Source organism: Somniosus microcephalus, unplaced genomic scaffold (genome assembly GCF_052327205.1).
Source record: "Somniosus microcephalus isolate GS21.2 unplaced genomic scaffold, FLI_Smic_1.0 unresolved_chr1, whole genome shotgun sequence".
NCBI classification, from domain to species: domain Eukaryota; kingdom Metazoa; phylum Chordata; class Chondrichthyes; order Squaliformes; family Somniosidae; genus Somniosus; species Somniosus microcephalus.
The window spans coordinates 157,921,060-157,992,336 of NW_028225179.1; the positions used below are offsets into that span (position 1 = coordinate 157,921,060).

Here is a 71,277-nt window from a genome sequence, read left to right on the forward strand (position 1 = left end):
ATATGTGAGAATAGCCGCTAGTGGTCCCTTCGGTTTATGACTGTTAGGGCTGATCCTGTGTCCAATTCCATTTTCACTTGGACTCCGGCTATCTTGAGCGTGACCCAGATAGTTTGGTGATCCTCCATTTTGATCACATTATGTAGTTTCAGACAACCCAGCTCCTTGCTTCCAGAGTCTGTATCACTTTTCTGTTCGTCTGCACTACTCTCTGTCACCTTATGTACCTTCTTGTACTTCTCCTGTGGGGATTTCTTGCTGCTGGTTTTCTTTTCCGACCTGCAGACTCTTGCTATGTGTCCTACTTTTCCACACTGTCTGCACGCTTGGTCCTTGAACCAGCAATCCTTATGGTCGTGTGTTGTTCTGCCGCAGTGGTAGCACTTCACTGTTCCGTATGACATTTCATTTGTGCTGTATTCTTGCAGTCTCCGTTGTATCTCTGCCGCGCCCCGTGCTGCTGCTTCGTGTGATACTGCCATGCTGAAAGCCTTGTCCAGCGTAAGATCCTTTTCTGATAGAAGCCGTTTCTGGGTTCCTTCACTTTGAAGCCCACACACAAACTTGTCCCTTAAAGTATCTGCTAGTCCCGTTCCAAACAGGCAGAGTTTTGATAGCTTGCGCAGTTCCGTTAAAAACTCAGCATTACTTTCATCTTCATGCTGGTTCCTTTTGTGAAACTTAAATCTTTCTGCTATCAGCAGCGGTGTGGGGTCTAAGTGGTCCTGTAGGATTGACACTATGTTTTCAAAATCCTTTTCCACTGGCTTCTCTGGGGTTACTAGGTTTTGCAGTAAGCCATACGTTTTTGCACCCATTGAATTCAACAATACCAGCGCTTTCCTGTCATCTGGCACTTCATTCGCCTTGCAGTACACTTCTATGCGTTCGACATATGTCGTCCAATCTTCGACTTCATTGTCGAACGCTGTGACACTGCCACTCTTCGGCATCCCTGGGTGTGGTTAGACTGGCTCAAAATGGCATCTCCCGCGCTCTCCCTTCTTTTCCGCTGTGGCTCAAAATGGCGTCTCCCGCACTCTCCCTTCTTCTCCGCTGCGGCTCAAAATGGCGTCTCCCACGCTTTCCTTTCTTCCCCGCTGAAGCTGCTCGCCCCCTGAACACCGGCTGCACTCTGTGCGTTTCTCTCTCTCGTTGACGCCGCTTGGTCCTGAACAGCGGCTGTGCCCTGTGCGCTCTACCCTCTCTCTTTTCCCGTCGACGCCGCTCGGTCATGAACACCGGCTGTGCCCTGTGCGCCCTACCCTCCCTCTTCTCAGCGTCGATGCTGCTCTGCCTTTTTCTGTGCCATCGGTCGGCTCTAGCCACCGCTGTGTGGGAAGGGTCTGCACTGTACCTGTTGCCAGCCCGTTTCACTGGAGTCTCCGTTGGATGGTCGACGCCCGTGCTTCTGGGCTCTCTGAAGAAATAGCAGTATTTTCTTCACTATCTCCTTGTCAAAGAGCCGTTTACAACAGAATTCACAGCAATGATGGAATTTCCTTCTGCAGAGTAGCAGGTAGGTTCGAATTTTCTCGTCGCCAATGTTAAATCCGTGTATCTTGATGTTGTGTGTCCTTCAATAACTAGACAGAGACTGCAGAGAACAATCAACAGGTGTTTACTGGATGAGGGTTACTCTAAAACTAACAGTACAGATCCCTACTCAGGGTTTATGTACAGGTGTGGTCACTGCCGGTACTACAATATACAGGAGCTGTAAAAAGTAGTTCTCCCCTTAAAGGTACATACACTACAGTCCCCTCATCCAAATCATTGATATAGATTGTGAATAGCTGGGGCCCAAGCACTGATCCTTGCAGTACACCACTAGTCACAGCCTGCCATCCTGAAAAAGACCCCTTTATCCTGCTCTTTGTTTTCTGTCTGTTAACCAATTCTCAATCTATGCTAGTATATTACCCCAATTCCATGTGCCCTAATTTTGTTCACCAAACTCTTGTGTGGGACATTATCGAAGGCCTTCTGAAAATCCAGATACACCACATCTACCGGTTCCCCTTTGTCTACTATACTAGTTACATCCTCAAAGAACTCCAATAGGTTTGTCAAACAGGATTTCCCTTTCATAAATCCATGTTGACTCATTCCAATCTTACTATTAGTTTCTAAGTGCCCAGTTATTGCATCCTTTATAATAGATTCCAGCATTTTCCCAACTACTGATGTGATGCTAACAGGTCTGTAGTTCCTCGTTTTCCCTCTCCCTCCTTTCTTGAATAGTGGGGTTAAATTTGCTATCCTCCAATCTGCAGGAACCATTCCAGAATCTATAGAATTTTGGAAATCCAGGGTGGAGCGCTGCACCATCTGAGCCACCGCTTCCCGGTTTCTTCAGCCGGTTCCACCGAGTCCAACTCGGGACAAAGGACAGGAGCCAGGCTCCCAGCATGGCCCGTGGCCCCGGGGAGCATGCGCTCTCTCAGCGGGGTAATCAGGGCATTCGATAGAGTGGTTTCTGGGGCACGGGGAATTGTGGGTGCTGCGGCCGCCATTAATCAGCAGCTGACAGGAAGAGTTTTATTGCAGGCTGACGGAAGGTAGGTCCCTGGCCGCCTCCGTAGGTCTTTTTGTTCCTTCAGTTTGAGCTGGAGTGGAGATGGAGGAGAAGCTGCTGGGTTTAACCCCCAGTACTTCTGAGCCCAGGAGCACCCAACAATTTCCAATGTGAGTCTGTCGAGGGAGGTGGATTCTGGGGGAGATTAGGTTGCTAAACAGACTCTGTCCCGACAATAGGTTGGGGTTCACAGAATCACAGAAACCCCACAGTGCAGATAGAGGCCATTTCGGCCCATCGAGCCTGCACCGACACATATCCCACCCGATCCCCGTAACCCCTACACCAACACATATCCCACCCTATCCCTGTAACCCCACGTATTTAATCCCCCTAACACTAAGGGTCCATTTATCATAGCCAATCAACCTAACCCGCACATTTTTGGAGTGTGGGAGGAAACCCACGCAAACATGGGGAGAATGTGCAAACTCCACACAGACAGTCGCCCGAGGCCGGATTCGAACCCGGGTCCCTGGCGCTGTGAGGCAACAGTGCTAACCACTATGCCACCGTGGGTTGTTTTCTTTGGAACAGAGGAGGCTGAGGGGAGACTTGATTGAGGTGTATAAAATTATGAGGGGCCTAGATAGAGTGGATAGGAATGACCTATTTCCCCTAGCAGAGGTCAATAACCAGGGGTCATAGAATTAAAGAAATTGGTAGAATGATTAGATGGGCGTTGATGAGAACTTTTTTCACCCAGTGGGTGGTGGGGGTCTGGAACTCACTGCCTCAAAGGGTGGTAGAGGCAGAAACCTTCAACAGATTTTAAAAGTACTAGCATATGCACTTGAAGTGCCGTAACCTACAAGGCTACGGAGCAAGATATGGAAAGTGTGATTAGGCTGGATAGCTCTTTCCAGCCAGCACAGACACGATGGGTCGAAAGGCCTCCTAAGTTTCTATGATTCTATTAAAATAGAAACAGAAGTTAGGAGCAGGAGTAGGCCATTCGGCCCCTCGAGCCTCTTTCATCATTTAATGAGATCATGGCCGATCATTCAAATTCAGTACCCTGGCCCTGCTTTCCCCCCATATCCCTTGATCCCTTTAGCATTTAGAAATATATCTAACTCCTTCTTGAATATATTTAATGAATTGGCCTCAACTGACTTCTGTGGTAGAGAATTCCACAGGTTCACCACTCTCTGGGTGAAGAAATTCCTCTTCCTCAGGGAATCAAGGGATATGGGGATAGTTCAGGAAAGTGGAGATGAGGTAGAAGATCAGCCATGATCTTATTGAATGGCGGAGCAGGCTCGAAGGGCCAAATGGCCGACTCCTGCTCCTATTTCTTATGTCCTTATGTCCACTGTTTGCGAGGAAGGTTTGATCTTTGGAGCTAAGGCGGGTAAATGGAGTTGAGGTGCAGACCAGCCCCGATCTCATTGAAAGGTGGAAAAACTCTCCAGGGGCTGAATGGCCCACTCCTGTTCCCACAACTAGCTCAGTCTGCTAATGGGCAGAGGGGCTGCCCTTCAGGTCAGATGTTAATCCAAGGCCGCGTCTGCCTCAAGTGGGTGATTCAGATCCCGCGGCAAAGAGGAGCCGGGGAGTTCTCCCGGTGTCCGGGCCAACATTCCTCCCTCAACCAGCACCGCCAAAGAGAGATTAACTGGTCATTCATCTCATTGGCTCTCTGTGGGATCTTGCTGTGTGTAAAATGACTGCTGCGTTTTCCTTGCTAACCACGGCTACTGCACTTGCGAGTAACGCATTGCGGGTGCAGTGAGTTTCTGGGCTGGGTTGAGATGGTGTTTGATCGCAAGTCTTTCATTGTTACAAAGTGCACCGCCGGCACCTGCGGGCAGGATATCAGTGCTGCAGGAAAGAATTCCCATTAAAAACGGCCCAAGAAGTGGTGACTGTCTCTGAAGGTTCACAAGGACAGTGATGCGCCTGGAGGGGGAGGGGAGGGGGAGGGGGGAAGGCACCCATTGGCTCAGAGGATAAAGGCCTCCAGGATTTAATGTCCTTCGGGTATATAACAGCCTTGGAGTTGATGGTGTTAGTGGAGGGTTTTGTATGGTTGATGTGGAAGTTGACTCTGTGCTTGTGGTTAATGGGGTAGAAATTGGAACTCATTGTTCCAGTTTATGGGGGTAAAATTGGCACAGTGAGGGACAGATTTGGTGACCAATGTCTGTGCCCAATTGGCTCGTGCCATTTTCAGGCGTCCTTGGAGTTCTCCCCAGTGTCCGGGTCAATATTTCATTGAACCAGTGAATCACACAGCACAGGAGGAGGTCACTCGGCCCCTCGTGCCTGTGCCGGCTCTTTGAAAGAGCGAAACAATTAATCCCACTCCACTGCCCTTTCCCTATAGCCCATACTTTCCCCTTCAGGTACTTATCCAATTCCCTTTTGAAGGCTACTATTGAATCTGTATCCACCACCCTATCAGGCAGTGCATTCCAAACACTAACCTCTCCTGTAAATAGGTTGTTCCTCATTTCGCCTCTGATTCTTTTGCCAATTACCTTCAATCTGTGCTCTCTGTTTACTGACCATTATCCCACTGGAAACAGTTTCTCCTTATTTACTCTATCCAAACCCTTCATGATATTGACCAGCTCTGTGAAATCTCCCCTTCACCTTCTCTGGTCTAAGGAGAACAACCTCAGCTTCTCCAGTCTCTCCACTTAACTGAAGTCCCGCATCCCTGGTACCATTCTAGTAAATCTCTTCCTAAAGTGTGGTTCCCAGAATTGGACACAATACTCCAGCTGGGGCCAAACCAATGATTTAGGAAGGTTCAGCATAACTTCCTTGCTATTGTAATCTATGACTCTGTTTATAAAGCTCAGGATACTGTATATTATTTAGCAGCCATCTCACCTTGTCCTGCCACCTTCAAAGATTTCTGTACAAACACCCCCAGGTCTCTCTCTTCCTGCACTCCCTTTAAAATTGGACCATTTATTTTATATTTGCCTCTCCCCATTCTTCCTATTGAAATGCATCATTTCACACTGTGTTGAATTGCATCTGCCATGTGTCTGCCCATTTCTGTCCATATCCCCCTGAAGTCTATTACTATCCTATTCACTGTTTACTACAATTCCAAGTGTTTTGTCATCTGCAAACTTTGAAATGTTGCTCTTTATACCCAAGTGAAGTGGAGTTAAGATGCAGATCAACCAATGTCTAATTGAATGACGGCAGAGGCTCGAGGGGCTGAATGGTGTACTCCTGTTCCTGTGTCAGCCTAGAAACTGAGTGTAAGGAGGTGATGAGCTCTGGAAAACCCCGAGCCCTGGGATGCTAAGACCCATCTCTGCACCTCCACTGTCTCTCTGCTTCAGATAGTGTGTCTCACCAGCAATCCAGCCTGGACCCTCCCTGGTCTGTGTGTCTCAGTAAACACACCAAGCAGCACTCGGCAATTCTGACACCACCTGCTTTAGACACAGACTCTGCAGACAGATGAAGCAGATACTTTTATTTCTGTGTGCAGGGTACAAGCAGACAACACTTTACAATTCATCAAACACTTTCAATACTTGGTTACAATGATATACTTTGTTTCCTATTAAACTCTGCAGGATATAACATTTAAAGCCCATTCATCAAACTCTGAAACACAGATGCAATTTTAGAATATGAGGTTGATCTGAATAAGAAAGACAGACTTGCATTTATATAGCGCCTTTCACAGCCTCAGGTTTGCCAAACCGCTTTACAGCCAATGAAGTACTTTTGAAGTGTAGCCACTGTTGTAATGTGGGAAACGCGACACAGTTCTTGCACAGCAAGCTCCCACAGACAGCAATCTGATTTTGTTTTACTAATACTGGTTGAGGGATAAATAAAACACCGATATACAACATGGGTTCAGCCCCAGCTGGAGCACTGGGTCCAATTCTGGGCTCTATCACTCCGGTTACACCAGGCGGGGGCTCTTAAAATCAGCCCGATCAGCCCGGGATGGGAATTGTAAGGATCCAGAGTCTGGAGCAAGGTGTAAATAAAACAAACAACACGTTTAGTTCATGCTTCTGGGATGTAATTAAGCCCCGAATCGCTGTGTTTTGAATAAATGCCACTTCTATGGTGCAGTTTAATAACAACGCTAGGCAGCAGAGGTGTTGCACTAATTCATCTCAAACACCGCCATGTAGCGCCACCTTCCGCCTGTGGAGCAACATTACAGGCAGGAAGGTCACCGGGTTCCTGCAGCTCACAGCTCATTCCACCCAGTCAGTTCCTCTCTACAATTCACCATCCATTTGTTTCTTCTCTCCCCCTCCTTCTATTCCCCAGCCCTACACAGGCCCTTGCTGATCTTTCAGTTCCCAGTTCCGATGCAGGGTGTATTCCCGGAATGTTAACCTGTCCTCTCTCTCCACAGGTGATGACCTTGTCCACTCTCTATTCTAAACACTTCACACGCTTGAATGTTCTGATCATTTCCAGCCCCTGGGTTTTCCCATGTTTCTGACACTCCCTCCTGTTCCCTTTTGATTTCACTTCTATCTGGTGCCCCTTTTACTTTTTCCTTCCCTCGGGTATTATTTAATTTGCCGTGTCTCGGATGGTCCCTTTGTCATGTCCTTCCCACTGGTGTTCTATCTCACCCTAGTTCCTCTCCCCTGCCCCTCTTTACCTTTAACTTCCCAGCTGGAGTCTCTGGTTCCCTTGGTGTATTTCTGCCCATGTTTTAATTCTCTTGTCTCTGGGCCCCGATGATTCTCGATGTTCTTGAGGTTTTTATTTAATTTTACAGGAGTCTCTGGAGCAGTTGCCATGAGTTTGTTCCCCTGCACCGATAAAACAAACAAATCTCACCAACAAGACATTGTCACTGGGTTGTAGCCGCCCTGACCTCAGGTGACATTTGGACCATCCGCACCACCTGTGACTGAGACCGACGCCCATCAGTTTGCAGCTGGCAGGAGGCAGGGTGAAATTATGGGATGGACCTGTTAGTGACCTTTAACCCCGCAGATTGTCAGCGGGGCAGAGTTTTCCCCAACTTCATTCCATCCCGGACAGAAGCTGGGAAAGATTCTCTCAGTGAAAGTGTGGGTGAAAGTGTGGAGATGGGACATGTTGTCCGCATTGTAAAATGACACCTGTCCGCCCTCATAGTCCAGGTACACCCCGATCCTCCGGGGCTTCACACTCGGAGTGAAGCGGGTCAGTGAGGGGGAGGTACCAGCAACATAGACACTTCCGGAGGACAGCCTCACAGTCCAGTATCCGGTCTCAGGTCTCAGGTCTCTTCCCCCTTTCCTCCCGGCTGACTCTCGGGTCACTCCCAGAAACCACCGAGTCTTGTCCCCCACCTCCACCTCCCAGTAGTGTCTCCCGGATGTGAATCCCTCTGATCCCAGGACACAGGCCCTGCGATCAAACCTCTCCGGGGTGTCAGGGAGCATCTGCCGTTTGTCTCCGAGTCTCACACTGGTCCGGTCCTCAGACAGGATGAGCCGGGGATTCGCTGTGTTCGGATCTAGAGTCAGAGAGGCTGGAGCTGGGGGAAAGTTAAAATAACACAGTCAGTGACTTAGTTTCTTGCTGTGATTTATTCAAACACTTTCCTTTTTCAAGTGACTACCCGGGCTCTGGGTTATGTTTACGTCCTGGAGGTCGATTTACATCGTTTTCATCCCCAACTCGTAGATAAAGGCCAGAGAACCACTGGAGACAGCAGGGGGGTGGGGGGAGGGAGGAGGGGAGGGAGGGCAGAGACAGAAATGCGGCAGGGATTTATTCAAACTTGCTTTTTAAAGTTCTCACTCCGGCTCCGGGTTGAATTCAGGGTGGGGGGTGGGGAGAGAGAACGGGTGGGGAGAGAGAACGGGAGGGGGAGGGAATGAGAGAGAGTGCGGCGAAGGGTAGAGGTGGGGCGGGGGAGGTGAGAGAGAGCGTTGGATGGGGAGGGGAGAGCGAGGGAGCTGGCCGGGAGAGAGGGGGGAGTGAGGGAGAGAAGGAGAGAGGGAAGGGGTGGGGTGGGGCGCGAGAGGGGGGGGCGCGGGAGGGGGAGGGGGAGGGGGCGAGAGCGCGGGAGGGGGAGGGGGCAGAGAGCGCGGGAGGGGGAGGGGCAGAGAGCGCGGGAGGGGGAGGGGAGTTAGTTGTGCTTTTTGGAGCTTTCTGTCGCCTCTGCCATCCTGCTGTGATCTTGAGCCACTGTGAGGAACTCTGCAGTCCCAGTCTCCCGCTATTCTCAGTGTCTGCAGAGTCCATCAAGGGCCTTTGAAAATTAACAAGGAATCGGTGACTGACAAGCTCTAATTTACTATCGCCCATTCTGTTGTTACCACCCAAACTAATTTTATCCGCAATCTCTCTCTGGAGGCGGGACCCACACACCACTAATCAGCACTGTCGATGTGTGGAGAGGGGGAAAGTACCGACAGCAGGAGAATAGAGAGAAGAGAAGGAAAAAGGTAAAGAGAAAACAATGAGGAGGGAGCTGCTGCAGAAAGGGAGAGAGAACCAAAAACAACCGAGGGAAACTAAATTAAAAAGCTCAGCAGAGGAAATGGGAGAGACAGGATACACCATGTACTGGAGACAAAGTCCCAGACACTCTTAGATTGATCACAATCAGCAGTGCAATTCCAGATTGAATAGAACAGCAAGGGTCTGGTTCAGCCTGAGACAGTGGCCAAGGAGGGGGTGGAGTTGATGGCCAGGATGTAGACTTGTTGACAATTTCCAAACTGATGGCTTAAATCTTCCCAATGTTTAACTGGAAAAAATTCCGGCTCCTCCATAACTGGATTCCAGATAATCTGTTGGACAACACACTGGCGGTGGAGGGGTCAAGAGAGGTGGTGGAGAGGTAGAGCTGGGCACCATCGGTGTACATCTGGAAACTGAGCCTGTTTCTGTGGATGAGGTTGACAAGTGGCAACATGTAGATCAGTGAGAGAAGAAGACCAAGAATAAATACTTGAGAATCTCCTGGGGTGCCGTGCGGGGGCGGGAAGAGAAGCCATTGCTGGAGATACTCTGGCTACAATCAAATAGGCAAATGTGAACCAAGTAAAGGCAGTCCCACTGAGTAGGACAATTGAGGAGAGACATTGGAGGAGAATGGTCAATGTTTGCAGAGAGCTCCAGGAGGATGAGGAGGGAAAATGCGCTATACTCACTGTCACAGAGCATGTTATTTGTGACCTTTATTAGGGCCACTTTGGGGCTATGATGACAGGGATGAAAATATGGTTAGTGTGGTTCAAACATACAGTTGTGGGAAAATGGCCAGGGATTTCAGAAGTGATCGCACGTTGAAGGACTTTGTAGAAGAAAGTAAGGTTGGAGATCAAGTGCAAGGACAGAGGGATAGAGGGTGGGTAATTTTGAGGAAGGTTGTGGTGACATTGGATTTGAAAAGGAGCTGGATAGGCTGTGAGGAGAGGGAACCATTTACAATGTGAGCAAACAGGAAACCAGGAAGAGAAGTTGGGTGGGCAGCAGTTTAGTGGGAATGGGGTCAATGGAGCAGGAGGTGGGTCCAGCAGAGAATACAATCTCAGTAAGACAGGCAGCCTGGCTTCTGATTGGTTACTGGCACCATGGATATGTAAAATAAAGAGAATAATGCAGCGAGAGAATAAAAATAAAAATACCAAACATTGAACCGAATGTTGATGTTTTATCCAGTAGGAATATTGGTATAAAATATCAGAACATACATTGATGTGAATTTAAGAACTGAAGTAAGAACTGTGAATAACTCAAAGCAGATCAGAGAAAATGGGTGAGAGTCTAGGTGGAAGTGAGTGATGATGGGATTAGTGTCACTGTGTGAAGCTGCTTTCAAAGGTGATGCGATGACTTTCTAGAGTGGTTCTAAATTCGGGTTTAAGCAGCTGTTTTCAAAGGCCACAAGGAAAGTACTGTTGTGAGTAAAATATTTCACAGGTAAGACAGAGTCCAGCATAAGGGATGTGTTGGAAATAAATACACTGCAATTACATCTGAAGGAGAAACTGACATTTCTAATGCTCCTGACAAATATCTCAAAGCGCTTCACACAATGTATTACTTTTGAAGTGTATGTTCTGCTGTGATATAGGGCAGTGTGTCCAATAGGGCAGGGGGTCCAAATTAGACCTCCCCTCTCCTCAGCCCTCACAATCCCACTCTCCAAGCCCAGGCAGCTCAGTCCTATTTGGGTTTACATTTTTTGCCAGCTTCTTATCAAACTCTCTCTTGAAGCTGCTGATACCCTCAGACAACTCTGCCTCCCTTACTTTCCATACCCTCCGCATAAAGTATTTGGGAGTGATTTACGTCTCTCTATCGCCCGGATTTAAAGTGTAAATGGAGCAGTAATGAGGCAAAAATCACACGCAGTGCTTCCCACCTGGTTCCCACCAATGCCCGCCGGGATATGGTGTCGCAGCCGGGAAATAGGAATCCAGCGCAAGGAGTTCGTTCTCTCCGGTGTCCTGGCCAATATTTGTCCCTCAACCAAAATCACCAAAACTGGTCATCTGGTCATTATCACATTGCTGTTTGTGGGAGCTTGCTGTGCAGAAATTGGTTGTGGCGTTTCCTACATTACAACAGTGACTACACTTTAAAAACTCTTCATTGGCTGTAAAGCACTTTGGGACGTCCTGAGGTCGTGAAAGGCGGGATATCAAGCAGTGGGCTCACTGACTCACTGCCTGCCCGATCAATGGGGTCACTCAAAAACCCAACCTCGCTCAATCCAAACTGCCTTTTCACCCTCCCTTTTCTCAGTTTGAGACTATCCCTACTTTGTTGTAGACTCTGTGACTGTGTTAAACCTGTGGATGTTTATCTTCTCTCTGCGGTTTCGGATCTTGAATAATTCAGTAAGATCACCCCAAGCCCTCCCTTATCCAGAGCAAAGACTCCTGACTTCCAGACCAGACACGGACATCAGTGATCATTTAATCCGGGGTCTGGGAGCCCGTTCAGTCTCTTCTCATCTGGATTTATAAATCAGGAAAATGAATATAAGAGTTTTACCGGGGTTAATGGCGTCTATCATTTCTCTCCACGCTGTGTACTGTAAAGGGCCGTTGAACTTTCCAATAGACAGGGCACTATCTGTTACTGACAGTACTTGACCTTCATCACTAATCCTGTAAATATTGAACAGTTGATGTTATAAATCGACATTTAACATTTTTCTGAGTTATTTTACCAAATTCTGCAGAGTTTCAGTAAAGAGCATGTCCTACCTCCTCTTCTGACAAGCTTCCTCCTGAAATAAATAAAACACAAACAGTGAGGAGGATAGTGAAAGACTTCAGGAGGACACAGACAGGCTGGTGAAATGAGCAGACACAGGGCAGGTAGAATTTAACACAGAGAAGTGTGAAGTGAAGCATTTTGGAAGGAAGAGTGAGGAGAGGCAAAATAAACTAAATGGAACAATTTTAAATGTGGTGCAGGAACAGAGAGACCTGGGGGATCACATTCACAAATCGCCGAGATAATTGGCAAAATAAGAGAGTGGGGATTTTTTAACAGTGACTTGTGATGATCAAGGCATCAAGGGGTATGGGGAGAGAGCGGGAATATGGTATTGAGATAGAGGATCAGCCATGATCATATTGAATGGCGGAACAGGCTCGAAGGGCCGAATGGCCTACTCCTGCTCCTATTTTTTCTATGTTTCTATGATTTGGAAAGCACTGACTGACAGGAAGTAGATTTAATAACTATTTACAAAATGGAATTGGAAATATACTTGGAAAGAGATAAACATTGCAGGGCTGTGGGGAAAGAGCAGGGGGAGTGGGTCTAATTGCAAAGCTCTTTCAAAGAGCCGGCACAGGCACAATGGGCCTTTTGTGCTGTGGGATTCTATGATTGTAAGTAGTTGAAAAGCCTGATTTGTGTGTCAGATACTGGAACTCAACATCAGTGTCACTCACAGACACAGTGACTCTCACACCCACCGCACCAGACACACCCAGACACTCACAACATGGAACTGGAACTGGATTGCAATCTGAGTGCCAGGAAAATATTAAACATGCGCAACACGGAAATAATTACAAGCAAAATATCAAGATCACCACAACTCATTCCCGGGAGGTTGCAGGTATTCCCGGGAATCTGCGGACAGTGTGGGAGCCGGTTAGTTCAGTGACAACAACAGAACCGCCCCGGAATAGACAAAACAGTCGGTTTAAATCAGTTTCGAATTATTCAGCAAATGCTGCATTTATTTCAGTTATCATCGGTTATTTTGTGACTGTGTGAAGTTTCACTGAACTGACCCGCAATATAATCCTCACCTTCAGAAATGTCAGCCCGTCTTTTTGCTCCATCTCTTTCTGCAACTTTGAGAGTTTCTCCTGAATAGAATTTAAATTCTCTTGAATTTCTCGGAGGTTTTTCTCCATTGTTTCTAGAATCTCCCCCTCTTGTTCCCTGAGATCTCTGATTAAACGCTGCTCTTTCTCACTGAGAATCTGGTGCATTTTAGCGAACTCGGATGTGATGCGGGTCTGCAGACTACTCGACTGTTCCTACCAAATGAAATGTGAAACATAATTAATGTACCGCGATAAAGGGAACAAAACTAACCGAGATCCCAGAAAATCAGCACAGGGAGACCTTACCCTAACTGCAGAAATCTGCTGTTTCTGTTTTAATTCAGTTTCTAGAGCCGTCGATTTCTTCTCTGTGAGAGAATCTAAGGAAGATTTCAGCTGATCCTGGGATTGGGGGAGAAAATCACAGAATAAAAGTGATACACCATGAAAATGTGATAAAATAATCAGGTGATCAAATCTGTTCCCTTTTACCTTGTAGATTCCAACAGCTTCTTTAATGGACATGAAGCGGTGCTCTCTGTGTTCCCGCGCATCTATACAAGTGTAACAGATCAATTTCTTGTCAGTTTCACAAAACAGCTTCAGTTCTTCCTGATGTTCCTCACAGTGAAGTTTACTTTCCTTCTCTTTCGGATTCAGGGTTAATTTTCGAGCTTTCTCGGCCAGATTCGCTAAGGCCCGATTTACTCTGAGGTTTATTTCCGGAAACTCCTCCCTACATTCCGGGCAGGAGTTTGTCTCCTTCTTTTCCCAACACTGTGTGATACAGGAGCGGCAGAAGTTGTGGTCACAATCCAGTATTACCGGGTCGGTGAAGAAATCCAGACAAATGGGACAAATTGCCTCCTCAGACAAACTCTCGGCCTGCTGTCTGGAAGCCATGTTCACCCTCAGCACTTCCTGATTCAAACCGCTTTCAGTTTCGATGTTTTTCTGCTGCCGAACACCTTCAGTTCGGCGATTTCAGCCTATCAGAGCACGGAGGGGAATAATTGAACCCTGGCCGGGAGGGTGAAGGTTCCTGGAGTGTGGGCAGTGGGGGGAGGGAGAGAGAGGGAGGGAGGAGGCGGAGATGGGCGGGGATCGAGATTCCAGGGCACTTTGCTCCAGACCGAACTCACTGCCGACTACAAACCCTCTGGTGACACATGGTGTGAGATAGAGATCCATAAACTGAATTGTGCTAATGATTGCAGCCGCTCACCCTAAAACACAAAGTGCCACAAATGTCAAGGAGTGACTTTAGATGACAGGTACAGAGAAGATCTTTAGAGGGATTGAAGCATTGAGGATCGATTTTATCTGCTAGAAAGAAAGACTTGCATTTATATAGCGCCTTGGAAGGTAGCAAATGTAACCCCACTATTTAGGAAAGGAGGGAGAGCGAAAACGGGGAACTGCAGACCAGTTAACCTGACATCAGGAGCGGGGACAATGCTGGAATCTATTATTAAGGAGGTGGTTACAGGGCACTTAGTAAATAACAATAGGATTGGGCAGAGTCAACAGGGATTAATGACAAGGAAATCGTGCTTAACAAATCTGTTCGAGTTTTTTGAAGTTGTAACTAGCAGAGTAAATAAGGGGGAACCAGTGGATGTGGTTTTTGGATTTTCAGAAGGCATTCGATCAGGTGCCACACAAGAGGTTATTAAACAAAATTAAGGCTCATGGGATTGGGGTAATATACTAGCATGGATTGAGGATTGGTTAACGGGTAGAAAACAGTGAGTAGGAATAAACGGATCATTTTTGGGTTGGCAGGCTGTAACGAGTGGGGTACCGCAAGGATCAGTGCTTGGGCCTCAGCTATTCACAATCTACATCAATGATTTGGATGAGGGGACCAAATGTAACATATCCAAGTTTGCTGATGATACAAAGCTGGGTGGGAATGTAAGTTGTGAGGAGGATGTAAGGAGGCTTTAAGGGGATATAGGCAGTCTAAGTGAGTGGGCAAAAACATGGCAAATGGAATGTAATGTGGAGAAATGTGAAGTTATTCACTTTGGTAGGAAAAATAGAAAAGCAAACTATGTTTCAAACGGTGAAAGATTGGGAAATGTTGGTGTTCAGAGGACCTGGGTGTCCTTGTACACAAATCACTGAAAGTTAACATGCAGGTACAGCAAACAATTAGGAAAGCAAATGGTATGATGGCCTTTATTACAAGAGGATTTGAGTATAAGAGTAAAGACGTCTTACTGCAATTATATAGGGCCCTGGTGAGACCACACCTGGAGTATTGTGTACAGTTTTGATCTCCTTACCTAAGGAAGGATATACTTGCCATAGAGGGAGTGCAACGAAAGTTCACCAGACTGGTTCCTGGGATGTGGGTTTGTCCTATGAGGAGAGATTGAGTAGACTAGGCCAATATTCTCTAGAGTTTAGAAGAATGAGAGGTGATCTCATTGAAACATACACAATTCTTACAGGGCTTGACAGGGTAGATGCAGGGAGGATGTTTCCCCTGGCTGGGGAGTCTAGAACCAGGGGTCACAGTCTCAGAATAAGGGGTCGGCCATTTAGGACTGAGATGAGGAGAAATTTCTTCACACAGAGGGTGGTGAATCTTTGGAATTCTCTACCCCAGAGGGCTGTGGAGGCTCAATCGTTGAGTATATTCAAGACAGAGAGCGATAGATTTTTGAATATTAAGGGAATCCAGGGATATGGGGATAGTGCAGGAAAGTGGAGATGAGGTAGAAGATCAGCCATGATCTTATTGAATGGCAGAGCAGGCTCGAAGGGCCAAATGGCCGACTCCTACTCCTATTTCTTATGTCCTTATGTGAAGATGCAGTGGATTTTCTGTCGAGGCCGGGTCCTCCCAGGCCACTCCATAACACAGGCCTCTGTGCTCAATGGATCCTTCCCAGGGACACTGGCCCAGAAAAAAACATCAACTGAGGCCTTGGAGTGTCAACTTTCCTCCAATATTAGAAGGAATTTCTTTACATGGAGGTTGGTGAGAATGTGAAACTCGCTGCCTCATTGGGTGGTTGAAGTTGAGAGCATTGATGCATTGAAAGTGAGGCTTGAAATCCAAGATGACTTTATACTGTACAGAATGTATTTGGAGCTTGTTTCATATATGTTTGAGTAAATTAAGTTTGTTTTCGGAAATAGAAAAGATTCTCGAGTTACTCAAACTGTGTGTCGGGTATTTTGGGTCTGTGGATTCACATCTCAGGCAGTGCTGCCCTCCCAGTCCCTGAGACGCTGTTTGATCGCAAGTCTGTCATTGTTACAAAGTGCATTACTGCCACCTGCTGGCAGCATATCAGTGCTGCAGGAAAGAATCCCCATTAAAAACGGCCCAAGAAGCGGTGACTGTCTCTGAAGGTTCACAGGCACGGTGGGCCGAATGGCCTCCTTCTGTGCTGTATCATCCTCTGATTCTTATGTATTCTTACACTTGGATCTGATCAAATCCACCTTCTCAAAATTGATTTCATTCAATCCCATTGTTTGATTACACGTTCCAGGGCCCTCATTGGGAAAGATTAGCTAGAAAATGCCACAATCATGTGGGAAATATACACACATTAGGATTCGCCATTAATGTGTAGGGTTTGATATATGCTGCAGTATTTAGCGAGCTTTGAATTGCCCGACATAAACCAATATGATTGTCACCAAGGCATTGTTGGGCCCACAGAGCGAGTTCAGTCGAGTAATGGTGGAGAACAAGTGACTGGCGAACTCGGGAACTGAACAGGGTCGCTGTCAGTCTTGGTCTCAAGACTCTGTCTTGGGCAAGTCAACTCCAGTCTGCTGCACTCCTGGTGTGTCGGTTCTTCTGGCGAATATCGCGATGGCATTCACTCTGCGGGGCAAAATGTGTGTCGCTCAACTCTCTCTGCGGACCTGGTTAGACTGGACAGAGGCTCATAGGGTCACGGAGCTCTGTAAGATCGCTTGTGAGAGCCGGACTTTCCATCTCAAATGTGTCCTTATATATTTCTCACTCCCGTTTACTGAGTTCATTGTTAACTCCCGCCTTTGTCTCTAACATGACATCTACTCGCCTGTCTCTTCCAAACGGCCGCTTATGAGCAGCTCTGATAATGTAGTAACAACAGGAGATGCTGGAAACACTCAGCAGGCCAGGCAGCCTCCCTCGCTCGGGGTCAGAGAGGGGAAGGTCAGAGGGGAGAGTGAAAACACAGCAGGGGGTGAGATTGGAAGAAGGGATGGGGTCAGAGGAAAGTGAAGGGGAAGAAGGTTCCGGAGGGGCGCTGGTGTCCAAGAGTTGTTGAAGTTCGTGATCCTTGACATCTGAAAGGAAGAAAACAAGTTTTTTGTTGAAGCGCCAGATGAGGCAAAGGATGAACTGGAACTGTGGACCAGGACAGCTTTGAGATAGAGTGCATCGGTGCTGCTGAAGGGAGAGGGCGAGAGTGTTGATGTGGCGACGCATGGCATTGAGCGTGGATCTCAGGATGTAGCGAGAGCAGTAGTTCGAGGAACGCTGAATATCCCGGAGATATCTGTAATCCTGGGGGGATCCAAAACACGAAGGGTGGAATTTCAGTTGGAATCCACGTGGAATAAGTCGGAACCGGAGACAGATGCTGAGGAAAGAGATGTGGCTGTGAAAACGAGTCTTGGCAGATACCTGATCAAACACGAGAAGGGAAACCGAAAGCAATGAAGATGAACAAGGTTGAAGAGACAAACGGAAATCCGGTCGGAGAGAAGAGCAGAACTTCTTCAAGGTGGGCATTCCGAGGAGAGAAGTGGCAGTGAACCAAACACTAATACAACAGCAAAATACTGCGGATGCTGGAAATCTGAAATAACAACAGAAAATGCTGGAAACACTCAGCAGGTCAGGCAGCATCTGATAATGTAGCATTAGTTCATCATGACAGGGATAAGGAATCTTGCCAGTAGGCACTTTACAGCTTCCGGTCTCAACACTGAGTTCAAGAACTTCAGATCATAACCACCGTCACCATTCTGCTGGAACCATTCACATCTCCTCTGGACCCACCTTTGGTTATTCACAATATATATAAATGATCTAGACAAGAGAACTAGATGTAATATCTCCAAGTTTGCAGACGACACAAAGCTGGGTGGGCGTGTGTGCTGTGAGGAGGATGCAGAGAAACTCCAGTATGATTTAGACAGGTTGGGTGATTGGGCAGATGCAGTATAATGAGGATAAATGCGAGGTTATCCACTTCGATGGCAAGAACAGGGAGACAGATTATTATCTGAACGACAATAGATTGGGAAAAGGGGAAGTGCAAGGAGACCTGGGTGTCCTTGTGCACCAGTCGCTGAAGGTCAGCATGCAGGTGCAGCAGGCGGTTAAGAAGGCAAATGGTATGATGGCCTTCATAACGAGAGGATTCGAGTACAGGAGCAAGGATGTCTTGCTGCAGTTGTACAGGGCCTTGGTGAGGCCACACCTTGAGTATTGTGTGCAGTTTTGGTCGCCTTATCTGAGGAGGGATGTAGTTGCCATGGAGGGAGTGCAGCGAAGATTCACCAGACTGATACCTGGGATGGCAGGAATGATGTGTGAGGAGAGATTGGGTCGATTAGGCTTATATTTGCTAGAGTTTAGAAGAATGAGAGGGGATCTCATTAAGCCTTATAAAATTCTAACAGGACTAGACAGACTAGATGCAGGAAGGATGTTCCCGATGGCGGGGGAGTCCATAACCAGGGGTCACAGTCTAAGGATAAGGGGTAAGCCATTTAGGACTGAGATGCGGAGGAATTTCTTCACCCAGAGAGTGGTGAACCTGTGGAATTCTCTGCCACTCAGGGCAGTTGAGGCCAATTCATTAAATATATTCAAGAAGGAGTTGGATATATTTCTTGAGCCTAAATGGATCAAAGGATATGGGGAGAAGGCAGGGACAGGGTACTGAATTTGGATGATCAGCCATGATCTCATTGAATGGCGGAGCAGGCTAGAAGGGCCGATTGGCCTACTCCTGCTCCTATCTTCTATGTTTCTATGTTTCTTTACTTGTCCCATTACCACCCTCGTTTGCTTTGCACCATCATCCCTTTTGATATTTATTCACTCCAGCCCCCCACCCTATCACAGACCCTCCCTTTTGTTATTTCCCAGCGCGCCCACCCCTCCCCCCTTCCCCTGGCTCTGTACCTGCTTACAGATTGTTAAATCTCCAACCCTTTCCAGTTCTGACCAAAGGTCACCGACCTGAAACGTTCTGTTTTTCCCTCCACTGATGCTGCCTGATCTGCTGGGTGTTTCCAGTATTTTCTGTTTTTATTAGGGATTAGGAATGTTAATGTGCGATATATAACGTTGTAACAGCGTAAGAGTAAATACGGTAACAGAGCAGGGAACTGACGAGGCCAATTTAGTGACAATTTAGTGTTAGTTCATGACAGGGAGTTGTGAATTGTCTTTTATTGCGTGACTATATAACTTTGTATCACTGTCAGAGTAAATACGGTAACACCGCAGGGAACCGAAGGAGGATTTGATTGGCGAACCGGGGCTGATCCACCCACAGAAATATCAGCCCAGCAGTTTGAATCAGGAAGCGCTGAAACTCATCCTGGCTTCCAGACACGAGGCGGAGAGTTTCATTGAGGATTGAAATTGTCCCGTTTGTCTTGATTTCTTCACCGATCCGGTTATACTGGAGTGCGGGCACAACTTGTACCGCGCCTGTGTCACCCGGCCTCGGGAACACCAGGAGGCGACAAACTCCTGGCCGGAATGTAGAGAGGAATTTGCAGACAGAAACCTCCGGGTCAATCGGGCCTGAGCGAGTCTGGCCCAGAAAGCGCGAAAATTAAACCTGAATGGGAAAGAGAAGGAAAGTAAACTTCACTGTGAGGAACATCAGGAAGAACTGAAGCTGTTTTGTGAAACTGACCGGAAACTGATCTGTGTGACGTGCCTTGCGGGGAGAGACGGGCAGAGTGATGAGACGCGCCGCTTCCTGCCCATCAATGAAGCTGTTGAGATCTACAGGGTAAAATGAACAAGAGATTCACTTGATCCACTCTTTCACTCGCCTGTTTTCACAAACACTTTTATTCTGTGATTTTTCTCTCCCAATCCCAGGATCAGCTGAAATCTTCCTTAGATTCTCTCACAGAGAAGAAATCGGCGGTTCTAGAACCGGAATTAAAACAGAAACAGCAGATTTCTGCAGTTAGGGTAAGGTCTCCCTGTGCTGATTTTTTGGGATCTCGGTTAGTTTTGTTCCCTTTTTCGCGGTACATTAATTATGTTTCACGTTTCATTTGGTAGGAACAGTCGAACAGTCTGCAGACCCGCATCACATCCGAGTTCGCTAAAATGCACCAGATTCTCAGTGAGAAAGAGCAGAGTTTAATCAGAGATCTCAGGGAACAAGAGGGGAAGATTCTAGAAACAATGGAGGAAAACCTCCGAGAAATTCAAGAGAATGTAGATTCCATTGAGCAAGTATTCTTCGAGTTCCAGATACAAACGGATCAACAAGATATTTCTCAAGGTGAGGGGATTCTCTGATGTGATTTATTCATAAAGGCACAGCCATAAAATAAGAAATAAAAGTTTAAAGTGAGAGGGCCAACATTCCTCTAACACTTGTGAACACAACGGAGCGGGTTAGTTAGTTTCTGGACTTTCCTAGATTCACTGGGCGATTGTGCTGCTCTCAGTGATACACAACTAACCAATGGGAGGGCAGCAGAATCTCGGGCTCCTCCATTCTCGGAGTGTTGCCGGAGGTTCCGCTTTTAGTTGCCGGTTATTTTGGCCCAGAACACAGTATTGGCCTTTACATCACAATGAAATCTGTGTAGTTATATTTACTGATGGACCTGTCGGATTCAGTGTTTTCTGACTGTGTGTGTGTCTATGTGATGGGGGCACATGCCTGGGTGCGCCGGCTGTGTGTACTTGTGTGTGATTATGTGTCCAGGTCCCGCAACGCCGCGATTTTAAAATTCTCATCTTCGTGTTCAAATCCCTCCATGGCCCCTCCCTATCTCTGCAACCTCCTCCAGCCCCACAGCCCTTGCTGATCTCGGCGCTGCTCCAATTCTGGCCTCTTGTGCAGCCCCGATCTCCTTCGCCCCACCATTGGCGGCCGTGCCTTCAGCTGTCTCGGCCCTGAGCTCTGGAATTCCCTCCCTAAACCTCTCCGCCTCTCTCTCTTTCTTTAAGACGCTGTTTATAAACCTACCTCTTTGAGCCAGCTTTTGGCCACCTGCCTAGTTTCTCCTTCTGTCGCCCAGTGTCGCGCCTTGGAAGGATTTACTGTGTTAAAGGCGCTGTATCAATGCAAGCTGTTGCTCCATCTGCTGTGAGATTGCATTCCTGGAGTCGAGAACAAGTGGATACTGCTGGTTTAGGGAAGTTGGGGATCAGTAATAATAGGGCTAGGGTACGCAGATATAATCCAGTCAACATTTTAAATTCATGCATTCTGCCCTTATTTTCTGGATGATAGTTTGATTTTTTTAATAGTCAGATAACTGAACTTGCAGCAATTTGGGGAGTAGAGTTGCTGGAGCACAGGAGAGTCTGGGCGCTGCAGACCTGAGCAACCTGGAGCTGACAATCTAGTTGCTATTGCGCCCCTGGTGGTGGGAGGTTGTAATAACAGACTTCCAGAGGCAGTTTCTATTATAAATGTGGATATTGGAAATTATAAGGGGAGAAATGTGAAGCAAAAGTCTGACAAAACCTGACTACATGATGCAAGCTCTTGGGGTGGAGCAAGTGGGCACAGATAAATATTGTTTGTGTGTGTGAGAGATTGTGTCCCTGTGTGTTTTAAACTGGGGATGAGCTTCCAAATGCAGACAAAATAGAATTTCCACACACATCTGATTCTATCTTTGTGGGTTCAGAGTCTGCAATTATTGAGTGTTTGCCTCAGTGCCATTGCATTCTGCACTGCAGCCTCTTGCTCGCTGCAGTCTGGGCTTTACACTGGCCTCTGCCACTTCAGATCTGTTTATGGTTTATTTCCCGGAATAAGCTGATCGGGAGAGGCGGCAGGACATATTCTGTACAACATCCCTGTACAACTGAGAACATTTATTCAGCAAAGCGCTCATTGTGACTTAATACAATCAAACATTTTATATTTATAGGATTAATGAAATTTGTAATGGAGTATCATTAGCAGGTGGCAATCTGTCTCTCGGGATATTCAAAGGACCTTTACAGTACATGGTGTGGAAAGAAATGATCGACAGCATCAGCCCAGGTAACAGCCCTTACACACCTGTAATCTCTCACTTGGACATTACAGACCCTGCATCTAAAATCTTACTTCACTGAACCACAGTTCATATAATGTGGATAAATGTGAGGTTATCCACTTTGGTGGCAAAAACAGGAAGGCAGATTATTATTTGAATGGCAATAGATTGGGAGAAGGGGAAGTGCAAAGAGACCTGGGTGTTCTTGTGCACCAGTCGCTGAAGGTAAGCATACAGGTGCAGCAGGCGGTTAAGAAGGCAAATGGTATGTTGGCCTTCGTAGCAAGAGGGTTCGAGTGCAGGAACAAGGATGTCTTGCTACAGTTGTACAGGGCCTTGGTGAGACCGCACCTTGAGTATTGTGTGCAGTTTTGGTCGCCTTACCTGAGGAAGGACGTTCTTGCCATGGAAGGAGTGCAGCGAAGATTCACCAGGCTGATACCTGGGATGGCAAGAATGACGTATGAGGAGAGATTGTGTCGATTGGGCTTATACTCACTGGAGTTTAGAAGATTGAGAGGGGATCTAATCAAAACTTATAAAATTCTGTCAGGCCTGGACAGACTAGATGCAGGAAGGATGTTTATGATGGCCGGGGAGTCCAGAACCAGGGGTCATAGTCTAAGGATAAGGGGTAAGCCATTTAGGACTGAAATGAGGAGGAATTTCTTCACCCAGAGAGTGGTGAACCTGTGGAATTCTCTGCCACAGAGGGCGGTGGAGGCCAGTTCATTAAGTATATTCAAAAAAGAGTTGGATATATTTCTTAAGGCTAAAGGGATCAAGGGATATGGGGAGAAGGCAGGGACAGGGTACTGAATTTGGATGATCAGCCATGATCTCATTGAATGGCGGAGCAGGCTCGAGGGGCCGAATGACCTACTCCTGCTCCTATCTTCTATGTTTCTATGTTTCATCCGGCGCTTCAACAAAAAACTTTTTTTCTTCCTTTCAGATGTCAAGGATCACAAGCTTCAACAACTCTTCGACACCAGCGCCCCTCCGGAACCTTCTTCCCCTGGTTGTTTAGTGGTTATGATACCAGACTAAGAACCCAGGGCTCACAAATTCTTTATCCCTTCATAGCAAATTGTAAAGTCGAGTTTAACAGACAAAAAGACCACGAACTCTATTAAGATATTCATACAAACCCAACTAGTTCACTGATATCCTTCAGGGAATGGAATCTGCTCTCTCTGGTTTGGCCAACATGGGACTCCAGCCCACAATATATGGTTTATTACATAAAATATACAGCACAGAAACAGGCCCTTCGGCCTAACCAGTCCATGCCAGCATCTATGCTGCACTCGAGCCAACGTCCAGCTTTCTACATCTAGCTCGATCAGCATAGCTCTTCAATTCCCTTCTCCCTCGTGTGCTTATCTAGTTTCCCCTTAAATGTATCTATACTATTCACCTTAACTAATCCCTGTGGTAGCGAGTTCCACATTCTAACCACTCTCTGGGTAAAGACATTTCTTCTGAATTCCCTATTTTATTTCTTGGTGACTATCTTATATTAATGGCCTCTAGCTTTGCTCTTCCCCACATGTGGAAACTCACTCTCTCTGTCTAATCTATCAAAACCTTGCATAATTTTTTCAACCTCTATTGAGTCTCCCCCTCAGCCACCTCTTTACAAGAGAAAAGAGACCCAGTCTGTTCACCCTTTCCTGATACGTATAACCTCGCAGTTCTGGTATCATCCTTGTGAATCATTTTGCACCCTCTACAGTGCCTCTATATCCTTCTTAAAAAAATATGGCGACCAGAACTGCGATGGAGCTACACATCGTTATGATGAGATGGATTACATTGTAATGTAGGTTTGTTTATCAAACATGTGTCCCTGATTTTGACAATTGAAAAGAGCTTACTGAAGATCGGGTTCACTGTGTAACTCAGAGGAAACTTTGTTGTAAAGTTAAATCGCCATTCAAACCTTTATCCTCGAGGGAATACAAACCAAGTTTATGCAACCGGTCCCCATAATTAACCCTTTGTGCAGAGCGAGCTGAAACAGCAGTCACTAAATTGTACAGCAGGGAGGCACATTTTAAAAAGGAAAGTCACACATTGTTTTAATAAATTACAGCCCTAACACAAATCACTGGTGTTGCTCTTTTTAAACTTTCTCCCAGTTCCAGCCTGTCTGACTCTGGATCCGAAAGCAGCCCGTTCCCAGCTCACCCTGTCTAAGGACTAAACGAGTTGTGAGAAGTGGAAAGAGATGGAGGCGTCTCCCTCACTCTCCGGAAAGGTTTAATAACTGGCTCTGTGTCCTGGGATCTGAGGGATTCACATCAGGGAGGCACTACTGGGAGGTGCGGGTGGGAAGAAGATTGAGTGGGATGTGGGAGTAGCCCGAGAGTCCATTGACAGGAAAGGCTATGAGGTCGAGGCTCCAGAGTCTGGATACTGGCTGAGGAATGGACATTAATACAAGGCTCTCACTTCACCGTCTACCCCCCTCGCCCCGAGTGTGAAGCCCCGGAAGATCGGGGTGTACCTGGACTATGCGGGCGGACAGGTGTCATTTTACGATGCGGACAACATGTCCCATCTCCACACTTGCACCCACATGTTCACTGAGAAAGTCCACCCTTACTTCAGTCCATTTACATGAGGGTGGGAAAACGCAGAGCCGATGAAAACCTGCCTGATTGGAATTTATTAACTGCTTTAATTTCCTATGGCTGATTTCAGACTCTCTGTCCTGGTCCGGTGTAATAAACAGTTCCTGTTGTTAAACAGTTTGTAATCGGAGTGTAATTAACACTGCGCCAAGCAATTGAGCTCAACAGTTTCCAGCACTGTCGGTGTGTTTTGGAACAATTTATTCTAACCCACTGACTTACTCCTTGCGGGAGGAGTGAAAGGCTGCGATGTGATGCAGTGTCGCCTGTTTATGGGATACAGGGTGAGAGAGGTGGTCACTGGCGGTGAAAAATCACCCAGTGATGTGGGACCAGGGGATCCTATAGTCAGACTGGAGGTGGGCACAAGTCGGAGTGACTGGTCATCGATAAAGTTGCAGAGACTAAAGGGGGTGAGATTCACCTTCGGCAGTTTAGGGAAGCGGGTGACAACCAATCAGCAGCCCGTTTTACAACCTCAGTGGGACAGAATATTGGGCGCAGTGTGAAATGGGCGGCTGATGCGCCTGTTTTGCCCTACCTGCCAAGACAAATTTCACCCTCTGTGTTGCTACAGGTCAGCAGGGGCACTAATGGTGTCACTGTCCTGAAGTTAAAAACATTTGATGCAACAATTGAAGTGACAGAGTGGGCACTTCACCATTTGAAGATGATCAGATGTACCATTCTCTTCAATCTGAGTGTTCGGACTGAGAATCGACATTGTGCACTGGGGCAGTCTGCAGGACCGGCTCTCTGGTCTGCCACAGAAACTATCCGATTGAGGGCTTTAAGGAGAGTGCGGCTACTCCTCGCTGTCAGTATGTGTACAGGCCTGCGGGAAGGCGATAGGGTCAGGGCCTGATCACCGGCCGAGTGTTGAGCCTTTTTATCTGCGCTAAATTGTCCTCATCACTGGACAATGACAAAGTGTCAATTTACTGATAGCCACTTGTCAATGAGAAAGCCTGTCTATGTAAGTGATTGTCAATTATCAATAAATAAATCGGATGTAAATCCAGAAGACGCCTTGAATGTCAATCCCAGCGTCAGCTTGGTGTGGTCTGCAGCACTTTAGTATTCTGGGTCCAAGTGCTGTGGGTTCCAGCCCCACTCCCGGATTCCAGCCAATGGTCGAGGCTGACATTCTGGTCCCCGCTGATTCTCTACTTCCATTGGAACATTGCAGGTTGTCACAAACAAAGGACCATCACACTGAGCTCTCCCTGTCGCTATTCTGACACCAGTTTCCTTTCACTGAACGGCTGTAATTTTAACTTTGGACGATTGTGTAAAATGGGCAATATCCAATTCTCCGCCCATTGTGCGCCCGATTTTCGCTTCAATTGACTCCAATATTCGCTATCGCCCGTTTAACGCCCTCGCCCTAATTAAAATCGCACCAAATGAGCGTTTAATATTTTGAACCACTTTGAGTGCGGGGAGAAGCGGCTCTTTTTGTCTTTTTCTCGCTGACAGATTCTTCAGACCCGGGGGGAGAGAATCCTTCAGCTCGGGCCCGGCGAGCAGCGCACCTCCCGCACATTCAGGCGGCGGGATCCGTTTGGCCATCCCGCCAGACATGAGCAGCTTTTGTCTGATGTCAAGCGGCTTTCCCCGGCAGGGCCGGGCCGGGCGGAGGAGAGCGAGGCCGGGCGGCTGAGGCCGAAAGCGGCCGCTCGCTCGCTCGCTCGGGGGGAAAAGCTCCGGGCAGACTGCGAGGACCGGGCGCGCGCTCAGCTCAAAGCCCCGCCCCCAAAGCGCGGGCCCGAGAGCGCGGGAAGAAGCGCGGCTCTGATTGGAGGATCAGCGAGCGGGGGCGGGGCAGGGGGCGGGGCTGTCCTCAGCACAGCAGCACGTGGTGAGAGGCCTTCAGTCTTTTTTTCATCACATTTTTAAAATAAACTATAAATTACATGAAAAAACTATTTTAAATAAATTAAATTTTTGAAAAAATAATTTTATTTTCTAACGGGGCTAAAAATAAACTTACCTTTCTTTAAAGTATTTAAAAATAATAAACCTGTGGAAAAAATGTTTTAGTTTAAATAATTCACCACTTACCTTGTAAAAAGCAGGCCTTGCGACTGCTTTTTATAAGTGTAGCTCCTGGAGACTTACCCTCCCGGGAAAACCTGCAAGAAAAATGTAAGTTTGATGCGCACGCGCTGCCTCTCCTGCTCACGCGTTCCACCTCTTAACCCCTTATTTCAGGGGAACAGAAATGCCGGGTTCCCGCGCATGCACGAAACCAGCACTTCCATTGGGCTTACGGGTGAGTACCCCGTGCGTACTCAGCTGTGAAGACCCAAATTTCTGGGCCATTAATTGGCCCAGCAATTCGGGTCTCCACGGGTGAGTGCGCATGGGGTACTCACCCGTAGGCCCAATGGAAGTGCCAGTTTTCTGCATGCACTGCACATGCGCGGGAAACTGGCACTTCCGATCCTCTGAACGAAGGGGTTCAGAGGGCGAACGTGCGCGCAGGAGAGGCTGCGCGTGCGCATCAAACTTACATTTTTTTTAATTCATTGATGGGATGTGGGCGTCGCTGGCTAGGCCTACATTTAGTGCCCATCCCTAATTGCCCTTGAGAAGATGGTGGTGAGCCGCCTTCTTGAACCGCTGCAGTCCGTATGGTGTAGGTACACCCACAATACTGTTAGGAAGGGAGTTCCAGGATTTTGGCCCAGCGACAGTGAAGGGACGGCGATAGAGGTCCAAGTCAGGATGGTGTGTGGCTTGGAGGGGAACTTGTAGGTGGTGATGTTCCCATGCGTCTGCTGCCCTTGTCCTTCTAAGTGGTAGAGGTCGCGGGTTTGGAAGGTGCTGTTGAAGGAGCTTTGGCGAGTTGCTGCAGTGCATCTTGCAGATGGTACACACTGCAGGCACAGTGCGCCGGTGGTGGAGGGAGTGAATGTTGAAGGTGGATGGAGTGCTAATCAAGCGGGCTGCTTTATCCTGAATGGTGTCGAGCTTCTTGAGTGTTGTTGGAGCTGCACACATCCAGGTAAGTGGAGAGTATTCCATCACACTCCTGACTTGTGCCTTGTAGATGGTGGAAAGGCTTTGGGGAGTCAGGAGGTGAGACACTCGCCACAGAATTCCCAGCCTCTGGCCTGCTCTTGTAGCCACAGTATTTATATGGCCGGTCCAGTTCAGTTTCTGATCAATGGTAACCCCCAGGATGTTGATAGTGGGGGATTCAGCGATGGTAATGCCATTGAATGTCAAGGGGAGATGGTTAGAGTCTCGCTTGTTGGAGATGGTCATTGCCTGGCACTTGTGTGGTGCGAATGTTACTTGCCACTTGTCAGCCCAAGTCTGAATGTTGTCCAGGTCTTGCTGCATATGGACACGGACTGCAGGTTTTCACGCGAGGTTAAGCCTGCAGGATTTAGAAATGTAAAAAGGAGGCATAAGGCCTGCTTTTTAATAGGTAAGTGGTCAATTAATTAAAATTAAAACATTTTTTCCACAGGTTTATTATTTTTAAATACTTTAAAGCAAGGTAAGTTTATTTTTAGCCCCGTTAGAATAAAAATATATTTTTTTCAAATATTTAAATTATTGTTTAAAATAATTATTTAATGTAATTTATAGTTTATTTCAAAAGTGTGATTTAAAAAAAAAATTATTTGATGGTTTACTGCTATTTTGGGGCCATAGTGTTTATAAGTTTTGACAGGTCTCCCTGTCAATCTTATGAATGGGCTTTTCCCTCCTCCGATTGGCTGCCCATGGCTCACATGATCGCAGGGGACACATCGCACTAACTGCGCCCCTGGGACACGCAAGCACAGCGCGCTGGTCTCTGGGCCAGGCACCGGAGCGGAATTCCACGGGGCCCTACAGCTCAACTGCCGGAACGCAAGGTAAGTGCAGGTCGGGGGCTTACACCCGCGGGAAGCCCCCGACCCAAATTTCTGGGCATAGAATCACAGAATCATACAGCACAGGAGGAGGTCACTCGGCCCTTCGTGCCTGTGCCGGCTCTTTGAAAGAGCGAAACAATTAATCCCACTCCACTGCCCTTTCCCCACAGCCCTTCTCTAGTCTCTCCACGTAACTGAAGTCCTGCATCCCTGGTACCAGTCCAGTAAACTGTATTTCCCAGAACTGGACACAATACTCCATGGAAGGAGTGCAGCGAAGATTCACCAGGCTGATACCTGGGATGGCAGGAATGACGTATGAGGAGAGATTGTGTCGATTGGGCTTATACTCACTGGAGTTTAGAAGATTGAGAGGGGATCTCATCGAAACCTATAGAATTCTGTCAGGCCTGGACAGACTAGATGCAGGAAGGTTGTTCCCGATGGCCGGGGAGTCCAGAACCAGGGGTCATTGTCTAAGGATAAGGGGTAGGACATTTAGGACTGAAATGAGGAGGAATTTCTTCACCCAGAGAGTGATGAACCTGTGGAATTCTCTGCCACAGAGGGTGGTGGAGGCCAGTTCATTAAACATATTCAAGAAAGAATTGGATATATTTCTTAAGGCTAAAGGGATCAAGGGATATGGGGAGAAGGCAGGGACAGGGTACTGAATTTGGATGATCAGCCATGATCTCATTGAATGGTGGAGCAGGCTCGAAGGGCCGAATGGCCTACTCCTGCTCCTATCTTCTATGTTTCTATGAACCACTGATTTAGGAAGGTTCAGCATAACTTCCTTGCTATTGTAATCTATGACTCTGTTTACAAAGCTAAGGATACTGTATATTATTTAGCAGCCATATCACCTTGTCCCCGTACTATGCTCCCGCAGCCGGCCCGCCCCCAACTACGGTCCCGCAGCCGGCCCGCCCCCTGCTACTCTCCCGTAGCCGGTCCGCCTCCCCCTCCGCACCCACAGCCGGCCCGCAGCCTACTACGCTCCCGCAGCCGGCCCACTCCCTACTTTGATCCCGCAGCCGGCCCGCCCCCCTACTACGCTCCCGCAGCCGGCCCGCCCCCTGCTACGCTCCCGCAGCCGGCCCGCCCCCTGATATGCTGCCGCAGCCGGCCCGCCCCCTACTATGCTTCCGCAGCCGGCCCGCCCCCTGCTATGCACCCGCAGCCGGCCCGCCCCCTACTATGCTTCCGCAACCGGCCAGCCCCCTACTATGTTCCCGCAGCCGGCCAGCCCCCTACTATGTTCCCGCAGCCGGCTCGCCCCCTGCTATGCACCCGCAGCCGGCCCGCCCCCTTACAATGCTCCCGCAGCCGGCCCGCTCCCCTTCTACGCTCCCGCAGCCGGCTCACTCCCTACTTTGATCCCGCAGCCGGCACGCCCCCTACTACGCTCCCGCAGCCGGCCCGCCGCCTACTATGCACCCGCAGCCGGCCCGCCCCCTGCTACTCTCCCGCAGCCGGCCCGCCCCCTGCTACTCTCCCGCAGCCGGCCCGCCCCGTACTTCACTCCTGCAGCCGGCCCGCCCCCTTCTACGCTCCCGAGCTGGCCCGCCCCCTACTACGTTCCCTCAGCCGGCCCGCCCCCTACTATGTTCCCGAAGCTGGCCCGCCCCCTACTATGTTCCCGAAGCTGGCCCGCCCCCTTCTACGCTCCCGAGCTGGCCCGCCCCCTACTACGTTCCCTCAGCCGGCCCGCCCCCTACTATGTTCCCGAAGCTGGCCCGCCCCCTACTATGTTCCCGAAGCTGGCCCGCCCCCTTCTACGCTCCCGAAGCTGGCCCGCCCCCTACTACGTTCCCTCAGCCGGCCAGCCCCCTACTATGTTCCCGAAGCTGGCCCGCCCCCTACTACGCTCCCTCAGCCGGCCCGCCGCCGGCCCGCCGCCTACTATGCTCCCGCAGCCGGCCCGCCTCCTACAATGCTTCCGCAGCCGGCCCGCCCCTACTACGCTCCCGCAGCCGGCCCGCCCCTACTACGCTCCCGCAGCCGGCCCGCCCCTACTACGCTACCGCAGCCGGTCCGCCCCCTGCTACTCTCCCGCAGCCGGCCCGCCCCCTACTACGCTCCCACAGCCGGCCCGCCCCCTACTATGATCCCGCAGCCGGCCCGCCCCCTACTATGATCCCGCAGCCGGCCCGCCCCCTACTATGCTCCCGCAGCCGGCCCGCCCCCTACTATGCTCCCGCAGCCGGCCCGCCGCCCCACTATGCTCCCGCAGCCGGCCCGCCCCCTACTACCCTCTGCAGCCGGCCCGCCCCCTACTAGGCTCCCGCAGCCGGCTCGCCCCCGACTACCCTCCGCAGCCGGTCCGCCTCCCCCTCCGCTCCCGCAGCCGGTCCGCCTCCCCCTCCGCTCCCGCAGCCGGCCCGCCTCCCCCTCCGCTCCCGCAGCCGGCCCGCCCCCTTACTATTCTCCCGCAGACGGCCCGCCCGACTACTACGCTCCCGCAGCCGGCCCGCCACCTACTATCTTCCCGGAGCCGGCCCACCCCCCGTCCGCTCCCGCAGCCGCCCCCCCCTACTATGCTCCCGCAGCCGGCCCGCCCCCTACTATGTTCCCGCAGCCGGCCCACCCCCAGTCCGCTCCCGCAGCCGGCCCGCCCCCTGCTATGCTCCCGCAGCCAGCCCGCCCCCTACTACACTCCCGCAGCCGGCCCGCCCCCTGCTATGCTCCCGCAGCCGGCCCGCCTCCTACTATGCTCCCGCAGCCGGCCCGCCCCCTGATATGCTGCCGCAGCCGGCCCGCCCCCTGATATGCTGCCGCAGCCGGCCCGCTCCCCTTCTCCGCTCCCGCAGCCGGCTCACTCCCTACTTTGATCCCGCAGCCGGCCCGCTCCCCTTCTACGCTCCCGCAGCCGGCCCACTCCCTACTTTGATCCCGCAGCCGGCCCGCCGCCTACTATGCACCCGCAGCCGGCCCGCCCCCTGCTACTCTACCGCAGCCGGCCCGCCCCGTACTTCACTCCTGCAGCCGGCCCGCCCCCTACTACGCTCCCGAGCCGGCCCGCCCCCTACTATGTTCCCGAAGCTGGCCCGCCGCCTACTACGTTCCCTCAGCCGGCCCGCCGCCTACTATGCTCCCGCAGCCGGCCCGCCTCCTACTATGCTCCCGCAGCCGGCCCGCCTCCTACTATGCTCCCGCAGCCGGCCCGCCTCCTACTATGCTTCCGCAGCCGGCCCGCCCCTACTACGCTCCCGCAGCCGGCCCGCCCCCTACTATGGTCCCGAAGCTGGCCCGCCCCCTACTATGCTCCCGCAGCCGGCCCGCCCCCTGCTACTCTCCCGCAGCCGGCGCGCCCCCTACTACTCTCCCACAGCCGGCCCGCCCCCTAATATGCTCCCGCAGCTGGCCCGCCCCCTACTTCTCTCCCTCAGCCGGCCCGCCCCCTAATATGCTCCCGCAGCCGCCCCGCCCCCTACTACGGTCCCGCAGCCGGCCGGCCCCCTACTTCGCTCCCGCAGCCGGCCCACCCCCTACTATGCTGCCGCAGCCGGCCCGCCCCCTTCCTATTTTCCCGCAGCCGCCCCGCCCCTACTCTGTTCCCGCAGCCGGCCCGCCCCCTACTACGTTCCCGCGTTGGATGGGGAGGGGAGAGAGAGGGAGCTGGCCGGGAGAGAGGGGGGAGTGAGGGAGAGAAGGAGAGAGGGAAGGGGTGGGGTGGGGCGCGGGAGGGGGAGGGGGCGAGAGCGCGGGAGGGGGAGGGGAGTTAGTTGTGTTTTTTGGAGCTTTCTGTCGCCTCTGCCATCCTGCTGTGATCTTGACCCACTGTGAGGAACTCTGCAGCCCCAGTCTCCCGCTATTCTCAGTGTCTGCAGAGTGCATCAAGGGCCTTTGAAAATTAACAAGGAATCGGTGACTGACAAGCTCTAATTTACTATCGCCCATTCTGTTGTTACCACCCAAACTAATTTTATCCGCAATCTCTCTCTGGAGGCGTGACCCACACACCACTAATCAGCGCTGTCGATGTATGGAGAGGGGGAAAGTACCGACAGCAGGAGAACAGAGAGAAGAGAAGGAAAAAGGTAAAGAGAAAACAATGAGGAGGGAACTGCTGCAGAAAGGAAGAGAACCAAAAACAACCGAGGGAAACTAAATTAAAAAGCTCAGCAGAGGAAATGGGAGAGACAGGATACACCATGTACTGGAGACAAAGTCCCAGACACTCTTAGATTGATCACAATCAGCAGTGCAATTCCAGATTGAATAGAACAGCAAGGGTCTGGTTCAGCCTGAGACAGTGGCCAAGGAGGGGGTGGAGTTGGTGACCAGGATGTAGAGTTGTTGACAATTTCCAAACTGATGGCTTAAATCTTCACAATGTTTAACTGGAAAAAATTCCGGCTCCTCCATAACTGGATTCCAGATAATCTGTTGGACAACACACTGGCGGTGGAGGGTCAAGAGAGGTGGTGGAGAGGTAGAGCTGGGTACCATCGGTGTACATCTGGAAACTGAGCCTGTTTCTGTGGATGAGGTTGACAAGTGGCAACATGTAGATCAGTGAGAGAAGACCAAGAATAAATACTTGAGAATCTGCTGGGGTGCTGTGCGGGGGCGGGAAGAGAAGCCATTGCTGGAGATACTCTGGCTACGATCAAATAGGTAAATGTGAACCAAGTAAAGGCAGTCCCACTGAGTAGGACAATTGAGGAGAGACATTGGAGGAGAATGGTCAATGTTTGCAGAGAGCTCCAGGAGGATGAGGAGGGACAATGCGCTATACTCACTGTCACAGAGCATGTCATTTGTGACCTTTATTAGGGCCACTTTGGGGCTATGACAGGAATGAAAACCTGGTTATTGTGGTTCAAACATGCAGTTGTGGCAAAATGGCCGGGGATTTCAGAAGTGACCATAAGTTCAAGTACTCTGTGGAAGAAAGTAAGGTTGGAGATTAAGAGCAAGGACCGAGGGATAGAGGGTGGGTAATTTTGAGGAAGGGTGTGATGAGAATGATTTTGAAAAGGAGCTGGATAGGACGTGAGGAGAGGGAACCATTTACAATACATAGATACATAGAAGATAGGAGCAGGAGTAGGCCATTCGGCCCCTCGAGCCTGCTCCGCCATTCGATGAGATCATGGCTGATCGTCAAAACTCAGTACCCCGTACCTGCCTTCTCCCCATATTCCTTGATACCTCTAGCTCTAAGAAATATATCTAACTCCTTCTTGAATATATTTAAAGACTTGGCCTCAACCGCCTTCTGTGGTAGAGAATTCCACAGGTTCACCACTCTCTGGGTGAAGAAATTCTTCCTCATCTCTGTCCTAAATGGCTTACCCCTTATGCTTAGGCTATGACCCCTGGTTTGGGACTCTCCGACCATCGGGAACATTCTACCTGCATCTAGTTTGTCCAGACCTGTCAGCATTTTATAAGTTTCAATGAAATCCCCTCTCATCCTTCTAAACTCCAGCGAGTATAAGCCCAATCGACCCAATCTCTCCTCATACGTCATTCCTGCCATCCCAGGATTCAGCCTTGTGAATCTTTGCTGAACTCCTTCCATGGCAAGAACATCCTTCCTCAGATAAGGCGACCAAAACTGCACACAGTACTCAAGGTGTGGTCTCACCAAGGCCCTGTACAACTGCAGCAGGACATCCTTGCTCCTGTACTCATACCCTTTCGCTATGAAGGCCAACATACCATTTGCCTTCTTCACCGCCTGCTGCACCTGCATGCTTACCATCAGCGACTGGTGCACAAGGTCACCCAGGTCTCGTTGCACTTCCTCTTCTCCCAATCTATTGCCATTCAGATAATAGTCTGCCTTTCTGTTTTTTTACACCAAAGTGGATAACCTCGCATTTATCCACGTTATATTGCATCTGCCACGCTTCTGCCCAATCACCCAACCTGCCCAAATCATCCTGGAGTTTCTCGGTATCCTCCTCGCAGCACACACACCCACCCAGCTTTGTGTCGTCTGCAAACTTGGAGATATTACATCTAGTTCCCTTGTCTAGATCATTAATGTATATTGTGAATAGCTGGGGTCCAAGGACCGATCCCTGCGGTACCCCACTAGTCACTGCCTGCCACTCGGAAAAAGACCCGTTAATTCCTACTCTCTGCTTTCTGTCCGCTAACCAGTTCTCTATCCAATTCAATACCTTGCCCCCAATCCCATGTGCCTTAACTTTACACGCTAATCTCTTATGCGGGACCTTATCGAAAACGTATCGAATGTGAGCTAGCATGAAACCAGGAAGAGAAGTTGGGTGGGCAGCAGTTTAGTGGGAATGGGGTCAATGGAGCAGGAGGTGGGTCCAGCAGAGAATACAATCTCAGTAAGACAGCCAGCCTGGCTTCTGATTGGTTACTGGCACCATGGATATGTAAAATAAAGAGAATAATGCAGCGAGAGAATAAAAATAAAAATACCAAACATTGAACCGAATGTTGATGTTTTATCCAGTAGGAATATTGGTATAAAATATCAGAACAAACATTGATGTGAATTTAAGAACTGAAGTAAGAACTGTGAATAACTCAAAGCAGATCAGAGAAAGTGGGTGAGAGTCTAGGTGGAAGTGAGTGATGATGGGATTAGTGTCACTGTGTGAAGCTGCTTTCAAAGGTGATGCGATGACTTTCTAGCGTGGTTCTAAACTCGGGTTTAAGCAGCTGTTTTCAAAGGCCACAAGGAAAGTACTGTTGTGAGTAAAATATTTCACAGGTAAGACAGAGTCCAGCATAAGGGATGCATTGGAAATAAATACACTGCAATTACATCTGAAGGAGAAACTTACATTTCTAATGCTCCTGACAAATGTCTCAAAGCACTTCACACAATGTATTACTTTTGAAGTGTATTTTCTGCTGTGATATAGGGCAGGGTGTCCAATAGGGCAGGGTGTCCAAATTAGACCTCCCCTCTCCTCAGCCCTCACAATTCCACTCTCCAAGCCCAGGCAGCTCAGTCCTATTTGGGTTTACAGTTTTTTGCCAGCTTCTTATCAAACTCTCTCTTGAAGCTGCTGATACCCTCAGACAACTCTGCCTCCCTTACTTTCCATACCCTCCGCATAAAGTATTTGGGAGTGATTTACATCTCACTATCGCCCGGATTTAAAGTGTAAACGGAGCAGTAATGAGACAAAAATCACACGCAGCGCTTCCCACCTGGTTCCCAGCAATGCCCGCCGGGATATGATGTCGCAGCCGCGAAATAGGAATCCAGCGCAAGGAGTTCGTTCTCTCCGGTGTCCTGGGCCAATATTTGTACCTCAACCAAATCACCAAAACTGGTCATCTGGTCATTATCACATTGCTGTTTGTGGGAGCTTGCTGTGCAGAAATTGGTTGTGGCGTTTTCTACATTACAACAGTGACTACACTTTAAAAACTCTTCATTGGCTGTAAAGCGCTTTGGGACGTCCCGAGGTTGTGAAAGGCGCGATATCAAAACACGCTCTTTTTCCCCCTCTTTCGTAACAGTTTCTCTGTGGCCAGGAGGTGCATGAATTATCCTGCCTGCTGCTGGTCGATCCTTAGATTTCCAGCCGCCCACCGTATTTTCCTGTAACACCCTCCCCACCCACTCCGCCCACCTTTAAACAGCTCCTGCTCACTTGCCTCCAGGGAGCATTTGGCGGAGTTCCTGTCTCCCGCCTCCACCCTCAAGGATCACCGAGCACCTTCCCACGCTCCAAATCCGTGGGCAACTCGCCAGCAATATTGTACTGAAGCCCAACCCTGAGAATGGATTGGGCCTCTGACCAATTTCATGGAGCGAGCAGTGGGCTCACTGACTCACTGCCTGCCCGATCAATGGGGTCACTCAAAAACCCAACCTCGCTCAATCCAAACTGCCTTTTCACCCTCCCTTTTCTCAGTTTGAGACTATCGCTACTTTGTTGTAGACTCTGTGACTGTGTTAAACCTGTGGATGTTTATCTTCTCTCTGCGGTTTAGGATCTTGAATAATTCAGTAAGATCACCCCAAGCCCTCCCTTATCCAGAGCAAAGACTCCTGACTTCCAAACTAGACACGGACATCAGTGATAATTTAATCTGGGGTCTGGGAGCCCATTCAGTCTCTTCTCATCTGGATTTATAAATCAGGAAAATGAATATGAGTTTTACCGGGGTTAATGGCGTCTATCATTTCTCTCCACGCTGTGTACTGTAAAGGGCCGTTGAACTTTCCGATAGACAGGGCGCCATCTGGTACAGACAGTATTTGATCCTTGTCATTAATCCTGTAAATATACAACAGTTGACTTTATAAATTGACCATAAACACTTTTCTGAGTTCTTTTACCAAACTGTGCAGAGTTTCAGTAAAGAGCATGTCCTACCTCCCCTTCCGCCAAGCTTCCTCCTGAAATAAATAAAACACAAACAGTGAGGAGGATAGTAAAAGACTTCAGGAGGACACAGACAGGCTGGTGAAATGAGCAGACACAGGGCAGGTAGAATTTAACACAGAGAAGTGTGAAGTGATGCATTTTGGAAGGAAGAACGAGGAGAGGCAAAATAAACTAAATGGTACAATTTTAAATGTGGTGCAGGAACAGAGAGACCTGGGGGATCACATTCACAAATCGCCGAGATAATTGGCAAAATAAGAGAGTGGGGATTTTTTAACAATGACTTGTGACGATCTGGAATGCACTGACCGACAGGCTGGAGGAAGCAGATTCCATCGTGATTTTCAAAAGGGAATTGGAAATAGACTTGAAAGGGAAAAATGCAGGGCTATGGGGAAAGAGCAGGGGGAGTGGGTCTAATTGCACAGCTCTTTCAAAGAGCCGGCACAGGCACAATGGACCTTTTGTGCTGTGGGATTCTATGATTGTAAGTAGTTGAAAAGCCTGATTTGTGTGTCAGATACTGGAACTCAACATCAGTGTCACTCACAGACACAGTGACTCTCACACCCACCGCACCAGACACACCCACACACGCACAACATGGAACTGGAACTGGATTGCAATCTGAGTGCCAGGAAAATATTAAACTTGCACAACACGGAAATAATTGCAAGCAAAATATCAAGATCAGAACAACTCATTCCCGGGAGGTTGCAGGTATTCCCGGGAATCTGCGGACATTGTGGGAGCCGGTTAATTTGGTGACAAGAACAGAACCGCCCCGGAATAGACAAAACTATTGATTTAAATCAGTTCCGAATTATTCAGCAAATGCTGCATTTATTTCAGTTATCATCGGTTATTTTGTGACTGTGTGAAGTTTCACTGAACTGACCCGCAATATAATCCTCACCTTCAGAAATGTCAGCCCGTCTTTTTGCTCCATCTGTTTCTGCAGCTTTGAGAGTTTCTCCTGAATAGAATTTAAATTCTCTTGAATTTCTCGGAGGTTTTCCTCCATTGTTTCTAGAATCTCCCCCTCTTGTTCCCTGAGATCTCTGATTAAACGCTGCTCTTTCTCACTGAGAATCTGGTGCATTTTAGCGAACTCGGATGTGATGCGGGTCTGCAGACTGCTCGACTGTTCCTACCAAATGAAATGTGAAACATAATTAATGTACCGCGATAAAGGGAACAAAACTAACCGAGATCCCAGAAAATCAGCACAGGGAGACCTTACCCTAACTGCGGAAATCTACTGTTTCTGTTTTAATTCCGTTTCTAGAACCGCCGATTTCTTCTCTGAGAGAATCTAAGGAAGATTTCACCTGATCCTGGGATTGGGAGAGAAAATCACAGAATAAAAGTGTTAGACCATGAAAATGTGATGAAATAATCAGGTGATCAAATCTGTTCCCTTTTACCTTGTAGATTCCAACAGCTTCTTTAATGGGCATGAAGCGGTGCTCTCTGTGTTCCCGCGCATCTCTACAAACCAGACAGATCAATTTCTTGTCAGTTTCACAAAACAGCTTCAGTTCTTCCTGATGTTCCTCGCAGTGAAGTTTACTTTCCTTCTCTTTCGGATTCAGGGTTAATTTTCGCGCTTTCTCGGCCAGATTCGCTAAGGCCCGACTGACTCTGAGGTTTATTTCCGGAAACTCCTCTCTACATTCCGGGCAGGAGTTTGTCTCCTTCTTTTCCCAAAGCTGTGTGATACAGGAGCGGCAGAAGTTGTGCCCACACTCCAGTATTACCGGATCGGTGAAGAAATCCAGACAAATGGGACAGTTTAAATCCTCGGTCCAACTCTCGGCCTGCTGTCTGGAAGCCATGTTCACCCTCAGCACTTCCTGATTCAAACCGCTTTCAGTGTCGATGTTTTTCTGCTGCCGAACACCTTCAGTTCAGCGAGTTCAGCCTATCAGAGCACGGAGGGGAATAATTGAACCCTGGCCGGGAGGGTGAAGGTTCCTGGAGTGCTGACAGTGGGGGGAGGGAGAGAGAGGGAGGGAGGAGGCGGAGATGGGCGGGGATCGAGATTCCAGGGCACTTTGCTCCAGACCGAACTCACTGCCGACTACAAACCCTCTGGTGACACACGGTGTGAGATAGAGATCCATAAACTGAATTGTGTTAATGATTGCAGCCGCTCACCCTAAAACACAAAGTGCCACAAATGTCAAGGTGCGATTTTAGATGACAGGCACAGAGAAGATCTTTAGAGGGATTGAAGCATTGAGGATCGATTTTATCTGCTAGAAAGAAAGACTTGCATTTATATAGCGCCTCGGAAGGTAGGAAATGTAACCCCACTATTTAGGAAAGGAGGGAGAGAGAAAACGGGGAACTACAGACCAGTTAACCTGACATCAGGAGCGGGGACAATGCTAGAATCTATTATTGAGGATGTGGTAACGGGGCACTTAGTAAATAATGATTGGATTGGGCCGAGTCAACACAGATTAATGACAAGGAAATCGTGTTTAACAAATCTGTTCGAGTTTTTTGAGGTTATAACTAGCAGAATAGAAAAAGGGGGAACCAGTGGATGTAGTTTTTGGATTTTCAGAAGGCATTCGATAAGGTGACACACAAGAGGTTATTAAACCAAATTAAGGCTCATGGGATTGGGGTAATATACTAGCATGGATTGAGGATTGGTTAACGGGTAGAAAACAGAGAGTAGGAATAAACGGGTCATTTTTGGGTTGGCAGGCTGTAACTAGTGGGGTACCGCAAGGATCAGTGCTTGGGCCTCAGCTATTCACAATCTACATCAATGATTTGGATGAGGGGACCAAATGTAACATATCCAAGTTTGCTGATGATACAAAGCTGGGTGGGAATGTAAGTTGTGAGGAGGATGCAAGGAGGCTTCAAGGGAATATAGACAGGCTAAGTGAGTGGGCAAAAACATGGTAAATTGAATATAATGTGGAGAAATGTGAAGTTATCCACTTTGGTAGGAAAAATAGAAAAGCAAACTATGTTTCAAACGGTGAAAGACTGTGAAATGTTGGTGTTCAGGGGGACCTGGATGTCCTTGTACACGAATCACTGAAAGTTAACATGCAGGTACAGCAAGCAATTAGGAAAGGAAATGGTTTGTTGGCCTTTATTACAAGAGGATTTGAGTATAAGAGTAAAGATGTCTTACTGCAATTATATTGGGCCCTGGTGAGACCACACCTGGAGTTTTGTGTACAGTTTTGGTCTCCTTACCTAAGGAAGGATATACTTGTCATAGAGGGAGTGCAACAAGGTTCACCAGACTGATTCCTGGGATGGGGGGATTGTCCTATGAGGAGAGATTGTGTAGACTAGGCCTATATTCTCTAGAGTTTAGAAGAATGAGAGGTGATCTCATTGAAACATACAAAATTCTTACAGGGCTTGACAGGGTAGATGCAGGGAGGATGTTTCCCCTGGCTGGGGAGTCTAGAACCAGGGGTCACAGTCTCAGAATAAGGGGTCGGCTATTTAGGACTGAGATGAAGAGAAAGTTGTTCACTCAGAGGGTGGTGAATCTTTGGAATTCTCTACCCCAGAGGGCTGTGGAGGCTCAGTCATTGAGTATATTCAAGACAGAGATCGATAGATTTTTGAATATTAAGGGAATCAAGGGATATGGGGATAGTGCAGGAAAGTGGAGATGAGATAGAAGATCAGCCATGATCTTATTGAATGGCGGAGCAGGCTCGAAGGGCCAAATGGCCGACTCCTGCTCCTATTTCTTATGTTTTTATGTTAAGTGCAGTTGTATTCTGTCGATGCCGGGTCCTCCCAGGAAACTCCATAACACAGGCCTCTGTGCTCAATGGATCCTTCCCAGGGACACTGGCCCAGAAAAAGCATCAACTGATGCTGGAAGGCCTTGGAGTGTCAACTTTCCCCCAACATTAGGAGAAATTTCTTTACTTGGAGATTGGTGAGAATGTGGAACTCGCTGCCTCATTGGGTGGTTGAAGTTAAAAGCATTGATGCATTGAAAGTGAGGCTTGAAATCCAAGATGACTTTATACTGTACAGACTGTATTTGGAGCTTGTTTCATATATGTTTGGGTAAATGAAGTTTGTTTTCGGAAATAGAAAAGATTCTGGAGATACTCAAAATGTGTACCGGGTATTTTGGGTCTGTGGATTCACATCTCAGGCAGTGCTGCCCTCCCAGTCCCTGAGACGCTGTTTGATCGCAAGTCTGTCATTGTTACAAAGTGCATTACTGCCATCTGCTGGCAGGATATCAGTGCTGCAGGAAAGAATTCCCCATTAAAAACGGCCCAAGAAGCGGTGACTGTCTCTGAAGGTTCACAGGCACGATGGGCCGAATGGCCTCCTTCTGTGCTGTATCATCCTCTGATTCTTATGTATTCTTACACTTGGATCTGATCAAATCCACCTTCTCAAAATTGATTTCATTCAATCCCATTGTTTGATTATCCGTTCCAGGGCCCTCATTGAGAAAGATTAGCTAGAAAAGTCACATTAATATCCACAATCATGTGGGAAATATACACACATTAGGATTCGCCATTAATGTGTAAGGTTTGATATATGCTGCAGTATTTAGCTTGCTTTGAATTGCCCGACATAAACCAATGTGATTGTCACCAAGGCATTGTTGTGCCCACAGGGCGAGTTCAGTCGAGTAATGGTGGAGAACAAGTGATTGGAGAACTCGGGAACTGAACAGGATCGCTGTCAGTCTTGGTCTCAAGACTCTGTCTTGGGCAAGTCAACTCCAGTCTGCTGCACTCCTGGTGTGTCGGTTCTTCTGGCGAATATCGCGATGGCATTCACTCTGCGGGGCAAAATGTGTGTCGCTCAACTCTCTCTGCGGACCTGGTTAGACTGGACAGAGGCTCATAGGGTCACGGAGCTCTGTAAGATCGCTTGTGAGAGCCGGACTTTCCATCTCAAATGTGTCCTTATATATTTCTCACTCCCGTTTGCTGAGTTCACTGTTAACTCCCGCCTTTGTCTCTAAAATGACATCTACTCGTCTGTCTCTTCCAAACGGCCGCTTATGAGCAGCTCTGATAATGTAGTAACAACAGGAAATGCTGGAAACACTCAGCAGGCCAGGCAGCCTCCCTCGCTCGGGGTCAGAGAGGGGAAGGTCAGAGGGGAGAGTGAAAATACAGCAGGGGGTGAGATTGGAAGAAGGGATGGGGTCAGAGGAAAGTGAAGGGGAAGAAGGTTCCGGAGGGGCACTGGTGTCCAAGAGTTGTTGAAGCTTGTGATCCTTGACATCTGAATGGAAGAAAACAAGTTTTTTGTTGAAGTGCCGGATGAAACACAGAAACATAGAAGATAGGACCAGGAGTAGGCCATTCGGCCCCTCGAGCCTGCTCCGCCATTCAATGAGATCATGGCTGATCATCCAAATTCAGTACCCTGTCCCTGCCTTCACCCCATATCCCTTGATCCATTTAGCCTTAAGAAATATATCCAACTCCTTCTTGAATATATTTGATGAATTGGCCTCAACTGCCTTCTGTGGTAGAGAATTCCAGAGGTTCACCACTCTCTGGCTGAAGAAATTCCTCCTCATCGCTGTCCTAAATGGCTTACCACTTATCCTTAGACTGTCACCCCTGGTTCTGGACTCCCCCGCCATGGGGAACATCCTTCCTGCATCTAGTCTGTCCAGTCTTATTAGAATTTTATAAGTTTCAATGAGATCCCCTCTCATTCTTCTAGACTCCAGCAAGTATAAGCCCAATCAACCCAATCTCTCCTCATACGTCATTCCTGCCATCCCAGGTATCAGTCTGGTGAATCTTCACTGCACTCCCTCCATGGCAAGAACATCCTTCCTCAGATAAGGCGACCAAAACTGCACACAATACTCAAGATGTGGTCTCTCCAAGGCCCTGTACAACTGCAGCAAGACATCCTTGTTCTTGTACTCGAACCCTCTCGCTACGAAGGCCAACACACCATTTGCCTTCTTAACCGCCTACTGCACCTGCATGCTTACCTTCAGGGACTGGTGCACAAGGACACCCAGGTCTCGTTGCACTTCCCCTTCTCACAATCTATTGCCGTTCAGATAATAATCTGCCTTTCTTTTTTTTCCACCAAAGTGGATAACCTCACATTTATCCACATTATACTGCATCTGCCATGTTTCTGCCCAATCACACAACCTGTCCGAATCATACTGGAGTTTCTCGGCATCCTCCTCACAGCACACATGCCCACCCAGCTTTGTGCCATCTGCAAACTTGGAGATGTTACATCTAGTTCCCTCGTCTAGATTATTTATATATAGTGTGAAAAGCTGGGGTCCTAGGACCAATCCCTGCGGTACCCCACTAGTCACTGCCTGCCACTCGGAAAAAGAGCCGTTTATTCCAACTCTTTGCTTCCTGTCTGCCAACCAGTTCTTTATCCAAGTCAGTACCTTGCCCTCAATCCATGTGCCTTAACTTTACACGCTAATCTCTTATGCGGGACCTTATCGAAAGCCTTCTGAAAGTCCAAGTACACCACATCCACTGGTTATCTATTCTACCAATTACATCCTCAAAAAATTCCAGTAGATTAGTCAAGCACGATTTACATTTGTCAATCCATGTTGACTTTGTCTGACCCTGTCACTGTTTTCCAAGTGCTCTGCTATTACATCTTTTGTAATGGACTCTAGCATTTTCCCCACCACCGATGTCAGGCTCACCGGTCTATAATTCCCCATTTTCTCTCTACCACCTTTTTTGAATAGTGGGGTAACATGAGCTACCCTCCAATCCAGAGTCTATCGAATTTTGGAAGATGACCAGCAATGCATCTACTATTTCTAGGGCCACTTCCTTAATTACCCTAGGATGTAGATTATCAGGCCCTGGGGATTTATCGGCCTTCAATCCCATCAATTTCCCTAACACCATTTCCCTACAAATACTGATTTCTTTCAGTTCCTCCCTCTCATCAGACCCTATGTTCCTCGACATCTCTGGGAGGTTATTTGTGTCCTCCTTTGTGAAGACAGAACCAAAGTATGTATTTAATTGGTCTGCCATTTCTTTGTTCCCCATTATAAATTCCCCTGATTCTGACTGCAAGGGACCTACGCTTTACTTCACCAATCTTTTTCTCTTCACATATCTATAAAAGCTTTTACAGTCAGTTTTTATGTTCGCTGCAAGCTTACTCTCATATTCTATTTCCCCCCTCTTAATTAATCCCTTTGTCCTCCTTTGCTGAATCCTAAACTGCTCCCAATCCTCAGGTTTACTGTTTTTTCTGGCCAATTTATATGTCCTCTCCTTGGATCTTATGCTATCCCTAATTTTCCTTGTTAGCCACAGTTGAGTCACCTTTTTTGTTTTATTTTTATGCCAAACTGGGATGAACAAATTCTGTAGTTCATCCATGCGATCTTTGAATGTTTGCCATTGCCTATCCACCGTCAACCCTTTGAGTGACATTCCCCAATCAGTCCTACCCAACTCGTGCCTTATACCATCGTAGTTTCCTTTATTTAAATTCAGGACCCTAGTCTCTGAGTCAACTACTTCACTCTCCATCTTAATGAAGAATTCTATCATATTATGATCGCGCCGGCCCAAGGGGTCTCGCACAGCAAGATTGCTAATTAATCCTTTCTCATTACATAATACCCAGTCTAAGATGGCCTGATCTCTAGTTGGTTCCTCGACATATTGGTCCAGGAAACCATCCTGTATACACTCCAGGAATTCCTCCTCCACAGTATTGATACTAATTTGGTTAGCCCAATCTATATGTAGATTAAAGTCACCCATGATAACTGCTGTGCCCTTATTGTACACTTCTCTAATTTCCCTTTTAATGCCATCCCCAACCTCCGCATTACTGTTTGGCGGTCTATATACCACTCCCACTAACATTTTCTGCCCCTTGGTATTTCTCAGTTCTACCCATACAGATTCCACATCATCCGTGCTAATATCCTTCCTTACAATTGTGTTAATCCCTTCTTTAACCAGCAATGCTACCCCACCTCCCTTTCCATTTTGCCTATCTTTCCTGAATATTGAATACCCCTGGATGTTGAGCTCCCAGCCTTGGCCACCCTGGAGCCATGTTTCCGTAATCCCAATCCTATCAAATGCGTTTACCTCTATTTGCGCAGCTAATTCAGCCACCTGATTACGAATGCTCCTCGCATTAAGACACAAAGCCTTCAAGCTTGTTTTTTTAACGCTCTTAGACCTTTTAGAATTATTATTTACTGTGGCCATGTTTGATTTACACCCTTGATTTCTCTGACTGCCACTTGAGTTTTTCTTCTTCCTGTCTTTTGCTTCTATCCTTGTTTCCCTTTCCTCTGTCTCCCTGCTCAGGTTCCCAACCCCCTGCCATTTTAGTTTAAACCCTCCCCCAGAGCACTAGCAAATACACCCCTAGGACATCGGTCCCAGCCCTGCCCAGGTGCAAACCGTCCGGTTTGTACTGGTCCCACCTCCCCAGAATCGGTTCCAATGTCCCAGGAATTTGAATCCCTCCCCCTCGCACCATTCCTCTAGCCACGTATTCATCTGAAGTATCCTACTATTTCTACTCTGACTAGCACGTGGCACTGGTAGCAATCCTGAGATTACTACCTTTGAGGTCCTATTTTTTAATTTGCCTCCTAACTCCCTATATTCAGCTTTTAGGACCTCATCCCAGTTTTTACCTCTATTGTTGGTGCCTATATGCACCACGACAACTGGCTGTTCACCCTCCCCTTCCAAAATGTTCTGCAGCCACTCTGAGACATCCTTGACCCTTGCACCAGGGAGGTAACACACCATCCTGGAGTCTTGTTTGAGGCCGCAGAAACACCTATCTATTCCCCTTACAATAGAATCCCCTATTACTGTAGCTCTACCCCTCTTTTTCCTCCCGTCCTGTGCAACAGAACCACCCCTGGTGCCAGGAAGTTGGCTGCTGATGCCTTCCCCTGATAAGCCATCCCCCTCAACAGTATCCAAAGTGGTATATCTGTTTGAGAGGGGGATGACCACAGGGGACTCCTGCACTACCTGCCTGCGCCTACTACTCTGCCTGGTGGTCACCCATTGTCTTTCTGCCTGTGCAACCTTTACCTGCGGTGTGACCAACTGATTAAACATGATATCCATGATGTCCTCAGCATTGCGAATGCTCCAGTATGTATCCAATCACAGCTCCAGCGCCGCAATGCGGTCTGCCAGTAGCTGCAGCTGGACACACTTCCTGCACCCATGGTTATCAGGGACACAGGAAGCGTCCCTGATTTCCCACATAGTGCAGGAGGAGCATACCATGTGGCCGAGCTCTCCTGCCATGACTTATCCTTTAATTAATTTAAATTAAATTAAATCAAATCAATACCACCAATTACTCTATAATTAAATGATATACTCAAGGGCCCTTGTTTACCAACAGTCCCCGTTACACCACAGAGAGCTTAGAAACTATAAACCACAGAGTTTAAGTTTGGAAAAAAGGTGAAAGAGAGAAATACTCACAAACCAATCACTTACCTGGTTTCTGGTGATGTCACACTTCGATTACTTTTTACTTCTCTCTCTCCCGCTGAGATTGGTAAGCCTACCTGGTCTGCCGCCTCGGTTTTGTAGTCGCTCCGCCACCACCTCGCTCCACCCAGGTCCGCCGCCGCTGTGGAGCCTACCTGGTCTGCCGCCTCAGTTTTGTAGTCGCTCTGCCGCTGACTCACTCCACCCAGGTCCGCCGCCGCTGTGCGGCCTACCTGCTGCTGCCGCCTCGGTTTTGTAGTCGCTCCGCCGCCGCCTCACTCCACCCAGGTCCGCCGCCGCTGTGGGGCCTACCAGCTGCTGCCACCTCGGTTTTGTAGCCGCTCCGCCGCCGCCTCGCTCCACCCAGGTCCGCCAACGCAAAGTGTCAAGTTGGATTCAATACTGGCTCGGAGGCAGGAAGCAGAGGGTAATGGTTGATGGGTGTTTTTGTGACTGGAAGGCTGTATCCAGTTGGGTTCTGCAGGGCTCAGTACTAGGTCCCTTGCTTTTTGTGGTATAAAGCAATGATCTAGACTTGAATCTAGGGGGTATGATTAAGAAGTTTGCAGATGATACTAAAATCGGCTGTGTGGTTGATACTGAAGAAGGAAGCTGTAGACTGCAGAAAGATATCAATAAATTGGTCAGGCGGGCAGAACAGTGACAAATGGAATTCAATCCAGAGAAGTGTGAGGTAATGTATTTGGGGAGGGCTAACAAGGAAAGGGAATACACATTAAATGGTAGGACACTGAGTAGTGTAGAGGAACAAAGGGACCTTGGAGTGCCTGTCCACAGATCCCTGAAGGTCGCAGGCCAGGTAGATAGGGTGGTTAAGAAGGCATACAGAATGCTTGCCTTTATTAGCCGTGGCATAGAATACAAGAGCAGAGGGGTTATGCTTCAACTGTATAAAACACTGGTTAGGCCTCAGCTAGAGTACTGCGTGCAGTTCTGGTCACCACATTACAGGCAAGATGTGATTGCACTAGAGAGGGTACAGAGGAGATTTACAAGGATGTTGCCGGGAATAGAGAATTTTAGCTATGAGGAAAGATTGGATAGGCTGGGGTTGTTTTCCTTAGAACAGAGGAGGCTGAGGGGAGACCTTATTGAGGTGTATAAAATTATGAGGGGCCTAGATAAAGTGGATAGAAAGGACCTATTTCCCTCAGCAGAGGGGTCAAAAACCAGGGGGCACAGATTTAAAGTAATTGGTGGAAGGTTTAGAGGGGATTTGAGGGGAAATTTCTTCACCCAGAGGGTTTTGGGGGTCTGGAACTCGCTGCCTGAAAGGGTGGTAGAGGCAGAAACCCTAACCACATTTAAAAAGTACTTGGGTGTGCACTTGGGATGCTGTAACCTGCAGGGCTACAGACCAAGAGCTGGGAAGTGGGATTAGGCTGGATAGCTCTTTGTTGGCCGGCGCAGACACGATGGGCCGAAATGGCCTCCTTCCGTGCTGTAACTTTCTATGATTCTATGAGTTCTGTTATCCGGGCATGGGGTGCATCACACACTACCCGTACAGGCGCAGCGCACAACGGCCCACTGAGAATTCACCTTCATTTCACAGACGCTCTCTTGTTGCTTAAACTCAAAATCTTCAAAAGTGGTTTTCTTCAGCTTCAGAGAATGTAGGATTGTGTTCATTTTCTCCGGCCAATCCGCTGCCCCCGGGAGAGACCCGCCCCCTCACTGAGTGACAGGCTCTCCGGCCAATCCGCTTCCCCCGGGAGAGACCCGCCCCCTCACTGAGTGACAAGCTCTCCGGCCAATCCGCTTCCCCGGGAGAGACCCGCCCCCTCACTGAGTGACAGGCTCTCCGGCCAATCCACTTCCCCCGGGAGAGACCCGCCCCCTCACTGAGTGACAGGCTCTCCGACCAATCCACTTCCCCCAGGAGAGACCCGCCCCCTCACTGAGTGACAGGCTCTCCGGCCAATCCACTTCCCCCGGGAGAGACCCGTCCCCTCACTGAGTGACAGGCTCTGCGACCAATCCGCTTCCCCCGGGCGAGACCCCGCCCCCTCACTGAGTGACAGGCTCTCCGGCCAATCCACTTCCCCCGGGAGAGACCCCGCCCCCTCACTGAGTGACAGGCACTGCGGCCAATCCGCTTCCCCCGGGAGAGACCCCGCCCCCTCACTCAGTGACAGGCTCTCCGGCCAATCCACTTGCCCCGTTAGAGCACCGCCCTGTGAACCCGCCCCCTCACTGAGTGACAGGCTCTCCGGCCAATCCGCTTCCCCCGGGAGAGACCCGGCCCCTCACTGAGTGACAGTCTTTCCGGCCAATCCGCTTCCCCCGGGAGAGTCCCGCCCACTCACTGAGTGACAGGCTTTCCGGCCAATCCGCTTCACCCGGGAGAGACGCGCCCCCTCACTGAGTGACAGGCTCTCCGGCCAATCTACTTCCCCCGGGCGAGTCCCGCCCCCTCACTGAGTGACAGGCTCTCTGGCCAATGACCAGGTCATTGTCACTGGACACGGGCTCTTCTATTTCAGCCTGTGAATCGCACGCAGACGGGTCGCGGAACAGACTCAGGAATTGGTCATTGACGGAACCTTCATGCGGTTCCTTCTGAGAGCGAGTGAAGCTGGCGGGCCTTGGGGAAGTGTGGCCAATGGCCGCGGTGGGAAAGCAGCTCGAGTGAGCCGGACCGCGGGAATCCACCGGAGACACGGCCATGGAGCGCCACCTTCCGGCTGTGGAGCCACATTACAGGCAGCGAGCTCACCGGCTTCCTGCAGTTCTGACCAAGGCTCATCGACCTGAAACTCGGTTTCTCTCCCTTCACATGCTGCCTGACCTGCTGAGGATTTCCAGCATTTCCTGTTTTTATTCCTGCCGGTCACACCTCATTCTGGACTTAGCTGGACATTTTGCACTGCCGCACAAAAACCAATTTATTCCCCAGATTTCGTTCATTGATTTGTTTTTGTTCGTAATGAATTTGCATCCAACCAGCGATCACGTGGTTTCAGAGCAGTCTCATCATCTTTATTACATTCATTAATCTAACAATACAAACAAAGCGAACGAAAAGAACAAAAATGTTGCCGGACAAAAACTTTAAAGCAGGAAGTTCAGGCGCTGCTTACTGGTCTGTCAGGAGCAAGATACCCGGGGATGTCGTGGAAGAAAGTTCACGGGCACTGTTGTTGACCACACATTGAGATCCAGATCTTACTCAGGCCAACAGAGGCAGGTAAAGAAGAGAGGAAAAGAGCATCAATCACACAGCGGCATGGAGTTTCCCAGCAGAACCAGGGTGTATTCCAGCAGATGCATGAAGCACACAGCAGAGGCAATCAGCATCCCAGCAGAAGCAGGGTGCTCACATCAGAGCCAAGACACGTCCCAGCACAGGCAGGGAGGTAAAGAAATGAAACAAAGGTGCTCTCTTCTTCTGTATCTGCTCGAAGCAGGTTACATTTCCGTATTAGCAGAGACATGGTGTGAACAATAATATAAAAAACAGAATCGACTAATACAATAAACCTGAATTGGAAAAGGTGTTTCAGGTGTAAAACGCCTCATCCCGAGTTCTGATGAAAAGATTCACATTCAAACCATCAATCGGCTTTTTTCTCTTTACAGATACTGACTGGTCTGCCATGCACTGCCGGCACTTTGGCCTAGAAATTGGGTTGTTTGCGCTAGCGGTTCGCGCCTTCAGAGACCGAGAATTGGGGCGTTGCCTAATGTTGGGGCGGGCGCAATGAAGATAGCGACAACTCCCATATTGACTATACATTTAACGCCTGTGCTAAGTGTTTGCGCGCGCCCGTGAGCGCAAGCACATAATGATATCATTTCATCGTGCAACGCCTTTTAGGGGCGCCTGAGCGGATACTGGGTGGCGCCCGGAGCCTTAACGCCTAGCGCTATTAGTGACAGTTCGAGGGAGCGTTAGCAGGCCCTTCTCGGAGTCGGGGGCGCTATTTAAAGGGGACAGCTCTAGTATAGAAGCTTCAGCCACTTGGCCTGTTCATTGCGATCATTGGTGGAGAGATTTGGGGAGCTACTGTGGAGCAGAGTTTTTGGATTTTAGCATTAGAGTACTTGGAACCCTCAAACCTGTCTGGAGCAGTTGGAGCACTAGACCTAACAGCCTTCTGACCAACTGGCATCGGAATGGGAGATGCTTTGGAGGGCGACGGGCTCCTGGCCGAACTCTATGAAGGGGCAGAAAGACAGCGGGAGAGAGGGCCGGGATTGGCCAGAAGGAGGAGGGACAATGGAGGTTGCCCAATCCGAGGGTATGCTGCGAGGGTCTTTAGGGGTCATACCTTGACATGTTGGAGGAGCAGTGTGTGCGAAGGCTCCGAATCGGGATGGATGTTGTTACTGAGCTGTGCCACCTGCTTACTGAGGATCTGCAGCCGCGTCAACGGTGCATGACCTCTCTGTCGGTGGCCGCTAAACTGGCCTCAATTTTTATGGCATCGGACCCTTTCAGTGAGCCATTGGGGACATCGCGATTATCTCTCAGGCTGCAGTCCACTGCTGCATCCAGCAAGTTACAGCTGCTCTTTATAGGAGAAGGCGTCAATTCATCACTTTCCCTCTGACCCTGGAGAAGCAGGCGGAGGAGGAGCAGGAGGAGGAGCAGGAGGAAGAAGATGGAAGGGCTCCTGAAAGTGGAAGGGACATCCGTCACTGGCTCATGAGGAGTCGTCTCGAGGCCCCTCTGGTGGAATGATGAGTGTCTTAACTGCTGCGCACTTTGGATGTTTGAAAGCCTCTGAAGGCCAGCATCACTGTAATTATTCACGTACACCATAGCACATTTAAACTTCTCTTTATTGTCACAAAAGTCTTTCCTTACAGCAAAACAACGTCATGTCAACAGAAACCATTACAAACAAAATAACAATAAACTCTTCGGCAAAGCCGCCAAACTGAACAAACTTTTCCCAACAATTCCAACAGGTGAGGGTCTCCTTGAGTTTGGCCAAACAAACATCTCAGCACCTCCCTCTACTGCTGGCCCCTTGATGGAGAACGACTTCTCTTTCGTGCTTGGCCCCTTCCCTCCCTGCTGCTCCTACGTAATTGAACCCCAATGGCAGGGTGAAGGCTGGGGGACGCCTGCTGACTGTCTGGAAGCACAGAAGCCCCTGATGGACGGCCTGGACGACCTCTGGGCTTGGAGGCTGCGGAGGCTGGCTGCTTGATCTGGCCATGGCTGGAAGCAGTGTGAACTGCAGGTGGTGGCAGCTGGACTGCAGACGTACCAGCGGTGGCATGAGCAATGGTCACCTGCCGAGAGAGGACACCTGCACCATGGTCGGACGACACACTGGCTCTCTGAGGGGACCGGCTCGGCTCATCCGCCACAATCGCATGCTCCACTGATTCCTGGCCTTGTATGGGACTGGAAGGGCCCGGGGTGGTCCTAGCTGATGCAGATAGGGTGGCTGCAGTGAGAGTTCGCGTTGCCTCAATCTGGGTGTGGACGAGGCCAGCAAGTGACTGCGTGGCAGCAGTGAGGACCTGTGAGCCAGGTGCCAGTGCTTCGGAGAAGCCCTGGACAGTTCTTTCCATTGCTTCGGACAAGGCCGGTGCCGACCGCTCCACTGCCTCGGACAAGCCCTGGACAGACCTTTCCAGGGATTGTCCGAGGCCCTGAACAGTCCTTTCCATAGTGGCCTCGAAGCCCTGGACAGTCCTCTCCATTGTTGGCCCGAAGCCCTGGACAGTCCTCTCCATTGTTGCCCCAAAGCCCTCGAGAGTCCTCTCCATTGTTGGCCCGAAGCCCTGGACAGTCCTCTCCATTGTTGCCCCGAAGCCCTCGAGAGTCCTGTCCATTGTTGCCCCGAAGCCCTGGAGAGTCCTGTCCATTGTTGCCCCGAAGCCCTGGAGAGTCCTCTCCATTGTTGCCTCGTGTATCTATTGACTGAGGCATCCTCCCCACTGCAGCCATCAGCTCAGTGTGCCTGAGCCGGGCCTGGGTGCTCATTTCAGCCAGGCGACGCACCTCCTCTGCACTCTGTGCAGCAGTCATCACTACCTGCCTTGCCCTCCAGGGAGACGGTGGCCGAACTTGCCTACCCCCCTTGCGTTGCTGCATGCTGCTTGTTCCGGCAACTGGCTGATCCTCAGAGCACCCCCCTCCCCTCCAGGGAACTACTATCCCCAGTCTGTAGATGTGTATGCTCCCCTGAGATTGGAACGGATGGTCCGGCTTCCTCCTGATCCTCGCCTCCGGAGGCACTGGCACTGGCAGCTTCAGGGCGTTGAGCCCAAGTTGGTGATGCATCATCTGAAAGCAGGGAGGTGGAAGAGTGGCTTTAGCAAAAGGACAGGTTGGCGGAAAGGCATGCCAGATTGCGGCAAGGCTCTGACATGGCTGCACACTGAGGAAGCATGCTGGCGGGGGGACCAAGTGGAAGGAAACAGCTGAAAAAGGAGAGAGCCTTACCCTCGCTGTCGGAAATGGGGTTGGCAGCTGCAGTGGTAACAGGACCAGACAGACGTCCTCCAAGAATCTGGTGCACTCTCTCCTCGAGATCCGTCAGAGTGACGACTTGTGGAGGCCCGCCACCGGTTCGAGTCTGGTCCTTTCGCCTCGCCGCCAGCTTGGACTGCAGGGGAAAGAAGGGGAAGTTCTGTAACATGATGCCTTGAGAGATCATCTCATGCCCCCCATGGTGCAAGAGCCCTTACATGAGGCCTTGAGAGATCATCTCATGCCCCCCATGGTGCAAGAGCCCTTACATGAGGCCTTGAGAGATCATCGCATGCCCCCCATGGTGCAAGAGCCCTTACATGAGGCCTTGAGAGGTCATCGCATGCCCCCCATGGTGCAATAGCCCTTACATGAGGCCTTGAGAGATCATCTCATGCCCCCCATGGTGCAAGAGCTCTTACATGAGGCCTTGAGAGATCATCGCATGCCCCCCATGGTGCAAGGGCTCTTACATGTGGCCTTGAGTGAAATGTCCATGGCCCAGAAATTCCAGAACGGGGCTTGCAGCGCGTGCAAGCCCCGTATTTCCACTTACCCCGCGCTACTGCAGATCAGCTCCAGGGACGCCTGCACTTGGTGAAAGAGAAATAAGATTCCCGGGCAGCGTGTGACGTCACGCCGCCCAGGAGCGCAGCCAGCGCGGAGCCAGGAGTGTGCAGTGTAAGTGAGACACGCCCCTTGAGGTCTCAGTTTCACTGGACACGCCCCCAATGTTTCTGTCAGCTGCTAAGCTTTTTTACATGCAAAGCAGCAGTTTAAATAGGTTTTTGGAAGTTTTTTGAAGATTTTGGTAACTTTTATAAACTTTTTCAAATGTTTACATTATTTTGATTAATCTGAAGTAGTTTTAAAGAGAATTAAAGCAATTTAAAGACTTTTAAAAGCCCTTAAAGAATTTTTTAAATTCCATTTATTTATTTAGCAATGTCGTCGTCATACGTGTCTTCACACTGTTCCCTTTGGGGAACTGTATGAAGTGGTGGAAGGATTTATGGCCGTGATTAACGCTCATTCCGTGACCGTAACCATCTTTGAACCAGCCATTAGGGCGGTTAGTCCTATGGCGGGAGGGTTTTACGGGCTCCCACAAGCTATACAAGGAGGGGGGCCACCCACACCCACGGACGCAAATATCCCACTGGATGTCAACCCAGAATTTAGAGCCGGAGCTCCGACTCCACTTGCCGGGACTGTCTGGAGCGGGGTTGGAAACCCTACTCCTTCTGGCCCAGCGGCGGGGATGCTTACTGCTACGCAAAAGGCCCACTCCGCACAAAAGGTGACACCCATACGTTTCCTGCGCCTTTTCCCTCCCCGTGACTGGAGCCCTATGCTGCCATTTTAAGTTGCTAATCAGATTGGGCCTTTGTCATAGCGGTAGGATCCCCGCCGCTGGGCCAGATCAGGGTAGGGTTTCGAACCCCGCTCCAGACAGTCCCGGCAAGTGGAGTCGGAGCTCCGGCTCTAAATTCTGGGTTGACATCCAGTGGGATATTTGCATCCGTGGGTGTGGGTGGCCCCCCCTCCTTGTATAGCTTGTGGGAGCCCGTAAAACCCTCCCGCCATAGGACTAACCGCCCTAATGGCTGGTTCAAAGATGGTTACGGTCACGGAATGAGCGTTAATCATGGCCATAAATCCTTCCACCACTTCATACAGTTCCCCAAAGGGAACAGTGTGAAGACACGTATGACGATGACATTGCTAAATAAATAAATGGATTTTAAATAATTCTTTTAGGGCTTTTAAAAGTATTTCAATTGCTTTAATTCTCTTTAAAACTACTTCAGATTACTCAAAATAATGTAAACATTTTAAAAAGTTTGTAAAAGTTACCAAAATCTTCAAAAAACTTCCAAAAACCTATTTAAACTGCTGCTTTGCATGTAAAAATGCTTAGCAGCTGACAGAAACATTGGGGGCGTGTCCAGTGAAACTGAGATCTCAAGGGGCGTGTCTCACTTACACTGCACGCTCCTGGCTTCGCGCTGGCTGCACTCCTGGGCGGCGTGACGTCACACGCTGCCCGGGATTCTTATTTCTCTTTCACCAAGTGCAGGCGTCCCTGGAGCTGATCGGCAGGAGCGCGGGGTAAGTGGAAATACGGGGCTTGCACGCACTGCAAGCCCCGTTCTGGAATTTCTGGCAGCACGGTGGCATAGTGGTTAGCACTGTTGCCTCACAGCACCAGGGACCCGGGTTCGAATCCGGCCTCGGGTGACTGTCTGTGTGGAGTTTGCACATTCTCCCCGTGTTTGCGTGGGTTTCCTCCGGGTGCTCCGGTTTCCTCCCACAGTCCAAAGATGTGTGGGTTAGGTTGATTGGCTATGATAAATTGACCCTTAGTGTTAGGGGGATTAAATACGTGGGGTTGCGGGGATAGGGTGGGATATGTGTTGGTGTAGGGGTTACAGGGATCGGGTGGGATATGTGTCGGTGCAGGCTCGATGGGCCGAAATGGCCTCTATCTGCACTGTGGGGTTTCTGTGATTCTGTGATTCTGTGATTATTATTGACATGTAAAATGTTGGCCCAGTAATTCCCTTCCAAATGCGATAGTACGGTCGGGGTACTTACGCATCTGGCCGGATGAAATGCCGGTTTTCAGCATGCACAGTGCATGTGGGGAAAACCGGCATTTCCTGTCCTCTGAACGAAGGGGTTCAGAGGCAGAATGCGTGCGACTGCACAGGCAGCGCGTGCGCAGTATAATTCGCCGCTTTCCTTAATGCTTTCAGTGAGGTCAAGTCATTACAACTTACACATGAAAAAAGCATGGGTGCAGTTGCTCCAGAGGCTGCGGAGGAAGATATTTCTTATTGTGGAGCTTCTGAAAGTATGTATGTCTGTATATATTCCTTTGCGTGTTATGTATATATTCCTTTAATTATGTGTATGAATGTATTATTTAATTATGAATTTCAGAGAAAGTAACTTATTGGAAAATCATAATTAAAAATATACATTCATACACTTTAGTAAAGGAATATAAAACATACATACATATACGTAAAGGAATATATGTGGACATACATACATAACTCATTCTCACATTCCATTCACACAGCCACAATTGCTCCTTCTACCTACCGTTCTGAAAACCCGTTTAAAAAAAAAAATTTAAAGTTTAAAACTTACTTAAAATTTCTAAAAATAACTACCCTCCCTTTCCCAAACCTAAATATTGCATTTCATAAGCTCCTCCATAAAATATATCTCCTTCCCCAGCCAATGAACAACTTTACACTTGCTTTTTTCACGTGTAAGTTCTAGGGACTTACCCTCACTGAATCCATCAGTGAAATCTACAAAGTTCACTGCGCAAGCGCTGCCTGTGCAGTCGCACGCGCTGTGAATAGACCTCGGGTCTGGAAATGCCGGCGTTCCCCGCATGCGCTGTTCCTGCTGAACGCCGGCATTTCCAACGGCCAGAAGCATGAGTAACCCGAGCGCACTCACGCTTCTGGCCTGGAATTTCTGGCCCCATGTGTGTGCCCAGAAAGGGCCGTGGGTGCTTGCTGACAGATGGCCATTGGGGCATCATGGCAACAGGGTGCTCAAAGTCAGGTGCAGATGGAGGGAATCAGAAGTTTGCATAACCAACACTCACCCTAACGACCCGAGTGAGATCGTTGAATTTCTTCCTGCACAAAACAGGGGTCCTGGTCGCCATGCTGCTGGAGTTGACCCTCAGAGAAACCTCCCTCCAAGATCGCCGGTAAGCCTTTTGATTTGGCCTCTTGCCATTGTCAGGATACAGAACACCTCGACGGCGCTCAACTGCAGACACCAACTGGTCCAGAGCCTCAGTGCTGAAGCGCTCTGCTCTCTGTCTCACCTTCTCCATTCTGACCAAGTTTCTTGCGCCAGAGAAGGGCGAGCGCCGATTCTGAGGCCTACAGGGCGTTGAGTGTGGCAGCTCAGGCTGACTGACCCACCCCTTTAAGAGCCGGCCGGCGCCTGGAAGTCTCGTGGTTTCCGGTAATTGAGATCACCTGCACTGCGCCCGTCCACGCCGATATTGGGTAGCGCCTGAACTTTTGCACCTTAGGAGCCCCGTACAACATCTGAGTTCACGCCTCAATCCCCTTTGGGGGCGATGCAACCCAATATCTCGCCAGGCAGCGATAAGTTTCGTCTGGCTATAAACTTTGCACAGCGCCAGTTCTAACGCCTCAAGCGGGGCTATACCCAATTTCTAGGCCTCAATGTTTTCAAGGGGAGACTGGATAGGCACTGGGGAAATAAACTTGCAGAGCTACAGGGATAGAGCGCGGAAAAGGAACTGACTGAATTGCTCTACAGAGAGCTGGAACGGACTCGATGGGCCGAATGGCCTCCTTCTGTGCCGTTATGACTCTATATAGGGGGAAAAATTCGGTTGCTTTGTGCCTCCCATTAGAGGGCACTAATGGGGTGCAAAGCAACTAGCGCCCGGGTGCGGCGATGTTTGCGCCGCTCGCGAAATTGACCAGACATTTTGCGGCGGTGCTGAACACTACCGGCACGATCTCCTGCGTCTGCAAATCGTGATGTCAGTCGAGAGTGCAACGCCCTGGTAGCGCCCCAGACGGGATATTGAGTGGTGCCCCCTGTTTTACTGCCTGCTGGTAGCAACAACAGTTTGAAGGGAGCATTTTGCAGTCGGGAAGGGACTGGGGAAGCGCTATTTAAAGGCGACCACTTCCTGCCTTTTTTTCTCGGCGACACTTTTGCACCATGCATTCTGAGAGAGAGAGAGAAACTTCTGGAGAGATTCAACACTGTGTGAAGGAGTTTTGGGTACTGAGCAGCACTTTGCAGGTCCATTTTGATTTGACCTTCCTTGCATCGATTTAGAAGAGACTGTGGGGGCTGCACTCTGAGCTCTTTCCCTGGGCCTCTCCATTGTTCTTTCCAGCAGAATTGATGTACAGGTCTCTCCAGGCCGAGATTCAAGGCTGCAATGAGCAGGGTGTGGATGTCGAGCAAGATCGACCCTCCCCTTTAAGAACTGGCCGGTGCCATTGTGTCTGTGTTCCATTGCTGACTGACATCACATCAGCTTCGCCAGCGTTCTGAGGTAGCGCCTCGCTCCTCGGCATTTGCGCCTTAAGAGAGGTGTGTAGCACCTGATTTAGCGCTCTAATCACCTCCAGGGGTGATAGAAGCCAAGTTTTCAGTCTTGTGGAGAGTATTCCATCACACTCCTGACTTGTGCCTTGTAGATGGTGGAAAGGCTTTGGGGAGTCATGAGGTGAGACACACGCCACAAAATACCTAGCCTCTGACCTGCTCTTGTAGCCATAGTATTTATGTGGCTGGGCCAGTTAAGTTTCTAGTCAATGGTGACCCCCAGGATGTTGATGGTGGGGGATTTGGCGATGGTAATCCCATTGAATGTCATGGGGAGTTGGTTAGACATTCGCTTTTTGGAGATAGTCATTGCCTGGCACTTGTGTGGCGTGACTGTTACTTGCCACCTATCAGCCCTAGCCTGAATGTTGTCCAGGTCTTGCTGCATGCGGGCTTAGACTGCTTCATTATCTGAGGAGTTGCGAATGGAACTGAACACTGTGCAGTCATCAGTGAACATCTACACTTCTGAACTTATGATGGAGGGAAGGACGTTGATGAAGCAGCTGAAGATGGTTGGGCCTCGGACACTGTCCTGCGGAACTCCTGAAGCAATGTCCTGGGGCTAAGATGATTGACCTCCAACAACCACAGCAATCTTCCACTCTACAGTATTTACAGTAGAAGAAGAGAATAGCATGCTGGAAATCCCAAAGAAACGAATATTGAATCGGGGACAGGGACTCGATAAAATTAACGTAAGTAAAATAACAGTAATGAAGAAAATAATGGCATTAAAGAGTGAGAAATCCCCAGGGCCAGATGGTTTCCATCCCAGAGTTTTAAAGGAAGTAGGTGAGCACATTGCAGATGCCCTAACTATAATCTTCCAAAGTTCTCTCGATTCAGGAACGGTCCCTTTAGATTGGAAAATAGAAACATAGAAGATAGGAGCAGGAGCAGGCCATTCGGCCCCTCGAGCCTGCTCCGCCGTTTAATGAGATCATGGCTGAGCATCCAAATTCAGTACCCTGTTCCTGCCTTCTCCCCATATCCCTTGATCCCTTTAGCCTTAAGAAATATATCTAACTCCTTCTTGAATATATTTAATGAGTTGGCCTCAACTGTCTTGTGTGGTAGAGAATTCCACAGGTTCAGCACTCTCTGGGTGAAGAATTTCCTCCTCATCTCTGCCCTAAATGACTTACCCCTTATCCTTAGACTGTGACCCCTGGTTCTGGACTCCCCAACCATCGGGAACATCCTTCCTGCATCTAGTCTGTCTAGTCCTGTTAGAATGTTATAAGTTTCAATGAGACCCCCTCTCATTCTTCTAAACTCTAGCGAATATAAGCCTAATCGACCCAATCTCTCCTCATACGTCATTCCTGCCATCCCAGGTATCAGCCTGGTGAATCTTCGCTGCACTCTCTCCATGGCAAGAACATCCTTCCTCAGGTAAGGTGACCAAAACTGCACACAATACTCAAGGTGTGGTCTCACCAAGGCCCTGTACAACTGCAGCAAGACATCCTTGCTCCTGTACTCGAATCCTCTCGCTATGAAGGCCAACATACCATTTGCCTTCTTAACCGCCTGCTGCGCCTGTATGCTTACCTTCAGCGACTGGTGCACAAGGACACCCAGGTGTCGTTGCACTTCCCCTTCTCCCAATCTATTGCCATTCAGATAATAATCTGCCTTCCTGTTTTTGCCACCAAAGTGGATAACCTCGCCTTTATCCACATTATACTGCATCTTCCATGCATCTGCCCAAACACTCAACCTGTCCAAATCATACTGGAGTATCTCAGCATCCTCCTCACAGCACACACGCCCACCCAGCTTTGTGTCATCTGCAAACTTGGAGATATTACATCTAGTTCCCTCGTCTAGATCATTAATATATATTGTGACCAGCTGGGGTCCAAGGACCAATCCCTGCGGTACCTAACTAGTCACCACCTGCCACTCGGAAAAAGACCTGTTTATTCCAACTCTTTGCTTCCTGTCTGCCAACCAGTTCTCTTTCCAAGTCAGTACCTTACCCCCAATCCCATGTGCTTTAACTTTACGTGCTAATCTCTTATGCGGGACCTTATCGAAAGCCTTCTGAAAGTCCAAATACACCACATCCACTGGTTCTCCCTTATCTATTCTACCAGTTACATCCTCAAAAAATTCCAGTAGATTAGTCCAGTCCGATTTACCTTTTGTAAATCCATGTTGACTCTGTCCGATCCTGTCACTGTTTTCCAAGTGCTCTGCTATTACACCTTTTATAATGGACTCTAGCATTTCCCCCACTGCCGATGTCAGGCTTACCGGTCCATAATTCCACGTTTTCTCTCTGCCACCTTTTTTAAATAGTGAGGTTACATTAGCTCCCCTCCAATCCATGGGAACTGTGCCAGAGTCTATAGAATTTTGGAAGATGACCAGCAATCCATCTACTATTTCTAGGGCCACTTCCTTAAGTACCCTAGCATGTAGATTATCAGGCCCTGGAGATTTATCGGCCTTCAATCCTGGCAATTTCCCTAACACAATTTCCCTACAAATCCTGATTACATTCAGGTCCTCCCTCTCATTAGACGCTATGTTCCCCAACATCTCTGGGAGGTTATTTGTGTCCTCCTTTGTGAAGACAGAAGCAAAGTATGTATTTAATTGGTCAGCCATTTCTTTGTTCCCCATTATAAATTCCCCTGATTCTGATTGCAAGGGACATACGCTTGACTTCACCAATCTTTTTCTCTTCACATATCTATAGAAGCTATTACAGTCAGTTTTTATGTTACCTGCAAGCTTACTCTCATATACTATTTCCCCCTCTTAATTAATCCTTTTGTCCTCCTTTGCTGAATCCTTAACTGCTCCCAATCCTCAGGTTTGCTGCTTTTTATGGCCAATTTTTATGTCCTCTCCTTGGATCTTATGCTATCCCTAATTTCCCTTGTGAGCCACAGTTGCACCACCTTTTTTGTTTTATTTTTATGCCAAACAGGGATGAACAAATTCTGTAATTCATCCATGCGATCTTTAAATGTTTGCCATTGCCTATCCACCGTCAACCCTTTAAGTAACGTTCCCCAATCCATCCTAACCAACTCGCGCCTCATACCATCGTAGTTTCCTTTATTTAAATTCAGGACCCTAGTCTCTCAGTCAACTACTTCACTCTTCATCTTAATGAAGAATTCTATCATATTATGATCGCTCCTCCCCAAGGGGCCTCGCACAACAAGATTGCTAATCAATCCTTTCTCATTACATAATACCCAGTCTAAGATGGCCTGATCTCTAGTTGGTCCCTCGACATATTGGTCCAGGAAACCATCCTGTATTCACTCCAGGAATTCCTCCTCCACTGTATTGTTACTAATTTGGTTAGCCCAATCTATATGTAGATTAAAGTCACCCATGATAACTGCTGTGCCCTTATTGCATGCGTCTCTAATTTCCTGTTTAATGCCATCCCCAACCTCAGCATTACTGTTTGGGGGTCTGTTTACAACTCCCACTAACGTTTTCTGCCCCTTGGTATTTCTCAGCTTGACCCATACAGATTCCACATCATCAGAGCTGATATCCATCCTTACTATTGTGTTAATCTCCACTTTAACCAGCAATGCTACCCCACCTCCTTTTCCTTTTTTCCTGTCCTTCCTGAATATTGAATACCCCTGGATGTTGAATTCCCAGTCTTGTTCACCCTGGAGCCATATCTCCGTAATCCCAATTATATCATATCCATTTACATCTATTTGCGCAGCTAATTCATCCACCTTATTACGAATGCTCCTCGCATTAAGGCACAAAGCCTTCAGGCTTGATTTTTTAACACTCTTAGCCTTTTTGGAATTATTATTTACTGTGGCCCTGTTTGATTTATACCCTTGATTTCTCTGCCTTCCACTTTTGCTTTTCTTCTACCTGTCTTTTGTTTCTATCCTTGCTTCCCTTTCCTCTGTTTCCTGGCACAGGTTCCCAACCCCCTGCCATTTTAGTTTAAACTCTCCCCAACAGCACTAGCAAAGATGCCCCCTAGGACATCGGTTTCAAACCAGAAATTGGGAAAGAAAATCTCAGTGTTGGAGTTAACGTCGCTGAATAATTGTGAATGAAGAAGCTCCACCTCACAATGCAGCAGTGTGGGTGGGAGACAAAAACTGGCAACTGCCAGTAGAGGGCAGTATTTATAAACAGGGTCACCATGCACAGGGCTCTGGGGATGTGGCCTGGGGGGAATCATTCAAAATCCCAACACTGCCACATGCATAGGGTTAAATCCAATATGTCGTTGGTGGCAGGTCAAAGCAGTTTAAAAATAGAGTTAAGTACATCGCACTGTTTGATGTCTATAACGGGAACAGAACCTTTCAGAAAAGTTTCATTCATCTTTCTTTAACAAGGCAACTAACCCACGTAAGCTGGAAAAATAGATGTAAAAGGAACTCTTATCGATTGTCTTGCTCCAAGACCTTAATAATTCTGCCACGAGTCCTTCGTGAAAATGACCAATGTTTTTGAAATCCCTGCAACAGAATTAAGAATGAAGAATTTTTATTGCTCCTGACAAAACCTGTCGGAAACCAAGCAGATTGAAAGGAAGATAGGAACAGGAGTTGGCCATTCCGCCCCTCGAGCCTCCAATGCCATTCAATTAGATCACTGCTGATCTGTGCCTCAAGTCTATTTACCCACCTTTGCCCCATGTCCCTTGTTAGTCTTTCCCAACTAAAATCTATCAATCTCAGCCTTAAAAGCTCCACTTGTCCTAGAATCCACAGCCCTTTGGGGAGAGAATTCCAGATTTCTAATACCTTGTGTGAAAAGGTACTTCGTGACTTTCATCCTAAATGGCCAAATTTTAAAATTACAATTCTTCCTATTTGTAATCCAGCCATCTTAAGATAAAGGCCAAATTTCCATTGGCCTTATTTATTACTTTTTGTACCTGTCGACTAGTTTTAAATGATTTGTGGAGTTAGACTCCCAAATCTCTTTGCTCCTCTACAGTTCCTAGTTTCTCACCATTTGGAAAATTTAGTTTTCTTTGGTCCAAAGTGGACGACCTCACACTTGTCCATCTGTCATAGTTTTGCAACTTCCTGCTCCCACACTACTTACTGTGTCTCTGACTTTAGTGTCATCTGGAAGCTTGGATATACAGCTCTATTCCTTGATCCAATTGATTAATAAATATGGGAAAAAGTTGCGGCTCCAGAACAGATCCACTTGTCACATTCTGCCAATCTGAGTACAAACCCTTTATCCCCAATCACTGTCTCCTACCTCCCAACCAACTTCAAACCCAAGTCTTGCCATGCTGGCTCTCTCTGATCAGCTCATTTTTGGACAAGTGCTCAGTCACTCTATCCCTAATGAAAGATTCTAGTAGCGTCCCCACAATTGATTTTAAATTCACAGGCCTGTGGTTACCTGGTTTCTCTCTCCCACCCTTCTTAAATAATGGACTGACATTTGCAATTTTTGAGTTTAACAGTATAGTTCCCAAATCAAGAGTTTGAATGATTATAGCTAATGCTTCTGCAATTTCCCCACTTCTTTTAATACCCTGGGATGGAAACCATCAGGTCCTGGTGATTTATCTATCCTGGTCCCATTATTTTCTCCATTACCATTTTATTACTAATATTGAATTCAATAAGTGCATTCCCTTGATTTATTTTAGTTTCCCTCCAATTAATGGTACCTTCCACAAATCCATGCTGGCTCTCTCTGATCAGCTGAAAATTTGAGGTGTTCTGTCACCCTATCCTTAATTATAGACCCTAGTAATTTCCCGACAACAGATATTAGACTAACTGGTTTATAATTCACTGGTTTTCCTCTCTTGCCATTCTTAAATGCAGAGTAACGTGCAATTTTCCAAACGAAAGGACAGTTCCTGAATCTAGAGAACATTGGAAGATTATAATTAGGGCATCTGCAATGTGCTCCTAGTTCCTTTAAAACCCTGGGATGGAAACCATCTGGTCCTGGGGATCTGTCACTCTTTTGTGCCATTATTTTCTTCATTATTGTTATTTTACTTACGTTAGTTTTATTGAGTCCCTTTCCCCGATTCAATATTAGTTTCTTTAGGATTTCCGGCATGGTGTCCTCTTCCTCTACTGTAAATACTGACGCAAAGTCATTATTCAACATGTCTGCCATTTCCCCATTGTCAGTGACAATATCACCACTTTATTTTTAAGGGGCCAACATTGCTCCTGACCGCCCTCTTTTTCCTAATGTAACTGTAAAAAATTTCCGCATTGATTTTGATATCCCTTGCAAGTTTCTTTTCATACTCCCTTTTTGTAACTCTTACTAACTGTTGTGTGACCCTTTGCTGTTCTTTGTATCTTTCCCATTCACCAGGATCTGTGCTATTTTGTGTATTTTTGTATACCTTTTCCTTTATAGTTTTATGCTGGCCTTTACCTCTTTAGTGGTTCATGGCTGGGTTTTATTTGCAAGTAGAGCTCTTGCCCCTCAGGGGTATAAACTGGTTCTGTATCACATTCAATTCTTTTTTAAACATCTCCCACTGATCTTCTGTCGTTTTACCCATTAACAGATTTGCCCAGTTTACTGTGGACATCCCGTTGGTCAGCCTTACCTAAATCTAGAATCTTAGTAGCTGTTTTGCGTTTTTCCCTTTCAAACACTATGTTGAACTCGATCATGTTATGATCGCTATTGGATAAATGTTCATGCACAGTTAGACTGTTAACTAAATCGGGCTCATTACTCATCACTAAATCTAATATGACATGCCCCCTTGTTGCCTCTAGGACATATTGTTGTAGAAAACTATCCCAGACACACAAGAAATTCACTACCTTTCTGACAGGTGCTAGTCTGCTTTTCCCAATCTCTAGGAAAGTTAAAATCCCCCATTAAAAACACTCTGCCTTTGCTACACGCTTGTCTAATCTCTTCATTTATACAATGTAGCACTTCAGAGCTGCTATAGGAGGCCTATACACAACTCCCAATACAGTCTTAGATCATTGATTTCTTAATTCATCCCTTAAAGTCGCCATTGCCTGCTTACCTCTCTTTAAATCCTCTCTTATCATTGAAGTGATTTCATCCTTAATCACTAAGGCTACTCCTCCCCCTCTGCCATTTTCCCTATCTTCCCTGTAGACCTTATAAACTGGTATATTTAGTTCCCAGTCCTGACCGTCTTGCAGCCATGTCTCAGTAATGGCTACAATGTCATACCCTCCAATTTGAATTCATGCCTGCAGTTCATTCAATTTATTCCTTATACTCCGTGCATTGGTGTAAAGAACCCTTATTTGGGCCACACGCCCTAACCTGTCCTTCAGCTCTAATGTTTTACTCATCTTTTTTGCACCCTCTTTAGTGCCTCAAATTCCTTTTTATGATATGGTGTCCAGAATTGTACGCAGTACTCCAAGTGTGGTCCAACCAAGGTTCGATACAAGTTTAGCATAACTTCACTACTTTTCAATTCAATCCCTCCAGAAATAAACCCCAGTGCTTGCGTTTTTTATGGCCTTGTTAAGCTGTGTCACTACTTTCAGTGATTTTTGTGTTTGTACTCCGAGATCCCTTTGATCTTCTACCCCATTTAGATTCGTTATTTCCAAGTAATATGTGACCTCCCTATTTTTCTTACCAAAATGTGATACCTCACATTTATCTGTGTTGATAAATATCGACTATTTACATGAGTTGATGAGATGAAAGTATGAAATGAAAACATTGACCAACAAGTAGGTAAATACAATTTTTTAATTGTTACATGAAACAGGTTTTTACACTGAAGTAGTTCTCAAAGTCAGCAATCTGTACATGAAGTATGAAATGTAACTCCGAACGATGTTTAAAATCCCACGTTGTTTTTTTTTCATGGAGTGGGAAATACAGTGAACGTCCTCATATTTTAACATCTGTAATAAGACAGCATCTAAAATGGGGAGAGGGAGGGGGAGGAGGGAAGACGGGAGGAGGAAGAGACCTTGGGTTCACCGTTCCTTTGAACTCTGTGCCCTCCAGGAGCTGCCTCGGTCACATGGCATCGCCTCCCCTCCCATACAGGTCTCACTCTGAAAGTGTCTCTAGCTCTTTGTCTCCAATCAGCAGCAGTCTGTTCCGTTAGCCTCGGGAGAATTAATTGGTGGCATTTTGTTCGTCCATGAACAAAATATGTAAATGGTTAGTGTTATATTTGGTCCATTTTTATAAATGATTAAAGTCAACTCTAGCTTTTGTATTGTGTTTTCTCTCTCCTCATCTTTCGCAACCACCTTCAGGCAGAAAATAAGAAATAAGAAATAGGAGCAGGAGTTGACCATATGGCCCCTCGAGCCTGCTCCGCCATTCAATAACATCATGGCTGATCATTGACCTCAACTCCACATTCCCGCCCGATCTCCATATCCCTTGATTCCCCTAGAGTCCAAAAATCTATCGATCTCAGCCTTGAATATACTCAAAGACTCAGCATTCACAGCCCTCTGGGGCCAGAGAATTCCAAAGATTCACAACCCTCTGAGTGAAGAAATTCCTCCTCATCTCAGTCTTAAATGGCCGCCCCTTATCCTGAGACTATGCCCTCTAGTTCTAGACACTCCGGCCAGGGGAAACAACCTCTCCGCATCTACCCTGTCAATCCCCTTCAGAATCTTGTATGTTTCAATGAGATCACCTCTCATTCTTCTAAACTCCAGAGAGTATCGGCCCATTCTACACAATCTCTCATCACAGGACAGCCCTCTCATCCCAGGAATCAATCTAGTGAACCTTCGTTGCACCGCCTCCAAGGCAAGTATATCCTTCCTTAGATAAGGAGACCAGAACTGTGCACAGTGCTCCAGGTCGGGTCTCACCAAGGCCCTGTACAAGTGACAAGTGGATCCATCGCGGCCTCCTCCTGAGCTCCCCACCCTCATAGATGCCAGTCCTGAGCCAATTCAATTCACTCCACTTGATATCAAAAATGTCAGAGCACACTGGATACAGCAAAGGCTGTGGGCCCCAACAACATCACAGCTGTAGAGCTAAAGACCTGCACTCCAGAACTAGCTGTACCGCTAGCCAAGCTATTCCTGTACTGGCATCTACCTGACAAAGTGGAAAATTGGGCAGGTATGTCCTTTCTGCAAAAGCCAGGAAAATTCCAATCCGGCCAATTACTGCCCTATCAGTCTACTCTCAATCATCAGCAAAGTAACTAGCCAGGCCACGTAAATACTGTGGCTATAAGAGCAGGTCAGAGGCTGGGTATTCTCCGGCAAGTGACTCACCTCCTGACTCCCCAAAACCATTCGAGCACCTCCAAGGCACAAGTCAGGATTGTGATTGAATATTCGCCACTTGCCTGGATGGTTGCAGATCGAACAACACTCAAGAAGCGCGACACAATCCAGCAGAAAGCAGTCCGCTTAATCCATCATCATAAACATTTACTCCCTCCTCACCTGGCACACTGTGGCTGCTAGGGCATCACCGAGAGTGGCTCGGTAGTACCACTATTCACTGAGCTGGCTAAGTCCTCAAGGAGATAGCTGCCAGACTGGGCTCACTGCAGGTGGAGAGAGAGCAAACACGAGGAAAAAACCGATTTGATCTCGTCCTCAACAATCTACCTGTCGCAGGTCATCTGTCCATGACAGTATTGGCCACCGTGACCACTGCACAGTCCTTGTGGGGATGAAGTCCAGTATTCACACTGAGCACACCCCTTCATCGTGTTTTGTGGCACTACCACCGTACTAAATGGGATAGAATCAGAACATATCTAGCAGCTCAAAACTGGGCACCAAGGAGGTGCAGTGGGCCATCAGCAGCAACAGAATTGTATTCCACCATACTCTGTAACCTCATGGAGTGATATATCCCTCCCTCTACCATTACCATCAAACCAACCCTGGTTCAATGAGGAGTGTTGAAAAGCATGCCAGGGGTATGTAAAAATCAGATACCAACTTGGTGAAGCTACAACACAGGACTTTATGCATGCTAAACAGCAGCAACATTGCTATAGACAGAGCTAAGTGATCCCACACCCAATGGATCAGATCAAAGCTCTGCAGTCCTGCCACATCCAGTCGTGAATGGTGATGGACAATTAAACAACTAATGGGAGGAGGAGGCTCCTTGAACATCCCCAACCTAATCGATGGCGGAGCACAGCACGTTAGTGCAAAAGATAAGGCTGAAGCCTTCGCAATCATCTTCAGTCTCATTACAGCCTTGGTCCAAACATGGACAAAAGAGCTGAAATACAGAGGTGAGGTGGGAGTGACTGTCCTCGACATCAAGGCAGCATTTGACCAAGTGTGGCACCAAGGAGCCCTCTTAAAACTGAAGTCAGTGGGGATCGGGGGAAAACTCTCCACTGGACGGTGTCATATCTAGCACAAGAAAGCTGGCTGTGGTTATTGGAGGCCAATGATCTTAGCCCCAGGTCATCGCTGCAGCAGTTAATCAGGACAGTGTCCTAGGCCCAACATCTTCAACTGCTTTATTAATGACCTTCAGAAGTGGGGATGTTTGCTGCTGATTGGACAGTGTCAAGTAAATTTGCAATTCGTCAGATATGAGGCAGTCTGTGTCCACATGCAGCAAGATGTGGACAACATTCAGGTTGGGGATAATAAGTGGCAAGTAACATTTGTGCCACACAAGTACCAGACAATGACCATCTCCAACAAGAGAGAGTCTAACCAGCTCCCCATGACATGCAATGGCATTACCATAATTGAATTCCCCATCATCTACATTCTGGGGGTCACCATTGACCAGAAACTTAACTAGATCAGCCAAATAATTACTGTGTCCACAAGTGCTAGTGAGAGGCTGGGTATTCTGCGCAAGTGACTCACCACCTCCTGACTCCCCAAAGCCTTTCCACCCCCTACAAGGCACAAGTCAGGAGTGCGTTGGAATATTCTCCACTTGCCTGGGCAGTTGCAGCTCCAAGTTTCATGAAGCGCGACACAATCCAGGGGAAAGCAGGCCGCTTAATCAGCACCCCATCCACCATCTTAAACATTTACTCCCTCCTCATCCGGCGCACTGTGTCAGCAAGGGCACAGAATGTCCTCTGGATGGGGGACTTCAATGTCCATCACCAAGTGTGGCACGGTAGTGGGCTCATGTTTGTTCTCTCACCACCTGCTGTGAGCCAGTCTGGCTGCTATGTCATTCAGGACTCAGCCAGCTTGGATAATCATGGTACTACCCAGCCACTGAGGACACCCCTTCATTGTGTTGTGTGTCCTACCACCATGCTAAATGGGATAGATTAAAAACACATCTAGCAGCTCAAAACTGGGCATCCATGAGGCGCTGGGCCCATCAGCAGCAACAGAATTGTATTCCACCATAATCTGTAACCTCATGGCCCGGCATATCCCTCATTCTACCATTAGCATCAAACCAGCCCTGGTTCAATAATTAGTGTTGAAGAGAATGCCCAGAGCTGCACCAAGTGTATCTGAAAATCAGAAACCAACTTGGTGAAGCTACAACACAGGACTATATGCATGCTGACCAGTGGAAGCAGCATGCTATAGACAGAGCTAAGTGATCCCACACCCAATCGATCAGATCAAAGCTCTGCAGTCCTGCCACATCCAGTCGTGAATGGTGATGGACAATTAACAACTAACGGGAGGAGGAGACTCCTTGAACATCCCCATCCTCAATGATGGCGGAGCACGGAACGTGAGGGCAAAAGACAAGGCTGAAGCCTTCGCAACCATCTTCAGTCACAAGTGCCAAGTGGATGATGCATCTCGGCCTGCTCCTGAGGTCCCCACCATCATTGATGCCAGTCTTCAGCCAATTCACTTCACTCCACGTGATATCAAGAACGGTGGAGCGCACTGGATACAGCAAAGGCTAAGGGCCCCAACACCATCCCGGCTGCAGAGCTGAAGACCTGTGCTCCAGAACTAGCTGCACCTCTAGCCAAGCTGTTCCAGTACTGGCATCTACCCGACAAAGTGGTAAATTGGCCAGGTATGTCCAGTCCACATAAAGCTGGACCAATCCAACAGCCAGTTATCACCCCATTAACCACCTCTCCATCATCAGCAAAATGAAGGAAGCTGTCATTGACAATGCTATCAAGCGGCACTAACAAAGCACAAATAACTTGCTCACTGAAGCCCAGTTTGGTTTCCACCAGGACCACTTGGCTCCTGACCTCATTACAGCCTTGGTCCAAACATGGACAAAAGAGCTGAATTCCAGAGGCGAGGTGGGAGTGACTGTCCTCGACATCAAGGCAGCATTTGTCCGAGTGTGGTACCAAGGAGCCCTAATAAAACAGAAATCAATGGGAATCGGGGGAAAACTCTCCACTGGAGGGTGTCATATCTAGCACAAAGGAAGATGCCTATGGTTATTGGAGGCCAATCATCTCAGACCCAGGTCATTGCTGCAGCAGTTACTCAGGACAGTGTCCTAGGCCCAACATCTTCAACTGCTTTGTTAATGACCTTCAGAAGTGGGGATGTTCGCTGCTGATTGCACAGTGTCAAGTTACATTCGCAATTCGTCAGATAATGAGGCAGTCTGTGTCCACATGCAGCAAGACCTGGACAACATTCAGGTTGGGGATGATAAGTTACAAGTAACATTTGTGCCACACAAGTACCAGACAATGACCATCTCCAACAAGAGAGAGTCTAACCACCTCCCCATGATGTTCAATGGCATTACCATCTTTGAATTCCCCACCATCAACATCCTGGGGGTCACCATTGACCAGAAACTGAACTAGATCAGCCAAATAAACACTGTGGCTACAAGAGCTAGTCAGACAATGGTATTCTGCGCAAGTGCCTCACCTCCTCCTGACTCTCCAAAGCCTTTCCACCCCCTACAAGACAAGTCAGGAGTGCGATGGAATATTCTCCACTTGCCTGGACGGTTGCAGCTCCAACAACACTCACGACGCTCGACACAATCCAGGGGAAAGCAGGCCGCTTAATCAGCACCCCATCCACCATCTTAAACATTTACTCCCTCCTCATCTGGCGCACTGTGGCTGCGGGCACAGAATGTCCTCTGGGTGGGGGACTTCAATGTCCATCATCAAGTGTGGCTCTGCAGTACCACTATTCACTGAGCTGGCCAAGTCCTCAAGGAGATAACTGCCAGACTGGACTCATACCAGGTGGTGAGAGAACAAACACGAGGAAAAAACCTACTTGATCTCGTCCTCACCAAACTACATGTCGCATATGATCTGTCCATGACAGTATTGGTTGCAGTGACCACCGCACACTCCTTGTGGAGATGAAGGCCCGTCTTCACACT

At 48.4% G+C, this 71,277-nt stretch overlaps 2 protein-coding genes across 3 annotated transcripts; both read right to left on the reverse strand.

Annotated features, from left to right (window-relative positions):
- Positions 1-6,008: 6,008 nt before the first annotated feature.
- Positions 6,009-18,882, reverse strand: LOC147096349 (zinc-binding protein A33-like). Of its 2 annotated transcripts, XM_085975155.1 has the most exons (8): positions 17,668-18,882; positions 13,971-13,978; positions 13,330-13,758; positions 13,144-13,239; positions 12,817-13,050; positions 11,752-11,774; positions 11,537-11,652; positions 6,009-8,057 (listed from the first exon to the last, which is right to left on the reverse strand). In XM_085975155.1, exons 1-8 carry the CDS (start codon positions 17,720-17,722, stop codon positions 7,507-7,509), a joined length of 1,512 nt encoding a protein of 503 aa, XP_085831281.1. In that variant the 5' UTR covers positions 17,723-18,882; the 3' UTR covers positions 6,009-7,506. The 2 variants fall into 2 exon arrangements, with proteins under 2 accessions (XP_085831281.1, XP_085831280.1); XM_085975154.1 differs by lacking the exons at positions 13,971-13,978; positions 17,668-18,882 and having other exon boundaries at positions 13,330-13,870.
- Positions 18,883-19,259: 377 nt separating this feature from the next.
- LOC147096350 (nuclear factor 7, ovary-like) lies at positions 19,260-48,077 on the reverse strand. The gene is made up of 7 exons (XM_085973809.1): positions 47,977-48,077; positions 38,355-38,418; positions 37,844-38,077; positions 36,916-36,938; positions 36,701-36,816; positions 19,740-19,831; positions 19,260-19,661 (listed from the first exon to the last, which is right to left on the reverse strand). Exons 1-7 carry the CDS (start codon positions 48,075-48,077, stop codon positions 19,656-19,658), a joined length of 636 nt encoding a protein of 211 aa, XP_085829935.1. The 3' UTR covers positions 19,260-19,655.
- Between the last annotated feature and the right edge of the window lie 23,200 nt (positions 48,078-71,277).

Bases quoted from the DNA above. Each gene is read 5' to 3' on its own strand.
- LOC147096349 (XM_085975155.1), bottom strand. From the start codon at position 17,722: ATGCTACATTATCAGATGCTGCCTGACCTGCTGAGTGTTTCCAGCATT. The intron at 13,240-13,329 runs GTAAAAGGGAAC...CCCCAATCCCAG, and splicing joins AAGCTGTTGGAATCTACAAG to GATCAGCTGAAATCTTCCTT. The intron at 13,051-13,143 runs GTAAGGTCTCCC...TTCATTTGGTAG, and splicing joins AGCAGATTTCTGCAGTTAGG to GAACAGTCGAGTAGTCTGCA.
- LOC147096350 (XM_085973809.1), bottom strand. From the start codon at position 48,077: ATGAACACAATCCTACATTCTCTGAAGCTGAAGAAAACCACTTTTGAA. The intron at 36,817-36,915 runs GTAGGACATGCT...GTATATTTACAG, and splicing joins GAAGCTTGGCGGAAGGGGAG to GATTAATGACAAGGATCAAA. The intron at 19,832-36,700 runs GTAAAACTCATA...TTTACCCTGTAG, and splicing joins GATAGACGCCATTAACCCCG to ATCTCAACAGCTTCATTGAT.